At 35.7% G+C, this 72,089-nt stretch overlaps 1 long non-coding RNA gene and 1 pseudogene across 2 annotated transcripts, besides 1 other annotated feature; both read right to left on the bottom strand.

Moving 5' to 3' along the window:
* Nucleotides 1–26,467: 26,467 nt before the first annotated feature.
* Nucleotides 26,468–69,275, bottom strand: LOC105376188 (uncharacterized). 2 transcript variants are annotated; one of them, XR_930188.3, is made up of 6 exons: nt 69,198–69,275; nt 56,714–56,896; nt 53,120–53,252; nt 49,613–49,753; nt 47,991–48,144; nt 38,123–39,419 (listed from the first exon to the last, which is right to left on the bottom strand). It is a non-coding gene; the product is annotated as an uncharacterized LOC105376188 (long non-coding RNA). The 2 variants fall into 2 exon arrangements; XR_930189.2 differs by lacking the exons at nt 38,123–39,419; nt 53,120–53,252; nt 56,714–56,896; nt 69,198–69,275 and adding an exon at nt 26,468–26,991 and having other exon boundaries at nt 49,613–49,647.
* On the bottom strand, nt 29,466–29,572 carry RNU6-329P (RNA, U6 small nuclear 329, pseudogene; annotated as a pseudogene).
* Nucleotides 32,730–32,899: an enhancer, noted in NCBI's record as "experimental_104153 CRE fragment used in MPRA reporter constructs". NCBI's record gives its function as "activates a minimal promoter by MPRAs in K562 erythroleukemia cells, with activity observed for both the introgressed and non-introgressed 9:105015644 variant alleles {active_cell/tissue: K562}" and the evidence as "EXISTENCE:reporter gene assay evidence [ECO:0000049][PMID:34662402]".
* Nucleotides 69,276–72,089: the final 2,814 nt, after the last annotated feature.

The raw sequence follows: 72,089 nt of genomic DNA, 5'->3' as shown, positions 1-72,089 counted from the left end.
CAACATGGTGAAACTCCGTCTCTACTAAAAATACAAAAATTAGCCAGGCAGTAGTGGCACACACCTGTCATCCCAGCTACTTGGGAGGCTGAGGCAGAATTGATTGAGCCTGGGAGGTAGAGTTTGGGGTGATCTGAGATTGCACCACTGCACTCCAGTCTGGGTGACCCTGTCTCAAAAAAAAAAAAAAAAAGTCAGAACAGTAATTGTCTCTGCTACAAGGGAATTGGTTTTAATGGGGCATGAAGAAACCACCTGAGATGATGGGAATTCTACATCTTAATTGTAGTGTTGTTTATTTGAGTATATTCATTTATGAAAGCTCATAGAACCCTGTATTTTACTGTAGGTAAATTATAACTATAAAAGTTATCATGAAAAAGAATTAAAGAACAAACTCCTTAAACATTAATTACATTCATCTTATATTAATTCCTTAGTCCTCACTTCCTAATATCATACATTTGGAATTTTACTTTATCCATCCTGTTACTGGTTTCTATTGTTTGTGTCTAAATTCGTTGTATATTTAGACCCAGCAGAAATTAGATATGCTTTTGTGCAATATAATTTAAATTTAGCTTTGCTATACATCCGTCCAAAGCTGTGCTTACCCTGCATACTTTATATATTTATTTATTTATTAATACTTTTCAGGACCACATAATGCAATTGTGGACATAGTAAATGAAGAGCCAGAACTGATGCTATTACAGAAATTATGAACAATCAGGGAACAGATCACAGGAAATTGCAAGTAACACAAAATTAACCATTACAATCATCATAAGGCCTGAGAAGTGTCCATTGACTGTAGCAACGTGAAGGTTGTTGGAGTTCCTGTGAGAACACTGTGAGTGGGTTGTAACAAACCAAAGTCAGTTTAAGGGTGTGTGGAATATAAAGTGGACACAGCAAGTGTGGACGTGTTTTAAGCGTTTTTGCTGAGTGAGAAAACAATAGAAAAGCATTTGGAATGGGCTCTGAAATCAAGTAAAGTGAGGGTTTTTTTTGTTTGTTTGTTTGTTTTTGTTTTTTTTTTTCAGTTAAGAGTTAAAACTCTTCAGTTATTGCGAGGAAAAAACTGTTGGTAAGGGAGAAATAAAAAATATGGAGGCTAAGATAACATTTATTCATTGTTGTTTTCTGGGCTATATTTGTAGTATTTGTCAGAACTAAAATGCTTTTTGCTCTTTTTTTTCCTTTTTTTTTTATTTCCATAGGTTATTGGGGAACAGGTGGTGTTTGGTTACATGAGTAAGTTTTTTTAGTGATGATTTGTGAGATTTTGGTGCACCCATCACCCAAGCAGTACACACTGCACCCAATTTGTAGTCTTTTATCCCTCACACCCTTCCCACCCTTTTCCCCTCAATCCCCAAAGTCCATTGTGTCATTCCTATGCTTTTGCATCCTCATAGCTTAGCTCCCACTTATAAGTGAGAACATGTAATGTTTGGTATTCCATTCCTGAGTTACTTCACTTAGAATCATAGTGGAGACTAAGATAATTTTTTAAAAGAGCAAGATATCCAAGAGGGTAGAAAGTTATGGGATCATAACCACATCTAAAAGGACTATCTTCATAAAAAGAACAGATGCCTTAACTATTATCACTTAAAGGAAGAAGAACGTATGTTGTATTCATTTATTAGAGTGATAGTAAAGAGGTGTCCTTCTGAATAAACATGTTTGGATGACTAGAGAGGTGTTGACTGAATAAAATAAAGACTGAATAATCACTAGGGAATGGTAAGGTTACAGAATTTATGGTATCAATCTTTGTATTGGTATAATGTTGTATTAGCATGGCTCAGTATTCATCATATACAGATGATAAAGATAAATAGATTGGCCCAGGGTTTGGGTTTCACCCAACAGGAATTAAAACAGGAAAACAGGATAAGTCATTTTAGTATAATGGCAAGGGAATAATTAAGATGATATCAAGGAGAAAAAAAGGCATAAGGTGGCTGAAAGTTAGAAGAATACAATTTTACTAATAAGATAAATAAAATCCCAAAAAGGAACAAAAATATTGCCTTTTATTTTCTGGTGACTAAATCCACAATTGTGAGTTTTTCCCCCAGAGTCTTTCTATGTTAGCAAATTGAAAATGAGCAGACGGTCCCTGGACCTGCCTATTCTTTTCCTAAAGCAGATGATCATTTCCCAAAGAACAAATGTTAAGTTAGAAATAATGGTAATGTTTAATCTTTTTAGATTTAGCAAGCATTTATGTGGCTGTTAGTCACAGTAGCATCTTAGATTATCATAGCAAGTCATGAATTTTGTGAATAACTTCCATCATATATGGTGATATCTAACTTTAGGAGAAATAAAGATTTTCTTAAATCCCCATAGGTTTGGCAGAATTGATTTATAGAAAACTTTCAGAACAAGAATCTAAATTTTCCAAAAGTGACATTGTGAAAGACATCTGTTTATCACAGGCACTAAACTATAAGCAGTCTCACTGGAAAAAGCTATATGAAGAGTGATAAATATAGTGCAGTGAGCAGGTTGCCAAAACCAATGAGTGGTAAAAGTCCTAGAAGCTAAGTGAAAGAAGAAAAAAAAAATTTTAATAGTTAAGTGCTTCTCTTCAATGCTGTTACCTTTATCTGGCACAATAAGAAGTGATTGCTCATCACTTCTTTTCTAATTTAATTTCCTTCTTTACTTCTCCAATCTCTGTTACACAATACACACCATGATGTACATGTAGCTCTGTCAAGCAACCAAACAGACTTTGAGCACGTGTCTTGCCTTTCTAAATAATTCAAACCCCAGAAGTGATTTCTCTTCAAATACTATTTTCACTGTAAGAGCCAGAGGTATGTGTTTTTACCCAACGGGTAGACAATGGCTTATTTGCAAAGTGACATGAGAATCCAAACCAGGGAGAATTCTTGTTGAGTGCTGACATGCATTGCAATAGATGCTTCAGAAATTATTGTGAAGTATTCATCTAACTTGCAGCATGTAAAATTTAAAAACATAAAATATTGAATAAAAATATATTATAAACCACTAAAATATCCATATTTAAATTACCCTAATTTTACTATAAAACCTTTAGGGAGACAGAGATGTCAAACTGTTTTAAAAGGTAACATTTATGAAAGGTAAATGCTTGTTATCTCTATATCATACAGACATAAGATAGAATTTTAAAGGATTTACAAGATTAGAGATGGAGAACTCAGGAAGCTCATAAACTGTAAAATGTTTTCATAATATTTTCTTTGCTTGTTAGCTAGTTTGCTATACTCTATCCCTGATCTTAAAGGATCATGACAGCTCACAGAAAAAAGACATACAACAAATTGATAGTAAAATTTAAACACAAATAAGGAATCCAAATTATTTAAAATATAAATAAGGTAGAAGTATATGTAAGCTTTGCATTTTCTGAGTCTCCTAACAGCCGAATAATAATGAAAACATGATCAGTAAATACATGTTTTCAAGAGGAGGAAACAAATATTTGTAAGAGAAATCCAAAAAGTTGCACATAGAATTAAATTGTAGGTGAAATTTCCCTTGTAGAGTTTCATAATGGGAGTAATATAGTAAACAAGGTCTATAATAATATTTCTACAACAAACAATATTTCTATAATAGCAACAGACTTAACTGCTTCATTTTAAACAACCTCCATTTCAAAGCCCAATGAATAATATTGAAATGCAACTTACTAAAGGCAGTTATACAAAGAGTCAATGAAATATAGTCAAACCATTTAGTAATGACCCAATTCTATTATTGGTTTTTAATGACTCAGTGATAGAATTCACTGTGTATATGTATATGTTTATGTGTGTGTGTGTTAATTTCATATATCCAATGAAGGGTTTACTTTGCAATTATATATTGTTTATCTATTTTGTAGGAAAAAGTATTATCAAAGAACCCATGCCTTAAGTATAATCTCTCCTTTCACAAACCCATAGTTTTGTTTATGCTGTCACCCTTAGAAATCTATTCTCCCTCAACAAAGTAAGCTATTCTTCAGAAATCAGGTCAAATGCCACTTCCTTTTTGATATTCCCCAGGAATCAGTTTCTTGTTTCTCTGTGCCCACAAAGAATGTTTTTCCCCTTTTACAGAATTCTTTACACTGTGTTGAAATTATTCTCATTTTGGTCTATTTTATCGGAATATGAGCTTTTCAAAGCTATGCAATTTGCCTTATGCATGGTAGTTTCCTTAATACTTAATACTAGGACTCAATACATATTCTCTGAATGAAGGAATTAAAGGAGAAACAAATTATTTTTTGATAAGGTAAGAAAGTGTTAATTATTCTGAAACCAAAGGCTCCAATATGTCTTGATCATTCCCTCAAATTATTTGGAGATATTTTTGGCTATGAACATTTTTTCTGGGATATAGATCCATAGCCTTGATCAATGTCAAAGGAACCCCTAATCCTGCCTCTGTAGAATAGGAAACATTGGGATAAAAGGACAAACATTCAGAGAATGTTACAATTTTAGTCTTCCAAATGCTCAAGTTACTTATTGGATTTTATAACCTTTCAAATAGAAAATAAATATTCAACACACTATCTGATTATTATTTGCATTAATTATGGGAGAAAGTAAATTTTTCTAGTGTTTCCTGGAGTCTGCTGACCATGTAGGCCATATCACAGCTAAATATATTCCACCTGGCCTTTATTTGTTTGTTGCTGAGAAAATTACAGTTGACTAAGCAGAGATCCAAATGACGAGAATGTTGGACTAATTATTCATTAATGAGAGATGCAAAAGAGAAGTGCTTCTAAGAATCAGTATACTATACTTAAATGACTTAGCACTTGGAGAGAAATCTATGAAAATAAGGACATAACTTAGACACTATATTAATTGGAACATATTTTTCTAGATTTTCACAGTAGACCTACAGCTGACAGTTCTATTTCTAATGCCAATTCCCATTTGAAAAGTTCCTATTTCTGAAATTATAGCATGCAATACACGAATGTAGATGAAAATCTATTAAGGTAATTTGAATTACAGAATTCATTGTGCTTATATAATAGATTGAAACAGCTTAAAACATATGATTTGATTCTAAAACTATAACACAAGTAAATTAATCATAGTCTAGCAACTTAATCTTATAAGTCATTATTCTAAAATATAGATATTTGAATTAGCATATTTATACATGCCAAACTAACCGTATAGGTCATCATTATCTTGTAGAGGAGGTTAAATGTACCCTCTACCTTTTTAAGGTTTCTGGCAGGGACTAACATAGACAGATTAAAAATAAAAAAAGCATACAATATTTATTTGGTAATTTTTACATGTACATGAGCGCCTTCAAAAGAAGAATGAAGACCCAAAGAACTGGCTAAGCCTAAGGCTTATATGTTAGTTTGAATAAAGGTTGGCAACTATGGAAAATTAATTAAAATAAATGTGACTAAAAAGACAAAAGTTATTTTAATAAGCTCTGTTTATACAGATTTTCTCAGCCCCCAGTCTGCATCTCTGGTGATAAGAATGTTCTATTCTCCTGGTTTAGGGAGAGCATCTTTCACATAAGAGTTTTATTTCCTGCTTTCAAGAAGAAAAAGGGAGGTCAGAGTTTCCTTCCTGCATCTGCTATTTGTCAAGTGCCTTAAGTTCAAAATAATCAACATGTCAAATTTGCATATTTTGGGGTGGTATGTCCTGAACTCCTTCAGTCTACACAAGTGCTTATGAGCAACAGGGTAGCTTAACTCAGGAGAAGATAAAAGTTGAGATCCTTTATTTAGTTGTGCAGTCTCCCTTCTTGTGTAAAATAGAGACACGCATTTATATGCATTAGAGATTGCTGTCAAAATTCAACGGAACATAGTTTTCAGCACAAAAGAGATTCTCTTTAATGTTATTCCCCCATCCTTTCTACATGTGATTCTGTTATTTTGTATGTATGAAGTGTGTTATAATGAATATGCTAACATCACATTTTAAAATCAGTGTTTCTTAGCCTTTTATGACTGTGACACTTCAAAATGTCAAAAATTTTGGCAGCAGGAAAAGGATTTGAAAGTAAAGATAACTGAGTAAAGTTTAGAACTTACTTTTTCTCTGGATAATTTCAAATGTTCCCATGTTCCCCACTCCTATTGAGATCAGATGCCTATGTGTATCTAGAAATTGGCCCAGAAACTGATTTAACCCCACCAATAAACACTATGTTTGCAAAGTAGATCTGAAAATTCCTCTTTGGAAGGGCTGCTCAGCTATTGAAAAAATAACCTTGGACAAAACAAAGTGGTAGCTCTTAAGCTGTTTCCCTTCAACATACAACTACACAAACTTGGGGTTTTGGATATGATTCCAGTTTATACACACTTTATGTTCCCTCAACGTAACAGTAAATGTGTGATTGGCTATTCTAATACTTCAGGTTATAAGCAATATTTGTAGATCAACACATAAATGTGTGAAAAAACTAGCTAAATTTAAAAGAAATTCATGTTCGTATTAAGTTATGTGGGATAAGTGTGGAATTTCTTTGCGGAGAATATAGAGTCTGACTTAAAACAATGATTTGGTTTTATGAGGTAATGATTCTTTTAAATGATTAATACTGGAGACTCAAAAATCTCTATTTTAAACCGCTGTCTTTCTCTCTAGATACTAATTTTTCACTGTCTTCAAGCTCAAAAATTACAACACAGAATTCCTTATATTCTTCTGTACATCCTTCATTTTTTGTTCCTAGTGACAGAGAACAGCATTATAATATGTTTAAAATCTTCCCCCCACCACTGAAGGAACTCCCTTATCCTTTTTACCTAAAATCTCACTCAAAATTTGTTTCAGAGATGAAATCATTCTTGACGTAATTCTTTCTCTATTTCACTTCCACTTTCAAATTCAAAGCTTCACTATATTTCACTTGAAATTTTGCAATCATCTTCCCAAGAGGACCCCAGTGTTCATTCCTTCTTTCACCATTCATCTATCATTCCACTGTTTTTTAAATTAAATCAATATAATTATATAATTTTCATAACAACTTTGATAATTCCCAATAGGCCAAAGGATAAAGTTCAAGTTTTTTTAGTATAGAATCTGTAGACCTTATCAATAAAGCTAAATCATCCTTCTAACCCTGTCCTACCATGTGATGCATTTTAGCTTACAATACTACTCACACTATTCAAAGATGCTATACATTTCCCGGCTCCAACTTTGATCATGCTATTCCTTCTCTTCTACTAGAAACACACAGGGTTGATAAAGTATAATCTCAGAGAGCAATGTCCCTTCGTTTCTACCAGAAACACACAGGATTGATAAACTGCATAATCCCCAGGGCATTATCCACATAGTTTATGTTATGAGACCTTCATGAAACAGATAGACTAGGATGGTGCCCTTGGAAGCAACAAAGCAACAAACAAACATTGAAAACTCATGTTCCTAAGAACCAATTTATTGTTTATGCTTATTCATTTATTCAGTAAATAATAAATCAAAGCCTATGACGGGGCATGTCCTGGCCAGGGATTTTAGGATAACAGATATGAATATTTTTGAAGAAATAGGTACCATATGTGTATATTTCTCATGATCCTAGGCTAGACAAGGGCATGGGTAATATCTTGCTTGATCAGGTGCATTGCGTGGATCTAAGAATAAAGATTCAAGAGATATATTTCTGGATAAAGCTATAATCAGAACTATTTGACTATTCAGCCATATCACAAAATTAATTTATATATGCAACAATAACATAGAAATCAGGGAAGCCAGGTTATTGATGAAAGGAGGCAAAAGGAGACAGGAAGACTCACCAGAAACTATCTTCTGCTTAGAAGATAATCTCATCACAGCCGGGCGCGGTGGCTCACGCCTGTAATCTCAGCACTTTGGGAGGCCGAGGCGGAAGGATCACGAGGTCTGGAGATTGAGACCATCCTAGCTAACACGGTGAAACCCGGTCTCTACTAAAAATAGAAAAAATTAGCCGGGCGTGGTGGCGGGCGCCTGTAGTCCCAGCTACTCGGGAGGCTGAGGCAGGAGAATGGCGTGAACCTGGGAGGCGGAGCTTGCAGTGAGCCGAGATCACGCCACTGCACTCCAGCCTGGGCGACAGAGCATGACTCCGTCTCAAAAAAAAAAAAAAAAAGATAATCTCATCCCTTGTATGCAGTAGTCCAATAATGATGAACAAATCAACCAAGTAATATTAATTCTACTGGTAAATCAGAATTAACCAAACTATTTTCTCCTATCAAAATAAACAAGTGAATTATATTTCACTCTCATTACTAGAAAATGTTAGTATTAACTAACTGTTGCTCTCAACTTTCACCTTCTTAAAAAATGTCTCATTCAAAACATTATATTCCACATTGTGTACATACTGGACTATTTAGCAGCCTTCTTGTGACATTGTATTGTAATTATTTATAGCATATTAGTTCCACCTCTACTTTTTAACTTTTTTGTTATTTTTTAATTTAAATTTGTATTTCCCACACATTTAGCCCAGATTAATAATATGCGTGATAGGGAAAATCTGAAATAATTTACCACATTGATAATGGAAGAAAAGTAGATTTGAAAGTCACCTATGTGATATAATTTAAAACATTTGAAAATTGTAGGATGGTTTGAATTTATAAAAGGTGAAAATAGGAAAGAAGCACTTTAAATGGGAAGAATACATCCAAATACACACAAGGAAAGAGACAGCATAATGGGAGAAAACCTTGGAAAACATGGTGCCACACGATGGGATTACCAGAATGCCATGTTATACAATTCAAATATTGGGATACAAACAATTTGCCTTATATTCGCAACCAATTTTAATTGCATGACTATATTTCTTCCTTATTAGTTTATTAATTATACCTTCAATTATTTTTCTCATTTGCTGAAGGTGTTACAATATGTATCCTTGGCATATTAGGGTCCTACCTTGAATTAGTACTTTTACCACTTCCCATCTAACACAGGTATCTTACAACAATTTAGGCCCTTTACCCCTTCCACATTTTGTTTTGCAACCCTATCATTTTTATCTCATTTAAGTGCACAAAATACCATGGAGCACATAATTTTTATAACCTACTGTAATACATCACTTTCCAAACACTGTATTTTTCTTAAACAAGATGTGAATTGCTGAAGAATTTTGCATAGAAGTATGAACTATTAATATACCTGTCTCCTACTATTAGATAATTATATTGCTATGTAAAAGAAACATTAAAATGACTATTATTTACTAAATATTACTTTCTAAGAATACATTGTTAAACGTGCACTTTCCAAATGAAAGTATAAGCACCTTTAAAATGCTTTTGAGACGTATTCCAAAATTGCTCTTTAGAAATGCTGTATGAGTTTATGTCATAGTTTTTGATAGGAGACTGAATATTATTTTTATGCTTACAATATTGCAAATTATAATTTAGTAATTAATTTTAAATTGAATTTCTTTTTAAAATAATAAATTGTATAAATTTTAATATATTTGTCATATATTTTTATTGTCCATTGGTGGATTACTTACCCATTGTATCTACTTTTATTTTTCTATGGAAGTACCCATTACTTTAGTTCAGTTAATATGCAGTTATGTAGATTTGTTGCAAGAATACTGCATAAGGGTATTAAAAATACTTTCATAAGAACACTAAAAATAAAAGTTTTCATATTAAAAAGTTAAAGCAAAAACAGTATCTAGTGTGTCATATGCCCTTCTAGTGGAACTTAGTTTTATTAAAATATCTGCATGTTTTACTCATGTTCATTGGGATCACAGATTTAACTCAGAATAAATACTAGGCATGAAAAAAAATGTAATTTGTTGTGATAAAAAATCAGTAACTTTTCTATCATGATTAAAGCTGAGAACAAACCTATAGTACAAGCAGCCTTTTGCATCCCAACACTCTGTTCAAATGATATCAGGCTCACATGTTCAGGAGTATGGCTTTTAAGTCTTCATAGCATTAGGCTTTGGCACTGTATTTTCCTCATGCTTTTAAGATGATGTTACTGATCCACTTTGCTTTCATCTCCGAGTCTACAGCATATACCATATAATTGGGTATATTAAACTTTGGTCAGAAACCAGTAGTTATCCATGGTTGACTATTGGGCTCATAGAATCCTCTGGGTTCTGGCTGTGCCTTCTATTTTCTTCCAGGGTTCTTTACAGTTCTTCCTACGAAGTCACTACCTGGTACCTCGCTGGTGGCTCCGCCTTCCATCACTTTTCCAAGATATTCCAGCCATACTCTCAGAAAATTCTTGTTTCCCTCTCTGTTCCTCTAAGTTCAAGATAAGCTTTTGGAAATGCCACCTTCAGCCAGACCCAGCTGTGCATACCCCATCCTCTTTTGGTTAGCGTAGAAAGGAACACATTCTAGATTCCTAAATATGGGGTAGAAACAATAGAATATCTCTGTTCTAGATATTACCTTAACTTATCAAAAGGACAAGACTTGTCTTTGCTCTCCTATTTTTTTCTTAGAAATGTAAAATAATGGGTTTCCAGCTGATGCCATGGACACTGATTCCTCCTCCTCCTTTTTATTCTATTAACCTTCTTCAAACTTTTGAATAAAACCATAGATCTGGCCCTTATTAATCTACATAGGATAGAATGAGAAATACCTAAAACTCCATAGTTCTTTCTACATTTTTTCTTATATTATACACATCATGATGTGATGTCTACCCTAACCACCAAGAAATGAATAATATAAATAAGGCAAAGATAAGGTGCTACAAAATTCAAAAGAGAAAAATCACATCAATAATTCAATATTTTATACCTATTATGTATGTACGTTTTATAGTTAAATAATCTCATTATTCTCAGATACAATAATTAATGCTCCCTTTCAATCCTTAATTATTAATTCTTAAGAAAGCACTATAAAGTTGCCCCCAAATCCATTATGGGTCTTGGAAGTTCTAAGTTGATGCCATCAAATGTATATCACAGAAGTGCATACATTAATCAAACTTAGCTAAGTATTACATTAAACTTGAAATAACTTATGCAGGCTAATATTTCTTGTTATACATATCATGTGGATAATATTAACAATACTTAACTATGTTTGTTCAACAATGCATGCAGTTCTTATCAATACACACCCTATAGCAGCCATTGTAAGCTTCAAATAGAAGGTTGCCTCTGGTCAACTAGAGAAAAGTTAACATGCTTTTGCTTTAGAAATCTCCATACAAGATCTCATGACTGAATCTTGCCATTGGAAGTGAGCTGCCAGGGATTACTTAGTTTTAAGATAGAGGACTAAGTGGATGAGAAGTGAGGATTTTTCTTAATCGTCCAATGGCAGGGAACTCAATCTCCAAATCTCCAGAGTTGTCACTTCACATAACCTTGAATCATTAGGGCCTCTGGATAGAAGTAGTTGCTATGTGTGCCCCCACTGACTGAATCAGCCATCCTTCTCTCTTAGTCTTGGCAATTTCATTTTCCCCATAGTTGAATACTTTTCTACCTCCCCTTGAATAAATACCAGGCTCCCTTACCTACTAAGTTACAGCCTATATTTAATTCCCTCAAAAAAAGAATATTTTAAATACCTATTTTTAAGTTGTTTAGACATATTCTGCATTCTATCCATTTGCTTTGTGCTAAGAACTGTCTTCCAATAACCATAGGGATAATAGCTTATTCTCAGAACTGTGAAATTTTGGCAGCTCCATGGTGATGGTAGGGTTCAGGGAGGTAGAATAAGGATTTAATTCTGATTTCAACTACCCCCCAATCATTTTGTTGTTTTATTCTTTCAAATCATGTGACAATATAAAAGAAATTTAAAAAGAGTTTAGTTTTGGCAGTGCAGAAAATGATTCCATGATTGATATCAGCAAAGACAGAACCCAGTCTTGAGTAAACTTAGAAAGGCATTCACTGGAAATAATCTAACATCTTATTTGTTTCATGAGACACATTGCTGGTTCTGTCTTGAAGCTGTGAGCACACTGTGACTCACATAATGTCAGTGAGCTACAAAACAATGAACTTCAAAATCCAAGGGGAATTTTGTCAACTTTAGCTTTGCCATGAAATATGACCCTTCTCTGTGTAAAAGTGAAAAGGGGAAGGAAAGTGAAAGAGGATAACTAGTTTTTAACTGGCTTCAATGTCGTGAACACGTTACATGTAACATCTTGTTGAATCCATACAACTAGAATATTTGTATTCCATTTGAAAGATAAAAAATTTTCAACAGATTAATAAGTTATCATAAATCCTGTAAGCACTATAAAATAAAACTGAAATTTGAATTCCAGCCTGAATTATTACTGTGCTCATGGGTTTATAAATGTATGTATGGCTTTGTAACCATCACAATGGTAGTTAATTACAAAGAATCTTAATGGTACTAAGGTGACTCAAAATAGTAATTCTCTACCTTACTGAATAAACTGATATTACAGTTTTACTACTGTTAGGAATCGTTCAAGGAGTTTGAGGAGATATAAAATGAATAGCACATGGACATTTTCTTGTATCAGTTAAAATCTAATAAATAAAACAAAAACATGACATTATATAATATATAGGCTTATTTCTAAACTATCAGAAAGATATAGTGTAACAATTGTGATAGCAAAGATGAAAGCAAAACGCTCTAGGAAAAATATAGAAAATGACAGATTCTAGAGAGGAAAAAAAGGGCATGTTTTAATAGGCAAACACATGCCCAAAAGATGGTTAAGATGTCAACATTTAGCAATGAAAAGAAGAATATTTTAAACAGTGGAAAGTATGTGACTAATGAATAGAATAGAAAAGGCAATAACATGAAAAGTAAGTAGTCCATTATAGGTATACACAATTATTTTCTAGAAAAGTCTACAGGATTAAAAATAGAAAAATAAATAGTATTCAGATTAAAGGGAGCCTTGGACCTTCTAATTTGGTGAATTTTATTTGTCATTATACATCTGTCAAAAGGTTTTAAGCAAATATTTGACATATTTTTAAAAATAGACTTTGAAAATGTTTCTGTAACAGTTTACTTAGCATATACTTGAAGAGAGTTGGGATATAAAAGCAATAAGGCCAGATTTTAAGAAAGCTATTGCAATAATCAAAGAGTGAAAATGACATCTTGGATTAAGGGTATGCCAGTAGAAATGGAAAGGAGAGGACACACATGAAAGACATTAAGGTGAGAAAATTAGCTATTTTCACTAATATTTCCCTTTAGTGCATTCTTTACTTTAATAATCAGCTGGAAGATACTTTCAATATGGCTTCTCAGTGATCCCCATCCATTTAAGATTTTAATCAGGCAGTTACTGTCTGGTAATAAAATGACATTCTATGTTATAATGATGGGCCTTTCAAAGAGCTCTCATCAATGATTGAGTTGATGCTCAGTAATGAGCTGATCTGTATTCAACACACTGTGCTTAGTTTAATGAACTTAAATTTAATTTTTGCCAGAGCTGAGAGCTTTAAATCAAAGCCATGACATTGTATCCTGGCAACAAAAGTTCCCAACACTATTCTATAGTATATTGCAGATTTATTCTGGGGTGGGCACTTAGAGATTATTTCTAACTTTTCATAAACTTTGTATTTTGTTAATCACTGTTTAAATTAGCATATCTTTACTCAACTAGTAAGGAGACTTGACTTCATAGTCACAAGACTGACTAGAGGAGATAAAACATATTGTCTCCAAATCTCTGGATTTATGCAAGAAGTCTTCTGAAACATTATGTAAGACATTGGGATTTTTTTTAAAAAAATGTTTTCTCTATGCAAAAAGTAACAGATGCTGGTGAGGCTGTGAAGAAAAGGGGATGCTTTTAAGCTGTTGAGGGGAATGAAAATTAGTTCAGCCATTTTGGAAAGCAATGTGGAGAGACCTCAAAAAGCACAAAAGACAATTATCATTTGATGCAGCAATCCCATTATTGATTACATACCCAAAGGAAAATAAATTGTTCCACAAAAAAGATACATAGATTTATATGTTTATTGCTGCACTATTCACAACAACAAAGACATGGAATCAACCTAGGCACTCATCAATGGTGAATTGGATAAAGAAAATGCTGTGAGACTGTGGAGAAAAGGGGATGCTTTTAAACTGTTGATGGGGATATAGATTAGTCCAGCCATTGTGGAAAGGAATGTGGAGAGATCTCAAAAAGCATAAAAGACAATTATTTGATGCACCAATTCCATTATTGGTTACATATCCAAAAAGGAATAAATTGCTCCACAAAAAAGACATGTATGTTAATATGCTCATGGCTGTACTACTCACAATAATAAAGACATGGAATCAATCTAGGTGACCATCAATGGTGAATTGGATAAACAAAATGCTGTACATATACACCATGGAATACTATGCAGCCATGAGAAAGAAAAAAATCATGTCATTTGAAGCATTATTAATGCAGCTAAAGGCCATTATCCTAAGCAAAATTAACACAGAAACAGAAAACCAAATACTGTTTGTTCACATTTATAAATGGGAGCTATATATTGAGCACATATAGACATGAAGAAGGGAAAATAGACACTGGGGGCTACAAGATGGGTAGGGGCGAAGGTAGGCATGGGCTGCAAAACTACCTATTGAGTATCATGCCCACTACCTGGGTGACAACAGGATCCATACCTGAAACCCGAGCCTCACACAATATACCCATGTAACAATCCTGCACATGTACATCAGGAATCTAAAATAAAAATTGATAGGTTGCAACACCCGAGTTCCTTCAAATACCTGGAAAGCCTTCCCAAAAAGCATGGGTACAAACAAGCCCAGACTGTAAGGCTATGATAATTTCCTAACTCTTCAATGCCAAGAGAATGATTAACATATACAAGCATCAAGACCATCCAGGGGAACATGATCTCACTAAATGAACTAAATAAGTCACCAGGGACCAGCCCTGGAGAGACAGATATGTGACCTTACAAAAAGAGAATTCAAAATAGCTGTTTTGAGGAACTATGAAGAAATTCAAAATAACAAGAAAAGGAATTCAGAATCCTATCAGAAAAATTTAACAAAGAGATTGAAATAATTTTAAGAAATCAAGCAAAAATTCTGAAGTTGAAAAGTGCAATTGACATACTGAAAAATGGATCAATCTCTTAGCAGCAGAATTGATCCGGCAGAGGGAAAAAAATCAGTGAGCTTAAAGACAGGTCTTTTGAAAATACAGTCAGTGAAGACAAAAGCAAGAGGCATAAAAAATAATGAAGTCTGCCTACAAGGCCTAGAAAATACCCTCAAACAGGCAAATCTAGACATTATTAGCCTTAAAGAGGAGGTAGACAGAAAGATAAGAGTAGAAAGTTTATTCAAAGTGATAACAGATAACTTCCTAAACCTACAGAAAGATATCAATACTCAAATACAAGAAGGTTATAGAACACCAAAAAGATTTAACCCAAATAAGACTACCTCAAGAAATATCAAACTCCCAAGGGTCAAGGATAAAGAAAGAATCCTAAAGGCAGCAAGAGAAAAGAAACAAGTAACACATGATGAAGCTCCAATAAGTCTGACAGCAGACTTTTCAGTGGAAACTTTACAGGCCGAGAGAGTGACATGACATATTTAAAGTGCCATAGAAAAAAAATATTTTATCTTAACATAATATATCTAGCAGAAATGTCCTTCAAACATGAAGGAGAAATAAAGACCAGAAAAACAAAATCTGAGAGGTTTTGTCAACTCCTTATCTGTTCTACATGAAATACTAAAGGGAGTTTTTCAGTCTGAAAGAAAAGGATGTCAATGAGCAGTAAGAAATCATCTGAAGGTACAAAACTTGCTAGTAATAGTAAGTACACAGAAAAATAGAATATAAAATAGAATATAAAAAGAGACACAGAAGGTCATTATATAATGATAAGGGGGTCAATTCAGCAAGAGGATATAACAATTTAAATATATATGCACCCAACACTGGAGCACCCAATATACAAAGCGTATTAGAGCTAAAGGAAAAGATAAAGCATGTTAGAGCTAAAAAGAGACATAAATTCCAATACAATAGTGGCTGGAATTTCTAGCATTGGACAGACCAGGCAGAAAATCCACAAAGATATATTGGATATAATCTGCACTATAGACCAAAGGAACTTAACAGATATTTATAGAACATTTCATCCAGCAACTACAGAATACACATTATCCTCCTCAGCACATGACTATTTCTAAAGGAGTCCACATATTTGGCCACAAAACAAGTCTTATAAAATTCAAAACTATTGAAATTATGTCAAGTATCTTGTCTGACCACAGTGGAATAAAAGCAGACATCAATAACGAGAGGAATTTTGAAAACTATACAAAAACATGGAAATTAAACAATATGCTCTTGAATGACCAGTGGATCAATGAAGAAATTAAGAAGGAAATTGAAACATTTATTGAAACAAATGATAATGGAAACACAACATACAAAAAGCTATGGGATACAGCAAAAGCAATACTCAGAGAAATTATTATAGCTAAATGTTCCCACATCAGAAAAGTAGAAAAACTTCTAATAAACAACCTAACAATGCATCTTAAGGAGCTAGAAAAGTAAGAGCAAACCAAACCCCAAATTAGCAGAAGAAAATAAATAATAAAGAACAGAGCAGAAATAAATAAATTGAAATAAATAATACAAAAGATCAATGAAACAAAAATTGGAGTTGTTGAAGAGATAGACAAAATTGACAAACCTTTATCCAGATTAAGAGAAAAAGAGAGAAGACTCAAATAAAATCAGTAATGAAAAATGAGACATTAAAACTGGATAGTGCAGAAATTCAAAGGATCATTAGAGGCCACTATAAGGAACGATTTGCCAGTAAATTAGAAAACCTATAAAAAATGGACAAATTCCTAGACACATGCAACCTACCAACAATGAATCATGAACAAATCCAAAACCTATAGAAACCAATAACAAGTAATGAGATTGAAGCCATAATAAAAGTCTCCCCCTGCACAAACCCAGGACCTGATGGCTTCAATGCTGAATTCTACAAAACATTTAAAGAAGAATTAACACCAATCCTATATAAACTATTACAAAAAAAGGAGAAAATACTTCCAATCTTATTCTGTGAGGCCAGTATTACTCTGCTACCAAAACCACACAAAGACACATCAAAAAGTGAAAACTGTAGGCCAATGTTCATGATGCAAAAATCCTCAACAAAATAATAGCAAACCAAATTCAACAACACATTTAAAAAACAATCATTCATTGTTACCAACTGGGATTCATGCCAAAGATGCAAGGATGGTTCAACATATGCAAATCAATCAATCTGGTATACCATATCAACAAAATGCTTCAATGAAATGAAATGCTGAAAAAGCATTTGATAAAATTCAACATCCCTTTATAAAAACCCTCAACAAATAGGTGTAGAAGAAACATCTGTCAACACAGTAAAAACCATATATGACAGTCCCACAGCTAGTATCATATTGAAATGAGAAGAAGTGAAAGCCTTTTCTCTGATATCTGGAATACAAACAAGGATGCCCACCTTAACAACTATTATTTGACAGAATCCTGAAAGTCCTAGGTAGAGCAATCAGACAAGTTAATTAAATGAAGGGCATCCAAATTGGAAAGAAAAAAAGTCAACTTAGCCTTCTTTGCAGATTATGTAATCTTATGTTTGGATAACCCTAAAGACTCCACCAAAAAAATATTCAAACTGATAAATTCAATAAGTTTGCAAAATAAAAGTCAGTAGCATTTCCATATACCAACAGCAAACAGTCTGCAAAAGAAATCTACAAAGTAACTCCATTTATAATAGCTACAAATAACATAAAATATCTAAGAATAAAATGATCGAAAGCGCTCCAGAGTAAAAAGTATAAAACACTGATGTGAGAAATTCAAAAGGACATAAAAAATGGAAAGAGTCCATGTTTATGGATTGGAAGAATCAATATTGTTAAAATGTCCATTCTACTCAAAGAAATCTTCAGATTTAATGCAATCTCTATTAAAATATCAATGGCATTCTTTACAGAAATAGAAGAAAACAATACAAAAATTTATATGGAACAACAAAAGACACAGAATGCCAAAGCTATCCTGAACAAAACTGGAGGAATCACATTATGTGACTTCAAAATATTCTACAGAGCCATAGTAACCAAAACAGCATGGTACTGGCATAAAAATAGACACATAGGCCAAAGGAACAGAATAGAGAACCCAGAAAATAATCCATACATTTACTGTGAACTAATTTTCAACAAAGACACCAAAAACATATATTGGGAAATGGACAGTGTCTTCAATAATTGTTGCTGAGAAAATTAGATATCCATAAGGTAGAAGAATGAAACTAACCCCTATCTCTCACTGTACGTAAAAGTCAACTAAGTATGAATTAAAGATTTAAATGTAAGACCTCAAACTATAAAACTACTATAAGAAAACATTAGGGAAGCTCTAGGACACTGAATTGGGCAAAGATTTCTTGAGTAATATCTCACAAGCACAGGCAACCAAAGCAAAAATTGACAAATGGGATCACACCAAGTTTAAAAGCTCTGAATAGCAAAAGAAACAATAAATAAACTGTAGAAACAACCCACAGAATGGGAGAAAATATTTGCAACCCACCCTTCTAACAAGGGATTTATAACCAGATTAGATAAGGAGTTCAAACTACTCTATAGGAAAAAAACTAATAATCTCACTGAAAAACGTTCTAAAGATCTGAATAGACATTTTTGAAAACAAAAGACATATAGATGGTAAACAGGTGTATGAAAAGGTACTCAACATCATTTATCAACAGAGAAATGCAAATCAAAGCTACAATGTGATATCTCACCCCAGTTAAAATGGCTTTTATCCAAATGACAAGCAATAACAAATGCTGAAGAGGATGTGGAGAAAAGGGAGCCCATCTACACTGTGGGTGGGAATGTAAGTTAGTACAACCACTATAGAGAACAGTTTGGAAGTTCCCTAGAAAACTAAAAATAGAGCTACCATATAATCCAGCAACCCCACTGCTAGCTATATACCAAAAAGGAAGGAAGTCAGTGTATCGAAGAGAGAGATATCTGCCTCCCATGTTTATTACAACAATATTCACAATAAGCAAGATTAGGAAGCAAGCTATGTGTCCATTTACAGACAAATGGGTAAAGAAAATATGGTACATACACACAATGTCATACTACTAAGCCATAAAAAAATGAGATTCTCTCACTTATAACAACATGGATGGAACTGAAGACAAACTTTGCATGATCTCCTTATTTGTGGGAGTTAAAAAATTAAAGGAATTGAACTCATGGAGATGGAGAGTAGAATGAAGTCTACCAAAGGCCGGGAAGGGTAGTGGCAGGGGGTGGGGGAAGTGGGGATGCTTAATGGGTACAAAAAATATAGTTAGATAGAATGAATAATATCTAGTTTTTGATAGCACAAAAGGGTGAGAACAGTCAACAGTAATTTATGGTACATTTTAAAATAACTAAAAGAGTATAATTGGATTGTTTTTAACACAAAGAAAGGATAAATGCTTGAGATGATGGAAACTTCATTTACCCTGATGTAATTATTCCACAGTATATGCCGTATCAAACTATTTTATATATCCCATAAATATATACACCTACTATGTACCCATAGAAATTAAAAATTAAAAAACAATAAAAGTCAGTTATTTTTTTAAATTTTTCTCTAAATTATTTCAATATAACTGTATTTTCCTGATAACATTCAGTGGACAAGTAAATTATACAACTCAAAGAGTTAAGGGGTATTTGGGAAGATTTGCATTGCATTTCCCAGCACCATCTATCTATCTATCTATCTATCTATCTATCTATCTATCTATCTATCTATCATCGATCTATCTGTCATCTATCTATCTTTGTTTCTGTCTATATATCTCTAGATAGATGTTTCTATATACGGGTATTTGTAACTTTATAATTTCAATAAGATCTTCCTTCTTATCTCTTTGTTCATTACTCTAACATGCCATCAGGGCAACAAATAATAAAGAGGAGAGAGAATGATTTAAAGATTTCTATTATTTCTACATATTTTCTTTATATTATAGGATGTAATGAGAACTGCAATAGCAGTAATTAAATTCTTCATTAAGAAAGGTGAAAAAATTTACCTGTCTTTTCAAAAGCTTTCATTTGGTGGTGGTCTCTTAGTGTCCATATGAATATATAACTTTAAAAATTTATTTTAGTGTAAATATAATTTTAATGTCATTTTTCAGTATTTCTTTTTCAGTCTATTTTGTGTTTCAGTATCACCTCAATATGTGTATATTTTATTGGTCATACAATATTCCATTTTAAATATTATCTTATTAAGCTTGACTTGCACCCTCTTGGCATATGTAATTATATGACAGTGAAAAAGTGGCAACCAGGTATCCTTCAATAAATACCTTTATGTGCAGAAACGTTTTTTCCTTCAGAGTATTTTAAATACTCTTTTAGAATTTTTTTAGTATAAAACAAGTGGCATGATACAAAAGTATCATGGATACTGGATAACACAACAGTCTAATCCATTTGGTAACATGGGAAATTTGAACCATTTTTTGCCATTTACACTTTGCTCTAGATGCATATTTTATAAATTATTTTCTGAGTATTTTCAGGAGTACTAGCCTTTTCAAAGAAAATAATGTTTATTTAGATCTTGTAGCAATTCTTAAGAGAACTGCTATATTTCAATGCATGAGTTCATATTAACCAATCTTTTCGATTAAATATTCTAAATCCACAATAACTATGTCTACTGACCCAATGACTTAAACACTATCTTATTTGTCCAAGAAAATGAGCTTTTAATAAGAACCATGAAATAAAAATATATTCTCATTTCTTTTGGCACTTGGGGAGAAACACTATGTAATAACTAAGAGATTGAATTATGAAAAATGACTTCTGTGAAAAAGCAGCCACTACTTTTCATGAAGATAATGTGATATTTTAAAAGCAGCCCAATATATAGGCTACTGAAACAAGGGTCCCCAACTTATGATGATCAAGTACAGTAAATGTTTTTAAATGTAATTCAGTTATCTTCCTTCTAATTAACATGGGAACTACTGTTAAGTATAGAGTCAAGTCATAAATTGCATCAATATTAAATAAAGCCTTCATTGTCTATTGAACCAAAGATTATTTGGGGGTTAAATGAATTATAACTCTGTCAACAAAATTCACAGTGATGAGGTGCAAACTTCTGAAATATTTTGCTATACTTGATCAATATAGATAGTTTTTTAGGATCATTCATGAAGGTGACGATCACTCATCAAAGATGATACTTGACTCGAATGATTTCCCTTTCCATCATTATAAATTCACTGAAAAATTGTCAATATTTTTCTTCACTTGAAGCTTGAGAAATCCATCCACATTCCAGGTATCTGCATAGACTTTTCAAGTTTAATTTCTATTTTCAAAGCTATTAAACATTAACTTTTAACAGCCATTAACATTACAGCTAGTGTTACCTCCCACACTGGTGGCTGAAATTTAACAGCTGACATAGAACTTAGTATCTTGGCATAAGTGTGAAAGCTATTTTCTATGTAATTACAGAATAAAAACTTTAGTGTAAAAGCTCATCTAAGGTAGCTAATCAAGCTCTGGTACATGTCAGTAAAGAGCTTAAATTTCAGTGCTTCCTGAAATAAATGGCAGATTTATTATAGTAGCACACATTTGGCATTGTGTGGGTCCTCTTTGACTTTAAAATGGACTATAAAACAGTCATATCTGCTTTTTCCAATCAGGAACCAGCCTCCTACTACAAGCTGAGTAGAAAGGTGAACACTCTTGAACAGGTAGACATTGTGATTCACCTTTCAAAAAATAGCCGGGGGTTCTCCCCATGGTGTTGTGGGTGAGAAGGAAGCAAAAGATGCTTTGGTGCTTGGATTTTCACTTTGAATCTTCAAATAATATTTGAGCTGTCACGGACATGTTTTCACTTCTGTATCAAAAGTCTACAAACACACAGTCCCAAACTATGAATTTTCTGGGTCAGTTCCTCATAATGAAAGGGGAATAGAATCAAGGCTAGTATCAGTGAGAACAAAATAAAATCATCATCCTATAGCTTAGATGACAAACTTTTTCATTTCTTAAATTTTTTATTTTATTTTTTCTCATCTGTCTTTCTCTCTCTCTTTCCTCTTTTAAATTTTTGCTTTGTTTTGTTTGTGACAGAGGCTTGCTCTGTTGCCCAGGCTGGAGTACAATGGTATGATCTCGGCTCACTGCAACCTCTGCCTCCCTGGTTCAAACGATTATCCTGCCTCAGCCTCCCAAGTAGCTGGGACTACAGACATGCACCACCACACCCAGCTAATTTTTGTAGTTTTAGTAGAGACTGGGTTTCACCATGTTGGCCAGGCTGGGTTTGAACTCCTGGTCTCAAGTGATCACCCACCTCGGCCTCCCAAAGTGCTAGGATTATGGGTCTGAGCCACTGCACCCAGCCTCCCTTTTGAATTGTTTTTATGTAAAGCCTAAATACCAAGACCTTAGATTCCTAATGTCTGGATTCAAACTCTGGTTGCACTGCTGTTTAGTCAATCACACATTTCCCTTATACCTGAGTTTTCCCATCTGGAAAGGGACCATAATAAATATACTGACTTCACAGAATTGTTGTGAGTTAATATATGCAAATAACTTAAAACAGTGTCTGGCACATATCACGTCACATAACTAATGCTATTAGTGTTATATAGCATTTTCAGTAAAGTTCCATTTGTGGCTTTCCCTTTATTTAGCACTGGAGAGTATAATAAGAATCAACTTACGAAAGAATTTCTAAGATGAAAGAATTTCTAGTCACTGAAATGCTGGTCATGATGGTAGTTTTGGAAGAAATATTATTTAGAAAGGGTGCTTTCTCCTAAAGTACAAATCCATTGCAAGCCTGAGCTGAAAAAAAAAAATTGCAGAAAAAGCATTTTCACAGCCAAGGAAGAAGTGACTTAGTAAATCACTAATCTCCTTCTCTTAGAACATTCTAGCTGTATAGGCATTACATTAAACCTGCCATCAGAATTTATCCGTTTAATGAGCGAGATCAAACGCCTTAATTTCCAGATCGCTTTTTGACAGGATATTTAATTGAACCATGTCCTACCATAGAGGTTTTAAACCGGTGTTCCTGCTCCCTTGTTGTACCGTAGTCTTCTTAAAGGTGAACTATCAATTTTTTATCAATTTAAAAAATACTGGAGATGATAACAAATTGTGCGTGTATGTGTATGTGTGTTATGGAAATATCAGGCGCAGAGCAGAGGAGGAGGGTATAATTTGCTGGTATTAAGAGTTGTTAGTGTGCTGAAAAACTAAGCCTGTTGCAAAACTTTTTTGGTTGTTTTTGTTTTGTTTTGTTTTTGAAGAGCATGCAAGAACATTTCCTTGTGAATATATAAGGGCAGTTAACAGTTCTGCTCAAATGCAGTATGGTGCTAAAAGGCCACAGGGTGAGTAGTAAGTAAATAGAGATGCTTTTAAAGACAATGTGAAACACTGTTTTACTGTGGTTGTTATCTCTTGGCAATTATGCTGACATGTTTTAGTGTTGCTTCGAGCTCTTTTTTAAATCCCATGAAGAAGGGGAAGTAATGCTCCAGTGTTCAAAGAACGCTGCCAACATAAAAGGGTCAAGAATCTTGGCTACAGCAGGAAACAAATGCACACATATGTGCACACACACACACTTATTAAACTTTGAGTCAGATTTGTCTTCCAGTTGTAAAACAACTGGCTTTGTGTCCTCAGGCATGGCACTAGATCTCTGTAAGCTGAGGCATGAAGATCAGTAAGATATACATGATACCTCCCAGATAGCAAGATCTTTCGAAATAACATAAATGAGACATTGCATGTGAAAGAGGTTTGTAGATAACACACAAATTTTAAAAGAAGAGGTTCCCAAAGATCTTAAAACAGAACTCTGCAGGAGTGGGATATAAAACAGATTGTTATGGGAGAATACATGGACACATAGAGAGGAACCACACAGAGTGGATGATGGGAGGAGGGAGAGAATCAAGAAAAACAACTAATGGGTAGTGGGCTTAATACCTGGGTGATGAAATAATCTATACAACAAGTTTACCTATGTTACAAACCTGTACTTGTACCCCTGAACTTATTATGAAGGTTTAAAAAAAAAAACATGTACAGACTATATGGCTTTAATGGTAAAGGGAAGGCATTAGGGCCTGCTCAGTTGTCATGTTCAAAGCAAACAGGTAGCAATCATGGAAGCCAAGTATTTGGGGTTTATGAGTCTCATTTTTATCAAAAGCTGACTGCCAATAGGTCCAGCCCATGAGCTATTGCAGAAGGTGTAAAAACTACAGGGAAATATCTGTACCCTGACTAAAGGACATGTCCTCTCTGGGGGGGTACACGAAACTGCATCAAATCAGATGATTGGCCAGTGTTCCATTTAAAATAGAATTTCCTAAACGTGAATAAACCAGAATAGGTAATGCATTTTTAAATGAACTTTGAGAACATTTATGGCATAGATCAATACCAGCTATTTTTTTTAATCAATGATTACTCTGTTCCTAAATGTATCCATTAGCGTGTATACAAATAGCCCTAAGGGAAAAAGTTATGTGTCCTTACTTCTGATTTCCTAATGAAAATGTTAGCACTTAACAAAAAAAATAATTTCTCCATACCTGAGAGAAAGAAATTTGAAACCCACAAAGAAAAAAATATAGCACTGATAAGGTTTTTATTTTTTTCAATCCCTTTCACTTCGTTATTCTAAACCACTCTCAATAGAGATTAAAAGGTTGAAAAACCTAAACTTGTGTCCCTTTTTGAGTGATGTCTTGTTAAGTGATCCTGATAACATAGTTTTTATGTCTCTAAAAAAATTATTTAAATTATTTCCGTTGAAATATTTTGGGGGTGATAAAAGAAAAAAAATTAAATTTAAAGGAGTTTAATTCAGCAATGAAGGATTTGTGAATCGGGCAGCCTCCTGAGCCAGAATAGGCTCTGAGACTCCACACAGCCATGTGGTAGATGATTTATGGAAAGTAGAAGGAAGGTGATGTACAGAAAATGGAAGTGAGGTACAGAAGCATCCGGATTTGTTATGGATTGATGTTTCTTATTTGAACACAGTTTGAACAGTTGGCTACATTTGACGGGCCAAAACTTGGTGATTGACACAAGTGTCGGCTACGGGTCTGGTCACACCTTCACTTGTTATAGTTCACGATGTACAGAGAAACATTTAGGCCCAACTTAAACATGTAAGGAGGCAGGTTTAGGCTAAACCTGATTTAACAATTCCCCCCCGTTTTGGTTATCTTCTCAATTTTGAGAGACTGACCAAAACTTTGGACATTGATGTTACTATCGCTGTCATTAATGTACTTATTTGGCCTTGAAATCCACTGGAAAATAGCAAAACAGTGGGTTTTGTAAGGTAGGAGTAAGGACTTCCGGTTATTTTTGTTGTTGTTTTTGAAAGGATTAAAGTAGAGGGTACTTCTTTATGCTGCAATGTCCTCTTTACGGGAGAGAAAAACAATACCTGGTCTGTTTTAGGATCTATTTGTTTCCTTGAAGTCTTAGTTTGAATATGCCACATTTAGCATGAGTGACTCCACTTTGGTTTGGTCTGGTCTGTTGCGACCTAGTGCATGAGCTCAGTCCAAAACAATGGTCTCCCATAATTTTGTTTAAAAATTCCCCACTTTTGGTCAGGCTCTCACTTAGGTGAGAGTGTGACCAAAATTTAAGGCCTTAACACCACTTTCACTTACCACCATTTTGGGTTTCGAGTCTCAGCATGTCATTCATAGGTTATGGTGTCCTCATGGTCACACATGTCTGTCAGCTCTTGTCATTCCAGTTGAAGAGATACCATTTGACATTCTAGAGATGGCTACATGCAAACATTTAAAACTTTTGAGAGAATACAGTGTACCAGGAAATCTATTATGACTATTAGGAGAATAATACCAAGAATTTGGTATATGCTTCTCACCCAGGGTCCCCATAAACCAAACCACCTAAAGTTAAGTAAAGAGTGAACTAGATAAGGGGCCACTCAATTAACTCAGCTGTCTTTTTGTTAATCTTCTGTACCTGAATATCTATAATCTACATTTGATATATTTCTCCATAGGCCACAAGTGCTGGCAGTTCCTCAGATACTTCTCTGTTTAGCCAGTTTATAATCTAGAGCAATTTTATTTCAAAGGAGAATTTAAAGTCTGTCGTGTAACCACAGCCTTTATAGTAGAGTCTGCAATAGAGCCTATTATGAGGGATACATTTCTAATCATTGCGTTTTTTTTTTTTTTTTTTTTTTTTTAATCCAAACCTTGAAAGAAAAGGACCTAACAAATGATGCCTTTCTAGAAGAGTGAAGGCCTCCTGGCAATGTTCTCTTTAACTCATGATGTGGGTTAGGAGGAGTGAACCAATGTTCTGTTTCTAACTATGTGACACTGTATATACCATTAAGGTTTCTCACCTACATTGCACCTTCATCTTTCATCTATCAAGATATAAGTTTATCTATGTATAAGGCTGGCTGCAAAATTATTCACAAATAAAGGTATACCCATATGTGCACAAAATAGACCCTCTTTTCACTTCTATTGTTCATAGAGGTATAAGCAAGGGAAAAATATTCAAAGATAAGAGTCTTATAATAGTAGAAATCTTGATCCATGATTTTGGGAAAAGCTGTTCATATCAAGAATATCTTCTTCTTCTGGGGAGAAAATTCCCTGGTTAGCTTCACCTTAAGGGTTCCAATGGGTGTGCAGTTCTATGAGTGTGGAGTAATCCTTCTCAGTTGTGAGATTATGAACCCAAAGTTCAAGGTCCCGAAGTTTTTGCTGGAGTGTACATGGCAAGAAAGTATCTCTGTTGTTCTCAGAGGATTCGGTCTTCAGGTTCTAGATTGAGAAGGGGTGGATTGTCCTCAGTCAGTAAACCATTAAAAGCTTTTTTTTACCAGATGAAAATACACAGAAATAGAAAATACAGTCCTAGAATTCCTATAACCACAAAAGACTCCAAATAGCCAAATCAATCTTCAGCAAAAAGAACAAAGCATGAGGCATCACACTACCTTATTTTTAAAATCTGCTACAAAGTTGTAGTAATCAAAATAGTATGGTACTGGCATGAAATTAGGCACATTGGCCAACGAAACAGAATAGATAGCCCAGAAATAAAATCATGCAAATATAGTCAAGTAGCTTTTTACAAAGGCATCAAGAATATACAATAGGGAAAGGATAAAATTTTTAATAAATGATTGTTGAGGAAACTAGAAATCCACATGCAAAAATAAAATAAAATTGGATGCTTCACTTACACTGTACACAAATATCAACCCAAAATGGATTAAAGAATTAAACATAAGGCCTGAAACCTTAAAACTCCTAGAAGAAAACATAGGAGAAAATCTCCTTGACATTGTCTTTGGCAATATTTTGAATACCAAAGTAAAATATCAGACAACACAAACAAAAATAAACAAGTGGGAAAACATCAAACTAAAAAGTTTCTGCATAGCAAAAGTAGCAATTAACAAAATGAAAAAGTTACCTACAGAACAAAAGAAAACATTTGTAAGTCATGATTTCAATAAGGAGTTAATAAGGAACTTACACAACTCAATAGCAAGAAAACAAACTGATTATAAATGGACAAAGGACCTAAATAGACCTTTCTCAAAAGAAGACATACAGGCCGGGAGTGATGATGGCTCATGCCTGTAATCCCAGCACTTTGGGAGGCTGAGGCAGGCAGATCACTTGAGGCCAGGAATTTGACACCAGCCTTGCCAACATGGTAAAACCCCATCTCTACTAAAAATACAAAATTTAGCCAGGTATGGTGGTGCACGCCTGTAATCCCAGCTACTTGGAAGGCTGAGACAGGAGAACCTCTACCATGAGGAAGAGGTTGCAGTTAGCTGAGATCATGCTACTGCACTCTAGCCTGGGTGGCAACATGAGATTTTGTCTCAGGAAAAAGAAAAAAAAAAAGACATACAAATGGCCAGCAGGTATATGTAAAGATGCTCAATATCATTAATCATCATAAGAATGCAAATGCAGAAATACACAATGAGCTATCACCTCACACTTATTAGGCAGTCTATCATCAAAAAGATAAAAGATCCATGTTGGTAAGGATATGGAAAAAAGGAAACATTTGTATTAATATACTGTTGGTGGGAATGTAAATTGGTATAGCCATTATTTAAAAAAGTATACTAATTATCAGGGTAATGCAAATCGAAACTACAATGTGATACCATGTTACTACTGCAAGAGTGGCCATAATAAAAAATAATAGATGTTGGCATGGATGTGGTGAAAAGGGAACACTTTTACATTGCTGGTGGGGATGTAAACTAGTACGACCACTCTGGAAAACAGTGTGGAGATTCCTTAAAGAACTAATGGTAGACTTAACATTTGATCCAGCCATTCCATTACTAGGTGGAAAAGAAGTCATTATACAAAAAGGTACTTGCACATGTATTTTATAGCTGCACAACTTGCAATTGCAAAAATATGGAACCAGCCCAAATGCCCATCAATGAGTAAAGAAAATGCCACACACACACACACACCATGGAATACTACTCACCCATGAAAAGGAATAAAATTATGACATTCACAGCAACCTGGACTGAATTGGAGACCATTATTCTAAATGAAGTAACTCAGGAATGTAAAACCAAACATCCTATGTTCTCACTCATAAGTGGGAGCTAAGCTATAAGGACACAAAGGCATAAGAATGATACAATGGACTTTGGGGACTCGGGGGAAACAGTGGGAAGGGATATGAGGGCTAAAAGACTATACACTGGGTACAGCATACACTGCTCAGGTGATGGGTGCACCAAAGTCTCAGAAATCACCACTGAAAAACTTATCCATGTAACTGTTATAGGTAGTCAGGCATGAGCAGGGCAAAAGGGGGCTCACCACCCCACCACCTACCAGGAATGTCAGGCGATTGGGTGATAGTTTCACAATCATCACATTGCCTCTCTATAAGTGATAATTCTGGCAGCCAGTGCCAGGAAGAGAAAAAAAAAACTATTTTGTTCCCCAAAAACCTATTGAAATTAAAAATAAAAATTAAAAAAAATACCAGTATGGAAGTTTTTCAAAAATTGAAATAGAAGTACCATATGATCCAGCAATCTCACTTCTGGGTATACATTCCAAAAAAATTAAAGTCAGGATGTAGAGGAAATATCAGCACTCCCATGTTTATTACAACATTATTCACAATGGCCAAGATAGGAGAACAATCTAAGTGCTTATCTGTCGACAGATGGATGGATAAAGAAAATGTGCTTTGCATATACTTTAAAAATTTTTAAATAGATTTTTAAAAAAGAAATATGGAATGCTTCACGAATTAGAGTGTCATTCTTGCTCAGGAGCCATGCTAATCTTCTCTGTATTGTTCCAATTTTATTGTATGTGCTGCTGAAGCAAGCACTACATATGTGTGTGTGCATGTGTGTGTATACACATACAATGAAAGTACATAATTATTCAGCCTTAAAAAGAAGTTTCACTATTTGCAAACTTAGCATGAACCTTGAAGACGTTATGCTAAGTGAAAATATGCCAGAAACAGGAAGACAAATACTGCAAGATCTCACTTTTATGCAGAATCTAAAAACCAAAAAGCTAAGCTCAGAGTAACAGAGAGTAGAGTGATAGTTACCAGGGGCTAGGCTTGAGGAAAAGGGAAGATATTGGTAAAATATTGCAATCCTTTAATTATAAGACGAATAAGTACTAGAGACTTAATGAACAGCATGGTGATTGTAGTTAATAATAACGTATTGGGTATGTGAAATTTGCTGAGAGTGGGCCTCAAGTGTTGTCACTAACCACACACAGACACACACAAAATGAATGTTGTATCAGGATTAATTGAGGTTCTTTAAGAATGACTCTTCCTTTACTCAGGGACAAGTATTTTCCAGCACATTGTCCAACAATCTGTTCATCTTAAACAAAACAAAAGCCAAAAATCTTCAATAATCTATTCAAACAAATTTAAGCAAAACGAGAAGAACTAAGGATTTCACAGTTACTATATAAAATTATTAATAATCTGTCAATATGTTGAGGCATTGCTGCTGTATTAGTCTTTTCTCATGCTGCAAATAAAGACATACCTGAGACTGGGTAATTTATAAAGGGAAGAGATTTAATTGACTCACAATTCATCACGGATGGGGAGGCCTCAGGGAACTTACAATCATGGTGGAAGGGAAAGTAAACACGTTCTTCTTCACATGGTGGCAGCAAGGAGAAGTGCAAAGCAAAGAGGGAAAAGCCCCTTATAAAACCATCAGATCTTGTAAGAACTCACTCACTATCACGAGAACAGCATGAGGGTAACCACCCCCATGATTCAATTACCTCCCACCAGGTCCCTCCTAGGATATGTGGGGATTACGGAAACTACAAGTTAGGATGAGATTTGGGTGAGGACACAGTCAAACCAAATCAGCTGCCAAATATGGTTTACACTGGACACAATTTAACAGAATGACTGAAGGTTGACTCATTGCCCACTCAAAAAGTAACATTTAAGAATTATAAATTGAGTAAGCATCTCCCATTATATTAACAAATACAAAATGTAGAGGAGTTGCGGAATGAAGAAGGATGAGCTGTTGTTTTGTTTTGATTTGTTTTAATTGTTTGGGTGTTTGGTGTAATAGTTGTTTGCTGTATAACAAATTAGCACAAATCTCAATGACTTTAAACTATAAAAAATTACTCAACCACTGTTAGCTTCCAGAGTCATCTCTACATTTTCTAGAAAAAAAAAATCTTGATGCTAGAGATTTTCCTTATTGGATTTCTGACTTACTTGCAAAATATCTCCCAAAACAAAACCTGGCCGAGTGGGAAAAGTAGACTGAGTAACCCAGTTTCTCCAGTCCAAGGTTGGAGATCTTGGCTCCTGCAGAAGCAAACTAGGAGACTGTGGGAGGGGAGTAAATCTGACAGATGGACTGATCAGTGAATCTGGTGGATTTACACAAGGAACATCTCTTATGGTTTCAGAAGCCCTTGTCCCTGCTGAGATTACTCTAGCCTTCAGGACCTGCATTCTGATCTTTAATGGTAGTGTGATGCTGTACTTTTCCAAACTTTTCTTTCATCTGGATAGGAGGGAGCTGTGTGAAATCAGGAATTCTCACTTAAAATCTCTGCCTGGAGGTGGAGTTTTTCCTCGTGTCTTTTCAGGCATGGTAGATATCTCTGCCTAAGCCCGTATTATTCTTCTAAAGTCAGCTCAAAGCCTTGCATGTGCCCCTGAGCTGCAGGATCCTGAGTCTACAATATCAGCCCCAATTTCATCTGGGCCTGGACTTAGCACAGGGGCTGGTACTGATACGTCTATTTGTAATGGACCTTCCTGCCTCTTGCCTTTGTTCTGAGGACAAAGCCATTGAAAACACCTCCTTATCTTTGCTTCCCTTTTTCCTTTTGAAAAGGAACCTGTGTGTACTGTGGCAGGACTAGCAGGGTCTTGCTTCCAGTTGTCTCAGGCCATTCACTGAACTAGGTAGAGTGGCCCTTCCCTCTGATTTGGCTATTCTACAGTCCTTTCTGTCCACAGATATGCTTTCCTACCTTGAGATACCTAGCATCCTCTTTCTCAGCTATTAAAACTACAAGCCTTTTCTAGCTTTTCCTTGTAGCCTGAAGCTTAGGATGCTCCTACTGGCACAGCCTACTCTTTCTGGCTTTCCTATCAGCACCCCACACCTGGGAAGCTTCCACGGCCCAAGTAAACTCACCCTGGGGATAAGATTCAGAGACTAACAGCCAAGCATTTTGAGGCTAGAAGCAACGTAATGGGTAGGCCTGCAGCTGGGGCTTGAGCTGGGGCTCTGTAGCCAGATGAAGAATTATGCCATCAAGAGGCTGTTTTTTAAAGCATGAGTGTCCTGTATCTTGCTCAATCAGCATGTGAGTGGTGTGTGGCACTGCATTCTCTGCTCAGTGAAGTCCCTAGACCACACACAAGACCTTATTGTGATTTTCCAGATAACTAAGTATTAAGGAGAAGTTGAGTGTTTGTCCTTAAATTTTTCCAAGGATACTTTGACTATAGTAGGAACGCCTAAAGCCATTTCTATCAACTCCTTGATAGGCAAGCTGCACTTGAAGATGTCTCCCTTCTTTGATGAGGCTGAACTAGGCAAGCCAAAGCACTCAGTGAGATGGTTGACAGAGGAGGCCAGCCAGGAGAGGTTATTTTTAGTGGACCTCAGTGGAACTGAAATAGATTACAGTGAAATCGATAAATGGATATATAACAACTATAAATAAATGCCTACTTATTTGTAAAAGGATAATATAATTTCTACTGTTTTAATCTTTGAATAATGCAAAAATATTTTTAATGGTTTGCTGGAAGGGATTATCTACTGATTTTTGGTCATCAGTCCTTTTTTCAACAGGGCACAGTATCTTCTTCATCTCACAGTCTATCTATGTGGGTGTGGCAGAAGGATCCAGAGTAAAATCTCAAACACAGTGATCTACTGGTTAGGGATGATAATATTTAGGAAATTCAGTACGCCTATAGGATAAGAAAGTGCGTCCACAATTTGTTCACTGATCCCTTTCTTGTATGAGGTGGCTCTGGGCCATGTTCTTTCTGTTAGGGCTGATAATGGAGAACAATGACGGATCTTTGGAAGGCTCTGATTGAATGTTACAGTTCAAGGTTTGACCTCAAGCAGCAGCATCCTATTAGATGGAGCATACTGCTACCTGCAGGAATAAGATGACAGTAGCACCTCCCTATTCCCTCACTGTGACAACCAACAGAGTCTCAAGACATTGTCAAATATTTTCTGGGGAGCAAAATCACACTGTTTTGGCAGTAGATTAGAAGTTACCAGGAGATGGTGGAGGAAAGGATTGAGGAATTATTGCTTAATGTGTGCAGAGTTTCTTTTTGGGGCGATAAAAATCTTTAGAAATAGATGGTGGTGATGGTTGTACAACATTCTGAATATAATTAATGCCACTGAAAAATTGTGAAAATGGGAAATTTTATGCTACATGTATATTTATGACAAAAATATAAGGGCAAATATGTTTGTGGCTGAAATGTAAAAATATTGAAGTGTTTCAGAACCACTCAGATACAGACACCTGCTTCCCTATAGTTTGTCTAGAAGATCTAATTTGTATTAAACAAAAATTGTTGCTTTTCTAAAAATACCTTAGGAGTGACAATGAGAGTGAGTAGTGAATAGTGTATCTCCACACAAACGTTTTACAGATCATATCTTTGTGATTGTTTTCTCTTGACTTGTTTAGCACTGCTGTATCTCTGAGGGCTATTATCTGCCCTCCTCCCATACAGAACCTCACCCCCCTGGCTCCCCACCTCCTCTCCCTCCCAGATCCCTGTCCTTATTCAATGGTTTAGACTTTTCTCACTTTATCATACAAAGCAATTTGGCTTTCCCCATTTCCCATCATCTTGATGTGCACGCAATTCCATTATTGGGAGGTGAAAATATCCTCTGTTCAACATAATTGAACCTGTTTGGGCAGCATTTGGAGTTATATATCACAAAACAAAAATACAAACAAAAACACACAAAACACCCAATGAAACTGGAGAAAACAAAACCAATAACAAAAACAAAAAAAAATTTCTTTCAGTCACTCCAAAGTTATTTCCATTAACGAAGAGTATCCTGATTTTCTTCATCTATTTTTGAACTTGTTATTAAAATTCTATTGGCCTCTCATCAATTTTAAAAACAGGAAGATTATATTGTTGATAGTATATATTTATACACACATACATACACATATATTTGTGTGTATTATATCACCATATTAGGTAGGCATACAACAGTTATTCTAGTAGGTTCTTTATAAAGAATATAAAATGTTGAAATTAAGCATTCTATCTTTTTTTTATTTTCACCCATTCTAGTGCTCATTCTAACGGATTAGCCTTGGCTCATGAGATCTAATTCTCTCCTATGCAAATGGTGAACCTTTATCAAACTGACACCTCCTTTCTTTTCTTGCTTTCTCCTGCATCAAGAGCTTCTTCATCATCTTCCTTCCCTACAGAATTTACATGTCAAGCCACATCCTTCTTTTTGTTCTCCTTTGACTTTCGCAGAATTATCTGTTTTAGAAATCCATCCACAAACCTGATCATCTCTGGTGCTTCAATATAACAATTCAGAGCACCAGTGATTAAAAACACTTATTTATTTAAAGTGCCAGGGCAGCAAACACACTTATAAAATCTAAGGTACTCAAAACAATAGTTACAAAATTAGAATGAAAATACAGAACATAGTTTTAATCAAAATTAAACCTTTAACATGATTGTTGAAAATGGAGCTTATTGTGAAAGCCTATTCCTTACCATCCATAGTAAGAGGTCAAGTTTAATTTATACAATTAATAAATCATGAAATAATGATACAAATAGTATTTTAAGGTGTGGAGGTTAATAATGAATGGAAAAGCTTAAAGTTTAAAGAGTTTGGATACCTCTGAGAAGCATGACTTGAGAAATAAGTGGTGATGAGACACTGTTTTTAATGCTTTACTTTTTATTTTTATCAGTTTAATAGAAATATTTGATTCTTAAGCTGTTCATATATTATTCTGAAAATCTGAAAATTAAATTTAAAAGTAATGTGGGCTTCATCAGTGTTTAATGGAGATTTCATTTTAAAATTTTTTAAAAATAATTTAAGTTTGACTACTACATAATTTTTAAAAATTCTACTGACTATTCAAATCCAATTTACAAAGGGTAGATATTCTGATATGATCCCCTACCGTAAAACATGCAAATATTATTTTAGTTAGAAGGAATGCATTTTTAAAACTATTATTGAGCTCTCACGAAAATAAAGCAAGTCTTCAATGAACAACAGCAACCACCACAACAAAAATCTTCAGCAAACCTAAAGGAAAACAAAAACGGTACTATAAACCTAACAACTTGAACGAGAATGCAAAAGGGCACACCAAAGCCAGAGCTGCTCTGGAAGTGTTCTGAATCCTTAATCCTAGCAGTTCCCTGGACATCAATCCCACTACGGAGTGGGATTTCAACTTAGCAAATTGGAGAAACTAATGTGAGACCTCTCCACATTAAGTCAGGAATCAAAAATAACTTTATCTTGCAATAGAGACAGAAGAATTTATTGACACCAGCCAACCATTAGGCAAGAAAAACTACATAATTAATCCATTTACTGATTTAAGCAAATGTTAATACTCAGCCCCACAGATGCCTAAAGAAAATGCTTGCTAGTTCAGTGTAGGTATAAATAAGGAAGACAAATATGATAGCATCAGTAGTTTGTTTATACAGGTTGTACATCTTTGAAGAAATATAGCATCATTTACATGATAAATGAGAAAGTATACTGACTTATCTTTAAGGCGATCCTAATTCTCACAGTGTACAATTTATTTTTGTTTTACTGAGGGTACGATGTGTCCTATTAATACCAATAAATTCCCTTGAAATGAGAGAGAGAGGTTGATTTGGTTTTTGGTGATTTTATGTGCCTTTCCCCTGTAGAAAGAGACCATTGGGGATTAGAATAAGCACCACTTTATTACATTTCTATCTCCTTTGTATCCTTAGATTCAGTAACTATGATCTCCTTTTCTATTTCCGTTGTATCACTATAACCTTATATTTTGAAGAATATTTTGTTTAAATAGAATTCCTCCTTACTCAATGTATAACACACTTTGTTTTTCTTTCACCAAAGTCACTTTCAAACCTGTAAAACTTGATTGGAATTCCATGTATTTCAAGTGAACTTTTCCCTACAATTCATTTTTATTTACTTTTTTATTAATTTTAGTCTTATAGACTTGCTTGTGAGAAATAAAAGGAAAATTCATTTATAGCTATTAAATGACAGAACATGTTCATATGTTATGTAGACTTCATGATAAACTTATTGGATAAAAGATATTATCCTCATTAAAATTAGAAAATTCATGTTTGCTTGTATAGCGCAATACTTATCTAAGAAATAATTATTGTTATTATACTGAACTACAATGTTACACCCTTCCATATAGCTACACTCTTGGCTAAGATTTATTACAGCGATGTGCTATAGTAAAGATATACAGCTGAATCATAAGAGAAAAAGACATGTGGAAGAGTCCATTTAAAGGTCTCATGTTTTCTTCCTCCCATGAGCAGTCACAGACAGCACACACTTCAATCAGCAATAAAAATGCAGCAACAGCTGTGGGAATTTTCTGCCCAAGGAAGCCCATTAGAGACTCGGTGACCAAGGCTTTTATTGGGGTCTGCTTATGTAGGTATTACCTGCCTAGCATGTATCAAAGTTCTAGACTCCCAGAAAGAAAGCATGTTTTTACCATCAACCACATTGTACAAATAGTTTAGGCACAGCAAGCCACTCTTATTAGTTAGGGTAAGTTTTATATCAATGTATGAAACTGTTTACCAGCCAAGTTTCCAGATGCCAGCCAAGGGTTAACCTTGCAAGCTGGCATTTCTAAACATAGCAGTCTTAGGTTTGCTTTATTAACTTTTCTGCATAGACTTCAGTTTCTATCTAGATCTTTTTGGCCAAGAATCCTTACGATTCTCTGGCATATGTGCTTAACATGTACAGTATGGTATTGTGACATTACACACATGGCTTCCAATCCTACCACTTTGACTAGCTATATAGTATATAACAATCTCCCATTGGCACCTGAGAACGGTTAAAAAAAGCAGAGAACTGTTAGTATCAGAAAGTAATAATGTAAAAACACCATCAACCTAAATTTTTTTTTTTTTTTTTTTTTTTTTTTTTTAGTTTGAGACAGTCTCACTCTGTCACTTGGCTGGAGTGCAGTGGCGTGATCTCGGCTCATGGCAACCTCTGCCTCCCGGTTTCAAGTGATTCTCCTGCCTCAGCCTCCCGAGTAGCTGGGACTACGGGCGTGCGCCACCACGCCCAGCTGATTTTTCTATTTGTAGTAGAGACGGGGTTTCACCATGTTGGCCCGGATAGTCTCAATGTCTTGACCTCGCGAACTGCCTGCCTCTGCCTACCAAAGTGCTGGGATTACAGGCGTGAGCCACCGCGCCTGGCCCAACCCAAAATCTTAAGCTTAGTTAAACTTTTTTTTTTTTTTTTCCCTGAGATGGAGTCTCTCTCTGTCGCCCAGGCTGGAGTGCAGTGGCACCATCTTGGCTCACTGCAAGCTCTGCCTCCCGGGTTCACGCCATTCTCCTGCCTCAGCCTCCGGAGTAGCTGGGACTACACGCGCCAGCCACCATGCTTGACTAATTTTTTTGTTATTTTTTAGTAGAGACGGGGTTTCACCATGTTAGCCAGGATGGTCTCCATCTCCTGACCTCGTGATCCGCCCGCCTCGGCCCCCCAAAGTGCTGGGATTACAGGCGTGAGCCACCGCACCCAGCCTAAACTTCTGAAATGAGTATAGGTGAAATAAGATTTTTCAGACTTAAGTAGTTTACAACACTACAGGTGAATTTAGGAACATGAATCAAGAAAAGGAGTGATATGAAAAAGAATAAACATAAAAACAACTGGGTAGAGTTATTTGCAAACATGGTCATTCTGAATAAATGCTAAGCATAAGGTAAATTAAAATAATGACAAAACTTCAAATGAGTAAAATACTTTACAAAATTAATGTAGAAACTGAAAAATGATTAAAACACTCTAGAGCCATTTCATTTTCAGATATAAAAATCAAGAAATTGATTTTCTTCTTTGTAGTTATTTAATTAAAAAAAGACTTTATAGTGTTCACTACATTAATAAAAATAAATGCATTGTTTCCAAACCAGAAGCACAAAATGGAGAATGAGGAAGGTTTCACTAAATCAAAAGATATATAACAAATTGAGAATGTTCCAAAAAAAGAGAGATAAGCCCTGAAACAAGGTAAATATTAAATTTAAAACATTGTAATATATGAATAAAACATTCAAAGCAAGTGTCACAAATTAAGTTTAATAGAAAAACATAAAACATAATTATAATGTATAATAATAATAATAATATCAGTATATTGAATGAGGTAGACCTCTACCAGTTGCTTTTGGATGCAAACTTAACTAACAATAAAATAATATTGATAATAATAATTATTTTTATTGGCTCACAGAACTGCTCTATTCAGAAGGTAACACTAATTAAGACACTAAAAGAAAGTAACTAAGGTCCACGGTCTTTAGCCTCAGTCTTTCCTTTCTACATATTTTTGCTTCTCTTTGCATGTTGACCTCATTGTGTCCTAATGAAAATTGCTTTATTCATTTAACCATGAAATACAGCAGTTACACCTTATGTTATTCATAAACTTTGTGGAAAAAATGTTTATTTCTCATCCAAAAGCCATGTGCTCCCCAACATCCTCAGCCCTCTAGTAGCAGTGGGGCCATATGACTATTTCTGGCCAATGGACTGTGAGGAGAAATAATAATTCCAGTTTAAAGCAGGGAGAATTCAGTACACATCCCTCTAGCCTTCATTTTCCTTGTTGTGGGAAGCATGGTAGCTTCCTGTTGATGAAGGAAAGCTCCATAGATTGCTGAGTGATCACATAAAAAAATATTCTCTAGAGAATATCTCACTTTTTTGAACCTGTAACTTGGGCAAAAAGTAAAATTTTGTCATGTTACATCTATAATGTTTTGTGTGTGCTTATTGATTGCCAATGTACAATCTAAACTTATCTCTCTAAATGAACTGTCTTTCCTGATGGTTCTAGTTAACAAGGCACAATGAAGACACACACTATTTTAGCTTGAATAATGTGTTAACCTAGAAGAAATCATTGTAGCGAGAGAGATTTGGTATTCCGATAGGCCAGATATTTGATATGTGCCCACTCTTGGGAAGATAGAGGTGATCTCTTAATAAAGCCTGAAATGCGGTCCTCCGAGGAGAGAAAGGTCTTGTTATTAGACGGAAAATTAGTAATGGTTGATAATAATAGTAAATGACTACTTTATGTCCCCTAAAATGTTTTCCTCACTGTTATGGGATGAATTGTATTCCCCCAAAATTCATATTAAATCTCTAAGCCCCAGTACCTCAGAATGTGACTATATTTGGAAATAGGGTGTATAAAGTGTAATTAAGTTAAAACGAGGCTGATTAGAGTGGGCCCTAATCCAATCTAAGGACAGCTGTCCTTATAAGAAAAGAAAATTTGAATACACAAAGACATGCAGGGGTTTTCTTACACAGATGAAAAGTCATGTGAAGACACAGTGAAAAGGCAGCCACCTGCAAGCAAAGAAAAGAGAATTAAGGAGAAACCAAACCCAGTGACACCTTGATCTTGGATTTTCAGCCTCCAGAACTGTGAGAAAATAAAATTATTTAAGCCATGATATTTAATTATGGCAGCCCTAAGAAACTAATACACTAATACATAAAAATACCAAAATCTCTATTAGTTATCAAAATACTGCCCAAAACACTGCCTTCTTCAAAGTAGGCAACTCACATATCATCCACTTACTGCAGCACTTCCAAGTTAAGGAACTCTATTTGATGGATATTTCTCCTAATCAGTTTCAAGGGCTGTCCCTTAGAATGCAATAGCTTATAGCTGAATGTTAAAATTTACAGGGAAATTCTAGGAATCAGGAATCAGTATTAAGAAATACCATAGCTTTGAAAAGCAGAAAGCAAAATACCGTTAGCACACATAAATAAATAGGCCTACATGCAATAGCTATGGGAATCTTTCCCACATTTCCTTCTTTGAAGGGTCAAATAGGCAAAAGAAACACTGCTGGAGAATGTTTAGAATGTTAAGACATATATATTAAATTATGAACATTTCCAATACGATGTATTCCAGAAATTGATCACACATTAAAATAGAGCTTGCTAACTAATACTTAGGAGTTACAGATGTGTTCAAATATTGATTCCCTGAGCTCTCTAGGCAGGTAGGTGAACAGTCGCATCTCTGTTCATCTTGGTGTAGCATATAATCATTGCAATTTACTCTTATGCCACAATGTAAAAATTGTTGGGAAGCAATACATAGACAACCTCAATAAATTTCAAAACAGTAATTGTTCAGGCTGTATTGTCTAACTGTAGTATTATAGAAATTAAAATGGCCATATTTTTTCAATCCTGAATTCTACAAATTTTTGTATTTTAGATTTTCTAAATTAAGGTGAGTCTTAAACTTGTAGCTGCCACACAAGTACAAGTCATGAGATAATGATCAATTCCTGTACATCTGTGAACTATACATGGTTTTAAAATAACTCTTAACATAGTCATCTATTCAATTTAAATATCTCTAATAGTAATATATTAATAAAAATGCTAAAATGTAACTCTATCTCTGTTTCAGCTATGCCTCCAAGAAAAATGTACCAGCTTCTCTCAGAATTTCAAAGGGAAGTTGATGGTCAATAAAGCAGGACATGATCGTGTAGGTTCTGAACACTAATTTGGAGATCTTAACTAACCACAGATATCTAGCTTATGAAGTAGATGGAGAAGGTGAGATGGAAATTTTAAAGGACTTTCAGAGTGCATAGAATTCCCATGGTCTAAGATGAGGAATGCTTTTCTTCTACCTTAGGAGGGGAAAATTGATGTTAAAAAATCACACTCAGAATTTCACATGTTTACCCTGGAGCTTCGGATAGAGGTAACATCTTAAGGAATTGATTTCTCATTTGAGTCTGAGAAAGAATAGTCCTGGAATTGACTTAGATGGTGCCCATTATAATTTCTTGGAGGGATGAAGCTGCCATCAGCAGAAAGAAGCTAGAGGTGAACTGCCAATGCATAGATGGCAAGAAAACTGCTTGAGCTACCAATTGGAGGAGATACATTTACTTCATAGTGAGAGGAAGAGAAGGAGGTTGATAACGAAACCATCAGCCAAAATAGAGTAAACTTTCAACATCTGCCAAACCCGAAGAAGTCAATGCTTGAACACCCCAACAAAACCATGAGGTAAGATCCTACCCACTGATACAGCCTCCTCTTTTCCAGTTTTAACCTTACGAGAGAAACCAAGATACTAGAGACGGGGGAATTTGAACACTATATATTTTCAGTCCAAGAGACTTGTTTTAAGTAGATCTAAGGAAGGGGAGAAGAGAAACATGGAATGAATTTTAAATGTAGACTATGACATTAGAATGCTTATTTTTCTTAACAGAAGTGGTTTTTATTGCCTAAAAGGAGGTAAAAAAAGACATACATGAGACTTGCTCTACATTTCACATAAAAGGAAGAATAGAAATAAATAGCTTCCAGAAAATTATTTGAATAGGTGAAAGGAGAGGCATAAGAATAAAGTTGATTGTACTTTTTAGAGTATTTGCTTGTACTTTTTAAGTCTGACTTTTCCAATGCAGTTGTATTTGTGATAGTAAACTAACAATACATGATGTGAATTTAAACCCAAAGTTGGACAACGAATTTTTACTTTAAAATGCCTTTTGAAATATTCTAGTAATACAGCATTGAAATTAAAATAAAGTATCTTTTTTATAAAAAAGGTTGCCTGTTAAATGCCATGATTTAAGGAAGTCTTATGTGATAATGTACATAACTTTGATGGCCAAAGGATTCAAAAGATTCTTTAATCAGAGAATATAAAGAAAAATTACATTCAAACTGGAGTATGAATCACATTTAATTATTTCCCTCCAAAACAACCATTATTAAATTGATGGTTTATCTTAAAATTATTGACATTTGAGAATTTAGAAAACATTGATAAAAGTTGTAAAAAAAATAACAAAAGTATACCACTTGCAAATTACTTTCTCATTAGACAGCAGATCAAAAGTACCCATACAGATTATTAGAAAGCAGTAATAATGAATGACAATAATTAATATCAAATCAGAAAGGTTGTAGCTATAGGTGGCACTATAACAAAGAAAAGCAATAACTTAATTTCAGCATACCATTTAAGAAATAAAGAAGGGGACAATAAAACAAGCAAAAACTACTTTGGAGGAACACTCAATAAAGATAAAGGCAGAAATTGATTTAAAAAAGAACAGTCAATTAGATAAAATTAGCTAAAATCTATATCTTTGAGACAAGCAATAGAATAAGCAAGCGTCTAACCTGTTTAATCTACCAAAGATAATAATAAGAAACAAACACAAAATCTCAGAACTTAGTGAGAGTGGTGGTATAACTAGAGATTTGCTAGCTACTTAAAAGCAACATAATATAAACAATTTCATGTGAATCAACATTAACATATTTAACTACTTTTTTAGGAAAAGAAATTGATTACCAAACCAGACTCATAAGTTAAAAAACAAAACTGATAATGAAAGACCATGAGATACATAAGGAAAAAAGGTAAAGCTTTATTTTCTATTATTTTAAAAATCTGCAGATTGGAGAGGGACAGCCTTCAGAGGCACAGAAAGTGTACTCTCTGGAGAACAAAGGGAAGGTTTGGCTTAAATAGGTAGTCCTCAATCAGGCAGTTTATGCAAATAAAGAATTCAACCTTATGTCATTTTGATTGGTAGAAATAGTCCTTGATTGCGTGGTTTCCAACTGAAAAACTAGAAATCTCTGACAAATGTTCTTTGTTAGATGTTTCTTTTCCTTCTGTCAGCTGATTGAGGGGAGAGGGGTTCCAGGTGCAGTACAGTTTGTCTTAGCACTGACAACAGAAATGGCTTGGCTAGATTGTAGAAACAGAGGTCCTGTTACACTTTTATTACATCTTTCCGGGAACACAAGAGGATATGACTACTCCTTTACCCGGCTATGGCAACCAGGTTCTGTTTTAACTTTGAGCATTTCAGTAGCCATGGGGAGTCCATTTTGTCCACTGGCCAAGGTAAATTTTCCTCCTTTTTAGTGGAAACCTGTCATAGGCAGTGTTGATGATCAACTTATGTTTTTGTTCCATACTGTTGCCAGAATGATGTGGCTAACTGCACTGGGTCCACCTATTCCCTTGGTGGGACTCATGTGGCTGAGAGATATGTGGTCAGTTTGAACAACTTGGTCAAGTGTAAGGTGAGAAGATGGGCAGGCACCTGCTAGATTTAATTCAGTGTATCTTACTGCTATTCAGTGGCATCTGGTAAGTCTATGGATAAGACCTGGAAGTATGCAGTCAAATTGATGTTGGCAAACTAGTAAAACATTTATTCAAGCAAATAAAACAATTTTAAAGAGGAGCTAGGTGCTTAGGCTTAGTATGAAAAGGATTTAAGAAAATAAATGTGGTTGAGAAAAATTTAAAGTAGCCATGGTTAAAGATGCAATTAGCAAAAACATTTGGTTATTTCTGTGGCATATGACATTAATATAATAACTATGATTATGGCAAATAATATATATCAAGATAAATATGAATTTAGATATAGCATACAATTTTGGAACTCACATTAACAATACATTTAGGGCCGGGCACAGTGGCTCACCCCTGTAATCCCAGCGCTTTGGGAGGCCAAGGCTGGCGGGACACGAGGTCCAGAGATTGAGACCATTCCTGGCCAACATGGTGAAACCCCGCCTCTACTAAAAATACAAAAATCAGCTGGGTATGGTGGTGGGTGCCTGTACTCCCAGCTAATTGGGAGGCTGAGGCAGGAGAATCGCTTGAACCCGGGAGGTGGAGGTTGCGGTGAGCCGAGATCGCAATACTGTACTCCATCCAGGCGACAGAGCAAGATTCTGTCTTTGAATATAACTTGAAGAAAGGTACATATCTTTTTTGCTATTTGACAGCGTTTCCTGTATGATTTAAACACAATGAATAAGCTTAGTATGTCTCTCCTGGATTTTGGGGTATTTCTGTTATGACTAAGTTAATGTCCAAAAGACTTGATTTTGGAATTTGAAATTTAATTTTGGGAAGCTTGTCAAACATCAAAAGTTTAAAGTAAAGTATTGGTTGGCAATAGGATCACAGATCACTATGAAATAAAACCAAAGTTACAAAAGATTTTAAAGGTATAAAGCACAAGAAATTATGATGAAGCACAAAATGGAATCTGTTTTAGAGGCCAGTTACCTCAAAGGTAAAGAAAAACTTTTCACAATTTTCTATTAGAGGGCAAATTAATGCTTCAAGAAAACCCTTTTGTTTCAACACAGGGGCACACACTCTAGCCCTGCATCAATGTGCTTTTGATATTAATGTTCAGTTTTTAGGAAAACTTGTAATTTTATAATTTTCTTTCCATTTTAGCCAACTTGACCACACACAAAATTCATTTCATTAATTTTTCACACACCTTCTACAACTTACTCAAACCTTTAGTTTTGTCTTATTTTTGTCTTATACTTCTGAGTTTTTGTGTGTGTGGCATTCTACCTTAGGACAAAAATGTACTCTACTTTCCCCTCATCATTTTGACCATACAAAGTTCTCCCTCATGTAAAAGAAAAAATATTACTCTTTTTAACTTGGTTTACCAAAAATGGCTCCTACTTTCCTTCATATGTTCTGTAAAGTGAACTGTTTCTCTAGTATCTAGTAGTTTTAGTTACTTATATGAACTGCAATTTTAACTCTTAGCTACACTTATTTCCAGTAAAAAGCTTAGAAAGTAAGTAATTTTGAATTGTTTTTTAACCAGTATTTGTAGGTTAAAACCATTTCATGAATTTTAGTTTCAACGTTTTATTAACAAACAGTTCTAAATATATTTAGCTTTTCTATACCATATAAAAATAAGATGTCAAAATATATAAACTTCATTCATCTTATCTTTAATAATTAGTGTTCCAATATTTAAACTTACTTAAAAATGACTCTGACATTTCATGAGTATCTATTAGTTAATTTGACATAACACACTTTACGATTTTAAATTACTAAAAATACTTTTGTAACTATGACATGGGTAACTTTTCTAATTCCATTTCCAATTGTCCTGGGTCTCATGTACCCACGTGGCACCCACAGGTGATAATGAAGGGCAGGTCCAGTCAGGGTTCTGAATTTACATACCAGGCTTAGAGCTTAGGATAGAGGACAGGGCTATGAAGATGATACCTTTAGGATCCAACCTCACTCAGCATGCTCAGGAGGCAAAGCTGGGTCAGGGATGATTGATTGGCTTGACTCTACCTTGCAGCTGGTGGTCCAGGTACTTCAGACATGTCCCCAGGTCCCACCATGGCCACCTGTCTAGGCCCCACAGTTCATGGGCTTGTTCAAAGACAAACTGAGTAAGATGTGTGCAAGACTTTGAAGGAGCCCAGCAGCGAAACTTTACAGCTTTAATTCACAGATAAATAAAGCAAGTATCAAAAATAGTACAGGAACAACAGTTTTATGACCTTAAAACATCTATCAAAAGCAGCCTAAACTTGTATAATGAGTAAGTCCAGGCAAAATGCTTGAATTATACTTAATACTGACAATTTTGAGGACATTCTAATTTTATTTTGCCAACAATTTTAAAGTAGTTTTATTTACCAAACATCACCAAAGTCATTTGAGCTTAAAGGCATTTGAGTTAGTTTCTATTTTCCTGGTGAAATATTTAAGTGTTTACATTTTCTTTAAGCCAAGTAGAGTTCTTTCATATATTTCAATAGTGAAATATCACATACACAAATCACATATAAATACATAGACATGCAGGTACAAAGAAGCAGATCATATAGCCTTACAAGATTTTTCATTCGCCAGCTTTCATGTAGCTTTTTTTCCTCCTTGTAGACTATACAGCTCTAAATGATTATTAGCAAGGTAACTCAATCTGTATTTCCAAAAACATGATTTCTTAGGTGAAATTTTACATTTCAAAGGCACAGACCTTAGATCCAAACACATTATTTGCTGAGACAATCAAGGACAAGGTCCAATCAAGACTAGATTGCCAGGAAAACTATCTTAAACAAAGTTAAGGTCTTTTATGTAAACATGAAAACAATAGTTTCTAGTGCTTTAGGTGCAGGGAGGGAGATGTCCTTGCAAATGGAGATTATTTTTATAGATGAAAATGTTTGTTTCTTACCAAGACTTTCCAAACAGCCAGCTAAATTCCAGAAAGTACTGGAGACCAATTTAGTTAGATAGCTCGTCTTTTAAACTTGGCTTATTTCTTGATTATATTACAGATTTCAGGGTGCAGCCCTTTAATAGGGTGGAGAAAGCATTTTTTTATGTCTGGACTTTGCATGGATAGCTCTGCAAAAGAAGTAAGCCTATTTTAGCTGCAGGCCTATATATGTGTGTGTGTATGTATACATGTATATATGTATTTATATATGCACATATACATACGTATGTATACATGTGTATACATGTATACATATATACGTGTATATACACATATACATGTTATACGCATATGTATATATACACATACATATACACGTATACATGTATATATACATGTATACGTGTATATGTATGTGTATATATGTATACCCATATATACCCATATATACACGTATATGTGTATATGTATTTATATATGTATATATTATGTATATGTAAATACATATATACATGTATATCCATATACATGTATATATGTATATATACACACACATAGGCCCACAGCTAAAATAGGCTGCATATATACGTATATACATATATATGTATATATATAAATATACATATACACACATATATTTTTGAGATGGAGTCTCACTCTGCTGCCTAGGCTGGAGTGCAGTGTCACAGTCTCAACTCACTGTAACCTCCACCTTCTGGGTTCAAGCAATTCTCCTGCCTCCCGAGTAGCTGGGACTACAGGCGCCCACCACCATACCTGGCTAATTTTTGTATTTTTAGTAGAAATGTGGTTTCACCATGTTGGCCAGGCTGGCCGCGAACTCCTGACCTCATGATCCGCCTGCCTCAGCCTCCCAAAGTGCTGGGATTACAGGCGTGAGCCATCGTGCCCAGCCCTATATTTTATAAATACTTTATGTAGCTTTTTTAAAAACACCAAAAGTATCTTTTCAAGTGAATTATCTTAACCAACGTCATGACAAACTAAAGGTCATGACAAAACTAAGATGAACTAGGCATCTCCACAGATTTATAAAGTAGTCCTTGCAATATCTAGAACCACCCAAAGGGAGTTCAAAGAGAGAAAAGTCTTAGTAGTTTCAAATGGGATATAACTGACATCTGTCCAGCCATGTTGTTTAGGGCCCAGCTGCTTCTCACAGAGCACCTATACTTAAAGACCCAAAAGCCCCACATGCACCTCAGATGGAAAAGACTGGAAGTCAAAAGTTTCCATTGGAAAGGGATAGGATCAATAACAAAAGGGTATGCCAAAAGGTCAAGAGTCATACAAACAATTTTAAAAAAATGGGTTTGGTTCCTTGATCAGAAATCAAACCTGTGCCACAGCCAGGAAAGCACAGAATTTTAGCCTATAGACTGTAGGATGGATTGCTATTTTGTCAATCTTTCAGGGCACTCAAGGCAGACAATTTGAGATTTATTTTAATTGCAAGTTGAACCAGCTGCCTCTTCATGGAAGGTGAAGGGTATAATTTTCTAGGTTTAGAATAAATTTTTACAGATGATGTTTCCTGAAGAGGGCTGGAAGGCGCAATCCCAAAATCCCCTGAAAAAAAAAAAAACAAGTACTCCCAGGAATAGACTCATATTATGAAGGCAGTCCCTTTGAGTGCAACTGAAGAGCAAGTGTCCTCACAAAACTGAAGTGTGAGCACACCCTACATAGCATGAGTGTAGCCCAGAGTGTGAGTGTACCCAACAAAGTGTGGGTATACTCCATCAGTGGGTAATCTGTGGAACTGGGTGGGAAGAATCACTGAAATAATAAAGTGCCAAAAACCTCATCCTAAGAACAAAAGAAAGATATTGGGTCCAAGGGGCCTTACCTCATTTCTCCCTGGTGCAGCCAGGAAGATAAGTGAGCTCAAGGGGTTCTTGCAGGTGCAAATGCATTGGTCCAGATAGTGTTGGGAAAAAGCAAGGGTGCCACTTCAAATCCCATCCTCGTCATCAAGAAATGTTAAGAAAAGACCATAAGCTCTGTGGAGGAAAAAAGTAGAGCTTTATTTTCTATAAAAACTAACCTGAAGATTGGGAAGAAACAGTCTTCAGTACAAGTGAAATTGTATTCACCAAAGAACAAAGGAAAGGTCTGGCTTAAATAAGGAAAGTTCTTGCCTTCATTCTCAATTAGGTGCATCCATGCAAATGAAGAAGTTAAACTTGTTCTGCTCTAATTTCTCTAAATAGGCTCTGCTAACCTGGTTTCTAAGCCCCAAACCATAAGTCACTGTAAGATGTTTCTGTCAAAGGTCCTGTGTGTGGGAGTGAGGGGAGGAGGTGTTTCTGGCTGTAGTTTATCTTGCCACAGACAAGAGGCAGTGGTTTGGCCTGACTGTGGAAAGGGAGGTCCTGTTACACTTTTACACCTTTCTGAGAACAGAGTACATGAGAAGTCCCTCACCTCGCTGTGGCTGCCTACTTTTGTTTTAACTTTCAGCACCTCAGTTAGCCATAGGTCGTCCATTTTGTCTTTTGGCTGAGGACGTACGTAATCATGGAAGAATTTTAAAGTGTGTCATATTATCTTAACATTAGGTATAAAACCAATTTGATAATAAATTTTGTTTTTTAGGTCACTTCTGTTTTCTGCCATGATGGGGTAACACTGACCCTTCCCAAGTAAACTACTAAAAGCAAACTAAACAAAATATGTGAAGCAATAATTTGCACATATTGGACAGGAGGAAATGCAGAAGTGTAACTTGTATGAGAAGAAAACAAATGTGGTAATACCCATCGTGGTTTCAGCTCACTTCCTGGAGCATTTCCAGGATGCAGTGCAGGCAAAGGAAACCCAAACAGAGCCTAAGAAAAAAAGTGTTAAGAATTTGGGGTGGCCAAAATGGTCTCAGTTTGCTGAGCAGAGTACCAGAAATGACAAATCTATAGATCTAGCTGGAATAAAGAAAGAGAGAGAGAGAGCACCCAGGATAGTTCCCCCATTAGTCTCAAGCTAAGTACTGAGCTTAAGTATTTAAGGAAACTTGCCAAAATCCAGGAGAAAATAAACCCTAAAAGGCTGTTTTAATGGGTAAAGATAATCATTTTAACAACTATATGTAAAAAATATGTAAAAAATAAAATAAATAGGCTGGGCACAGTGGCTCATGCCTGTAATCCTAGCATTTTGGGAGGCCAAGGAATTCAGATTGCCTGAGCTCAGGAGTTTGAGACCAGCCTGGGCAACATGGTGAAACCCTGTCTTTACTAAAATACAAAAAATTGGCTGAGCATGGTGGTGTGCACCTGTAGTCTCAGCTACTCTAGAGGCTGAGGCAGGAGAATCGTTTGAGCCCAGGAGGCAGCTATAAAAAACTATAAAAAAAAACTCACACCTGTAATCCTAGTTAGGAGGCCAAGGTGGGAGGACACTTGAGATCGGGAGTTCGAGACCAGCCTGACCAACATGGAGAAACCTCATTTCTACTAAAAAATACAAAATTACCCGGGTATAGTGGCACGTTTGTAATCACAGCTACTCCGGATGCTGAAGCAGGAGAATCGCTTGAACTTGGGAGGCAGAGGTTGCAGTGAGCCAAGATTGTACCATTGTACTCCAGCCTGGGCAAGAAGAGTGAAACTCCGTCTAAAAAAAAAAAAAAAAAAAAAAAAAAAACTAAAACAAACTATAAAAAAAATCAACACATTAAACTTAATCAAAATTTTTAAGAACAATTTTCAAAGATACTATTACAGAAATGATAAAACAAGTCACAGACTGAGAAACAATATTTGCTAAACATATATCCAACAAAGGACTTTCATTTAAAAAATATAAAAAAAACCTCTTCAACTCAATTATTAGTAAAAATAAAATAAAATTTTTCAAAAAATCTAACAAATGCTTCAACAAAAGAGGAATAGGAGTGGCCAACAAGCCTATAAAAAATGCACAACTTTGTCAGTATGCAGTAAATGCAAATCAAAACCACAATCAGATACTACTATAAACATCCTACACACACCTTGCAAGTGTTAGCAAGGACCTGGAACAACTGGAATTCTTATACACTGCTGATGGGAATCTAAATCAATACAACCACTTTGTAAAAACAGGTTAGAAGTTTATATAAAAGTTAAACATACACATATGCTATGACCCAGCATTCTACTCTTAAGTAAGTATTCACCTGAGAGAAATGACAGTATATGTCCACACACCAACTTGCATACATATATTCATAGAAGCTTTATTTATAATAGCCAAAAACTAAACAAAACAAAATTCTATCAGTAGTACAAATTGTAATATATCTATGGAATGAAATACTAGTAATCAGCAATGAAAACAATAAAATGTGGACAACATGGATAAATCTCAAAATAACTGTTGTGTTAAAAAAGTAATTTAAAATGCATGATACTATTTCTGTAAAACTTTAGTAAGTACAAGCTAATCTATAGTGACAGAAAGGAGACCAATGGTTGTCTGCAGAGGAGAAGGAGAGTAAGGGATTGCAAATGAACAAGATGATGTGTGGATGCTATCTTAATTGTGGTGATGGTTTCACAAGTGTATATGTATGTCAAAATGCATTTTGTTTTTGAGACAGGTCTTGTTCTGTCAGTCACCCAGGATGGAATGCAGTGGCACAATCTCAGCTCACTGCAACCTCAACCTCAGCCTTCCTAGCTCAAGCGATACCCCTACCTCATCCTGCCAAGTAGTTGGAACTACAGTCATACTCCACTGTGCCAGTATAATTTTTGTAGTTTCTGTAGAGATGGGGTTTTGCTATGTTTCCCAGGTTCCTTTCAAACTCCTGGGCTCAAGCAATCCGCCTTCCTCGGCCTCGGGATTACAAGCATGAGTTACCGCACCCAGCCAAAACTCTTAAATTGTGCACTCTATGTATGTAGAGCTTATTGTATGTCAATTATACCTCATTGAAACAATAAAAAGAATTTGCTCTTTAAAATTATTCTATTATTTCCATATAAATTTTGTAAAAGTAAAGGATAGACAAATGGTCAATTCCACTACTCATTTAGCAAAACAATGTAACTCTATTCCACAACCATGTATCATTATAAAAATATGAGCTCATTTCAGTTGCGAATATAATTGCAAATATTCCAAAACAAAATACTAGCATTTAGTTATTAAAAAATAATAAATGCCTTTTTATCAAGTAGAATTTATTTCAGGAATACCAGAATGGTTTAGTAAAGCAATAGTGTAATAGAAGACATTAGAAAAAATGAAATTTCTCTTAATATTCTTAAAATATTTTGTTAAAGAAAATAAATTCCAATCATAAACTAACATTCATTAAAACCATTCACTTTTAAGTCCAGAACAAGATAAAAATACATTGTTAGTTCACATGATTGATTCTGTAATTTATTAGCACTACAATATTTAAGGAAAAAAGTAACACTCTTTATGGTGAATTATTTACTTAAAAGGAAATTAATCCAATTAAAAATCATTTGGATTTTTTTGAAGTAATAAAACAGTTGTTTTATAATATAGTTTTATACAAATTAAATGTGCCAATATTAATATTCATGGTCTTTTACATCTTGTCATGAGAAAAACTAATATCAGACTAGCCCTCCCACCATTGTCATGAGAAAAACTAATATCAGACTAGCCCTCCCACCATAAACAAACAACTAGAAAACTGAATAAAATATAGGAAACATTTATTTTCAGATACTGGATAGCAGTATAACTGTGGTTCCTAAGAAAGAAAACAAACAAAACAAAATTAGCCTTTATGATATTGGAGGCTTTGTATCTGGAAGCCCTTTTTTGGTTTATTGAGGTCTTTGTTTTGTTTGTTTCATTGAAACTGAGTCTCACTTTGTCGCCCAGGCTGGAGAGCAGTGGCATGATCTCTGCTCACTGTAACCTCCGCCTCCCAGGTTTAAGCGTTTCTCTCGTACCTCAGCCACCCCAGTGGTGTACCACTGCTCTCAGCTAATTTTTGTATTTTTAGTAGAGACTGAGTTTCGACCTGTTGGCCAGGCTGGTCTCAAACTCCTGACCTCCAGCGATCCACCTGCCTAGGCCTCCCAAAGTGCTGGAATTACAGGCGTGAGCCAGCCACCACGCCCTGCTGGAAGCCCTTTTCAGATACCGATACATTGAAGACAGAGAAAGCGACAGACAGTTGAGTTTGTGGGGAGTTGCTGAGGATTCAGAGAGGGGAAAACTGAAGAGAGGAGGTTCAGAGATCTGCAAGTGGTCCCTTTGTTGATAAACAGGGATTTCACTCACAAAAGGCACATTTTATTCAAGGTAAATTGTAACACAAATTTAAAACAACTTTCTTATATACCAATGAAAATCTGTTAGGATATTTAATAGACAATCAATCATAACAGAAAAAAAATCAAAATTCTAGGAGTCAATTGTACCTGAGTAACATAGAATCTTTTTGAAGAAATATACTGTATGTTTTTGTGGAATATGAAAGATGATGTGAATAAATGAAGTAAATGGAAACACATGCCATGTTTGGTTTTTTTATCCCAATGTGTGAGGTCAATAGAAGTGATGTTAAAATACAATATTTTGTTTCATTTTAATAAAAACTGATTTCTAAAGTGAAAGATGTCTTTTTTTCTTTCCAGGTTGTTTTTCATATTTAACCAATGCCTTCCAAAGACATAATAGTTTTCGTCAATATACCTAACAGTTGTTCTTTGTAGAGTATCTGTTTTTTTTTAACAAGATAGATACAAATATATTAACCAACAATTATCCTAGAATTTAAAATACAAACTGAAAAGGCTAAGGCTTAGAAATCACAAAAATTTTGACAACTCATGGAAATTATGAGTGTATATTTCAGTAATTCTGGAGCTAATATATGATTTTATACATGAGTTTAAAAGATGATAAAGGATCTTGAAACACAAAATGAGAGACATAGAAAATTCCTCATAATATACAATTACTACTACTCCTACCTCCTTTCCTTATTTGACATCAATTTCTTACCTAGAAACCAGTGAAGTCTGTTGGGTGAGCCTCTCACATATGTCCACATCTTAAAATTCATCAATCCAATAATAGCAGTCAACCTTGTAAAATAGCTCTAGCTTCATCACTCAAATGTGTTTCTAATTTGAAACTTCAAGCAGAGAAGAGAAATAATTTATTGATCTCTGGTCACATAAGGCACTTAGTAGCTAATAATAAGATAGCATTACAAAAAATAAACTAATAGTTTATTATTTAAATAATTATATGTTATAGTTACCATATATTTAGACTGTGTCTATAACAAGATATTAGCACTGAAATGAGTCAGTTAAATTACTTTTAAAGAGTATTAGCAAAGTGGTAAGATCTAGCAAATGAGGTAAAAATGAGGTCAGTGGTGAGATATCAAAAGACATCAACTCCTATCGAGGAGAAATAAAAACACATGTAATTTCAAGATCAAAAAGGGGGAAAACACGAAACCTTAGTGGGCACACACACAAGCAGCTGAACATCAAGAGCAGCACAGAGTGGCGGGGTGTCGTGGCAGAGTAGGGAAGAGGCACCTGAACATAGGCTGAGAACAGTCAGAATCCAGGGGAAGATCACCTTCCCACTCCATTCCCACCTTCCGGCTCCCCATCCATTTCACTGAGAGCCACCTCCACCACTCAATAAAACCTTGCACTCCTCCTTGGAGCCCATGTGTGATCTGATTCTTTCAGTATGCTGGGCAAGAGCTCAGGATACAGGAAGCAGTCACACTGTCCCTCTGCCCTTGCCAGAAGGAAGAGGGTCCATTGAGCTGATTAACACTCATCCCATCTGCAGATGGCAGAGCTGAAAGAGCTTTGTAACACTGGGATTGCAGGTGCCCTTCCCTAGACATTACCAAAAGGCTGGAGCCCAGAAGCATTGGCCGGCCTCTGCACCTGCCCACCTGCATGTTCCCCCCATGGGTTTGAGCTGTCCGGTGATGGAGCAGGCAAGCCACACCCCTGTCGCACACCTGTGAGGGGAATCAGGGAACTCTCCCGTTTCAGTATGGACTGAGTTTGAGCCTTCCTAGTTGAGGGACAAAAATTATTAAAACTACTTAAAAGTTCCACCTTTTGAGACTTTGGGCACAAATCTCTACCATACCTAAGTGCTCAGGATTCAAAGTGTGACAAAGATGTTAAATAAACATTTCTGTGTTTATCTCCATGGAATCCAATTAAGTATCAGGGGGAAATTAACTAGTGAAAGCAAGAATCATTGATGATAAAGGAGGGTGATGAGGCTTACCTAAATGGCCTTCCAGGTGTAAGATTTAGAAAAGTAGAGTCTAGAACATGAGAGAAATAATCAGTTCTGAGGCATAAAGTAGCTTGGTGCACCAAGGAACTGAAAGAACCTCCCTCTGCTGGAGCATAGAAAGGACATGAATTCCATGTAATCAAACATAAAAGATAATTTATGTAATGAGTCAGATTACACAGGACCTCGTGGACTGTGTTAAGGGTAAGTGCATTGGGATGATCAGTGGTGAAGGTCTTTGAGCAAAGGAACTGATTTGATCCAAGTTACTTTTTACCACTATAAAACTTAAATTCAAAGTTCACCATTTTTAAAAATAAGAAAGCAAACAGGAGGGAGGGAGGGAGGACCAGTCTATTGATTAAGTCTATATCACAATACAATACAGTCAAATTTCTCTTCTTTTTTTTCTCTCTATATAGATATTTTAAAAACCAAAATTTATGTATGCATGTATATCATTACATGTAACATTTTATATACACACATATTTCCTATAAACATATAAAACATTTCAAACACACACAAATATGTTCGGGTTTTTTTGTTGTTGTTCTTAGAAGGAAACAAATCAACAACTATAATTTATATACTGATGGTGTATGAAAGGTGCCAATACAGCTGGAGGAGAGGAGAAAGTTATATACAAGGAGAATTGTGGGTTAGTGATATATGTTGTTACAGAATTCATCAGGTTCAGAGAGTTGTAAGTAATGGTCTAGTACCTTGAAGTATAGATTGTAGATTGTAGAAAATGTGATCACACTTTGTCAAATTTTTTTGATACTGAAAGGAAGCATTACTAATAATTACACTGGGAAAAAGAAGAGTAAATAGATTTAAACTAGAATGAAATACCCTAGCTATATTAGAATGTCTCTTACTGCTTTTAGTAAGTGTGGTGGGGATAATTTCTTTAATAATTTACAGGAGATAAGGGAGCTAAGCCTATTGCCTATAACATCATAGTACACCCTTCTGAAGGGTAACAAAGGTTTAGCACCTCCCCAAATTCCATCCCTGAGTGAAGATTAGAAGACTTAATTTGGAGTACAGGACAGAAACTGGAAGGAAGGTGGAAAGTTTGAACATGATGAAGGGTAATGGGAAAACTTTAAGTTTAGAAAAACTTGACAGGTAGCCTCAGAATCCAAACATTCCTTCTGGGAGAATGTGATTTGGCAGAGCTGAATGGTAACACCCATGGGATGGTTCCTCAGAAGCTATTTCATGCTCGAGACATGAACTGTGGAGTCCATTACCATCATAGGTTTTGTAGAAGTTATGCCCCAGACTTTAGAATCTTATTTAAACTAAGATTCCTTTGGAAAAACAGAGTTGCCACTATACACTTAGGCCTTTGTGCCTTTCTAGAGCTTTTACTATCATGTGTCCTATCAGCAAATTTTCCCTCAATTCATTCCACAGGGTAAACTAGGTGATCTTTGGTCTATGATATGACTGGCTGTAGCATACACAAAAGCCCCAGAAGTTGGACCTGGAAAACAAACTGGGAAAGACACAGTGTGTAGAGTGACCATGTTCCTATCCACAGTATGGGCAAGACTACAGAAGATAGTGTGATCCAGCACTTACTGGCCATAGAGGCCACAAAGAGATAGACTTGGGACACAAGCCAAGTAACAAACTACAAATATCTCATGTTCTTGATAATCTCAAAGTCGTAGCTATTTGAGAGCAGATTCAGTCTTGCTTTTTATACACTATTCTTGCCAGATACATGGGAGAGGCTGGGTATATTTTGGCTATCTTCCCCTCAATAGTCATAACTGTCCAAGAACGACATTACTAATATAATATCCTTACAGCCTTTGTAGCTTAAAAACTTAGTGAGGAGAGAGGATTTTTATTAAGCCAACTATTATTTTCAAGACAATGTAGTTATTGGAAACTTGATATGAGCTTGCAAGATTCTGCAGCGGGGCAGAAGTATTAAAAGTGCACAAGTCCAACTCTCTTCCAGTCAAATCTGAGACAATGACATATGGCACCAAATGACAAAGAGAAATGGATGTTCATTCCTTTGAGCAAAACCTGGCAGCAATATAGTGATTTAATGGCATGAGAAACTTGGAGGCTTATCACGCAATAACCAGTCATCACAGGATAGTAATCAGGGGTGAAAAGAGAAGAGAAAGATCCATTTGACTGCTTTTTTGGGCTGGCACTTCACTTGTGATTTTCTACCTACTATCGAGCATAACATTCTCAGACAAGCTGATATGAGTAAATATTGGATCAGTGTTAATGGTTGGGGAAGGAGAAACATAAATTAAAAGGGAGACTCACCTGATTTACTGGGATCCTTATGTTTCTAATGATACAATAGAAAGTTCATGGGTTTTGGGTCACAACTCTCTGTACCTGGATTCCAGCTTTTGTCACTGCTTAGATGAGACATGTCATGTGACTTACAAACCTCAATTTCCTCATATACACAGTGGATCTAATAACATCTACCTCACAGGGTTTCTGTGCAAATTAAATAAGGAAGAACAATTAAAGAATTGTTATTCTGCATGGTGCTTAGAAGTCATTTACTATGGAGCTAGAGGAGTACTGCAAATGCGGTATAAGTTGCTCACAAGAGTGCAATAATGTGATCTGAACTTAAGTCCCACACAAGAACAGCTAGAAAGAGCCATTTCCAAGTTACATTTTAAGATCACTCTGACAGCTGATTAAATAACAGAATGAAGAAGTGGAGATATAAAACCTTTGAGACCAGTGAGCAGGTTACAATAATCTGAGTATGAGATGCTTATGACTTGGAATAGGGAGGTCGCGGTGCAGTTAAAAAAAATGTGGACAGATCAGTTGCCTCTTGTGAAACATGGCATCAATCTGATCTGGTCATAAATCAGAATTGGGAGGTGAGTAAAACAGTCAAAGAATAGAAATTTTGGCAGGGAGAAGATCATTTTCAGAAATTTAAGATTTACAAATAGAAGCAAAAAAGCATATTTTTAAATCTCTTGCACTTTATATGGAAATGGAAATGCTCATTCAACTTGGTCAGTCACATACTTTGCTACTCTAAAAGGTATTGCAATAGTTTAGAACTTCTTAGTTAATTAAACTTTTATTTGCCTTATTTTAGATAGCACCTGATACATACATAAAGCATTCAGAATTCTCAATTCAGGTGTAATTTTACCAAACTTGAAATATCAAACAAAATGCTATCTGTCATTGTAACCTCTATCAAATCTTATTACTCCTTACAATCATTCAAATTCCAATGGCTTTTTTGTGTTTTGTGATTTAATAAGCCACACTAAAATGTATATCTTAATTATACACTTCAGCTAACTCATGAGTGCATATACTACAAGTGTTCATTTCACAGTCAGACAATTATTTACTACAGTCTTGAATTTATATCCAAAAATCTACAATTTAAGGAAAGCGGTTCTTTGCAATGTATAATATTAATGATGCATGAGAATGTTTACAGACGGCTGAACTAATAAAATCAATTTCAAATCAGTCTGTTAAGTGTGTTTCCTTGGTTGGAATTGGCAAACCAACCAGTAGAAGACAACGAAACAGAACAAGGAAGGAAAACATCTTGAAACAACTGTTATTCTTTTGAAATATCAACCTTTGTAGCATTAACTTGTGTGCTTTACCACGTGACTTTTATTAACACATTTTTTCTAGTGTATCACCATCTATTTTAATGTTACGTATTTATTGCAATTTTATAGCACCACTCCAAGCTTATAGAATACTTGCAGAATATGTACTTCTTAAGTATATTTTTCTTAAACATATGTTTTTACATACATATGTAATTATATATTAGATATATAAGTATATATTTTATAACAGAAATTATAAGATGCATTATAGATATAAATCATATTACTTTCAAACATACACCTATATCTATAATTCAAAATGAATATTTTTTGCTTAGTTTTTATCTCCCTCCCAGCTGGGTGTGGTGGCTCACGCCTATAATCCCAGCTCTTTGGGAGGCTGAGGCTGGTGGATCACCTGAGGTCAGGAGTTCAAGATCAGCCTGGCCAATATGGGGAAACCATCTCTACTAAAAATACAAAAATCAGCCAGGTGTTGTGGCGGGTGCCTGTAATCCCAGCTACTTGGCAGGCTGAGGCAGGAGAACAGCTTGAACCTGGGAGGCAAAGGTTGCAGTGAACCGAGATCGTACTATTGCACTCCAGCCTGGGTGACAAAAGTGAAACTTTGTCTCAAAAAAAAAAATAAAAATAAAACACTCCCCTAGGATAGCTTTGATATGAAGAAAGTTAAAATTATCTATTCCAACAATTATATTTTATAATTGAATAAACCATAATTCAAAAGTTAAATGATTTATCCAATATTACATACTGACCAATTCCATCTTACAATACCTAGTGATCTTTCAGTCTTTCTTTTTCTGCACATGCTCCATTCTTTCCAGCCTCCTTTATTTCCTCTTTACTGTTTACACAGTGAAATGTGTAGCAAAAATAGGTATCTTAAGAGACAAATGGGATACAGCATACAAGGATTTCTTCCCATAGTCAATGTATTTAAGAGTGTTGATTTTAGAAAGAAACATGGAGGTAGTTTATATCATCCAAATTTATAGGTAAATTGAAATCATAAAAATTTACCCAGAAACCACATTATTCACTTATTTAACCGCACTTACTATGTGACAGGCACTATGAATTTTTCTGGATATTTAAGACCAACAAAACAGGCTAACTATAAAGCTTACAGTGGACTGAGGGAGACTCAAGCTAAACGTCTCTTAAAATTTCTGTATTTATAATCAATATCGGTAAGTGAAGAAAAATCAGTTAATGGATATTGACATTGAAAATTAGGAGCAACTGGGAAGGAAGGCTTGCTTTCTACAGATTGGTCAGAGAGGACTTCTCCCTGACAAGATGCTTTTATGTGAGGCTAAGAACAATTGAGCCCTGTGAAGAACTGGGTGAAGGGTGACATGAGCAGTGGGAAAGGCTTGAGTTACAGGCTTGAGGAGGGAAAGTCGCGGGCATATTTGACGACCTACTGATGTCCAGTGCATTTGAAGAGTAGTAAGCAGGGGAGAGATAATCACCCAAAGAGGTAGAGAACTCACATGGGCATGAGTAGTTTCTTCCTCTTAGGCTTAGATGAAGCTATCATTACATCCATAATTTCTCCACCTATTGTTTATGATTAACCACACCATGGGCAAGTCGTATTTGTACAGTCATTTGCATTTCAAAATCACGTTCGCACATTTGTCATTTTATTTAGTCCTCATGGGAAACTTCTAAGGCAGCCAGATCAGGCTTTAAAAGCAGCATTTACACAGGAGTTAACTGAAGTCTAGGGTATAATGTTGTATTATTGTGTTGTGTTATGTATTTTATAACATAGGTCTTGTCAACACTTTCTATTTTTTGTGTTTTGTTTTCATTTTCAAATCTAACTACCTTATGTTCTAGTGTGCAGAGTTTTCTACCTTGTGGAGAATGCTTAGTGTTATCAAATATCTTTTGCGTGCAGTTTGCAACTGCCACATTTGCTTGTGTCAGCTATTTTTGTGACTCTTTCTGACTCACAGGAAAAGCCATTTTTATCTCTAGTAACCCCTTTAGATTCCATAAAATTCCCATAGTTTTGTTTTGGAAAGAAAAACTGTGAAATATTCAGTCATATTTTTAGCTATTTTCTTAGAGTCTTCAGGGTGTATGTCCAGAGGGACCTCCCAGCATAGGGGAATTGCTCACATGGGGACATTGAAAGATAAAACCCATGGTTCCCAGCCTAGCACTGTGGGGGAACTTTGTGCTAACACTGCATTCTTTTCATAATAAGCTCTGCAAGAAGATACAAAGTAGCAAAGTCCAGAAATTGCTCTGATATATCATAGGGCCTGATATTAACTTGAAAAGTAAACTCTATAATAGTAGAGTAACATAGAACAGAAGAACTTTCTGACCTTCCCTGTGGTGTTACAATATACTTGGATTTGCTAAGAAAGAGGAGGTTATTTTCCTTTATATTTTTATTCTTTGAATTCTAATAGTTTCCATCACATGGAAGTGGAACTCTGAAATGTGTAAATGTACTTTTTAAATGGGACTAGTTCATACACAATTGTTCATTTATTAATTAAAGTTATTTTGAGCACCTTCTCTTGCAAATACTATTCTAGGTGCTAAGATTACAAATAAAGATTAATGAAGAAGAAAAATAAGCAGACATTGTCCTCATGGTGCTAGAAGAAGGGACAGATAATTAAAACATGCAAGTCATACAGCCTAATAAGCAACACAAATTAGAATATGATAAATGCTACAATAGTGGTACACACATGATAATTGTTACCAAATAAGAATTGTCCTTGACACAGACTAAAGGAATAAAGTAGATGTCTTAAAGGAGATGATGGCTGAACTGAAACTAGAAAGACAAGTAATAGGTTAAAATTAAGTTTCAGAAATTAAAGTACTTGATAGATTTCATATTAGGACATCTTATTATGAATAAGCAAGAGACATTATATAAGGAGTAAAATTTCAGGAATTAGATTACCCAAGGACAATTTAATGACATACTGCTATTATATCAGCATCAATTACTGTCTAAAATAATACTCTGTTGTATCTTTTGCACTTTTTGCAGACTTTCAGGTACAAAAACATCCTCGCCTACATTTGTATTCCACCATCTCTATCAAACTTTAGAGTAACTAACTTTATAGTAAACAGCTTCTAGGTTTATTTTACCCTATCAAAGCTTCAAAAAAAAGAGGTCTCTTTGTAGTTTTTTAAAAAAATATGTATTTTAGTCTAAACTTGCTGTTGTATAAATTTTCTAAATTTGCTTTTGAAGGCAAAACCCAGATAGTGGCTTATTGGCTCCAAAGAGCTCAGAACCTAATTACCCCTTCTTCTCTACAAAACCCATAAAACTTTTACTGTACTATAACTGTTATTCTTTCTGTTATTTTTGTTAATAAAGACAAAACAAAACAAAATAGCCCTCCTGGAACTGGTTACACATCAGGGTCTCATCAAGTTCCACAACAGTGAACCTCAATTTTGTTACTACTAAATATTTATTTTCTTTCGATATAATTGCCCCATGTTTTTGCATATCTTCCAATAATGTCCTAAATTATGCTTAAAATATCATACTAACTAGACTGGTAAAACGGTAAGCTACTGGAGGCTTTGGATTTTTTTAAATCATCTTTTTAAACTTTTAGAAAAATAAATTGAACTTGAACAAAGTAAAAATTATGTGGTTAGCACAATATTTTAAATCAAACCCATTATTTGTAGAATTATAATAATTAACACATAAAGTAGATCTGGAAGTAATCTAATCAGCTTCACATTGCAAAAACAAAACAAAAGCAAAACAACAACAACAACAAAGAAACCTAATACGGTATCTTTGAAGAGGAACACAATAGTGACATGTTTTTATCTATTTGATGAAAAGCTAACAGAATTCATTTTGGAAAAGTGATAATGGCTTTTCAAGTGTATCTTTGGTCAAATCTTATAAGTAAACAATCTGATAACTGTTAATATACTTCCTTTTATAAATGAATAAACGACAAAAATAACTAACACTTTTTAAGCAATAATATACAACAGGCACTGTGTTGCTTTACATAAATTGTCTTTTTAGTTCTATAATAAAGGAATAAGGTAAGTTCTCAGCAATATCCCTGGAAATTCGTGGCACAGAAAATTAATTCACTTGCCTTTGGACATGAATATAACAAGTGGCAAAGTTAAGTACTCATAAATAACAGGCTATATTGCTTTCTTAATATGTTATACAGGACTGAAAATTTTCCCAAGATGGCCGAATAGGAACAGCTCTGGTCTACAGCTCCCAGCGTGAGCGACGCAGAAGACGGGTGATTTCTGCATTTCCAACTGAGGTACCGGGTTCATCTCACTAGGGAGTGCCAGACAGTGGGTGCAGGTCAGTGGGTGCGCGCACCCTGCTCGAGCCACAGCAGGGAGAGGCATTGCCTCACTTCGGAAGCGCAAGGGGTCAGGGAGTTCCCTTTCCGAGTCAAAGAAAGGGGTGACGGACGGCACCTGGAAAATCGGGTCACTCCCACCCGAATACTGAGCTTTTCCGACAGGCTTAAAAAACGGCGCACCACGAGAGTATATCCTGCACCTGGCTCCGAGGGTCCTACGCCCACGGAGTCTCGCTGATTGCTAGCACAGCAGTCTGAGATCAAACTGCAAGGCGGCAGCAAGGCTGGGGGAGGGGCACCCACCCTTGCCCAGGCTTGATTAGGTAAACAAAGCAGCCTGGAAGCTGGAACTGGGCGGAGCCCACCACAGCTCAAGGAGGCCTGCCTGCCTCTGTAGGCTCCACCTCTGAGGGTAGGGCACAGACAAACAAAAAGACAGCAGTAACCTCTGCAGACTTAAATGTCCCTGTCTGACAGCTTTGAAGAGAGCAGTGGTTCTCCCAGCACGCAGCTGGAGATCTGAGAACAGGCAGACTGCCTCCTCAAGTGGGTCCCTGACCCCTGACCCCTGAGCAGCCTAACTGGGAGGCACCCCCCAGCAGGAGCACACTGACACCTCACACAGCAGGGTATTCCAACAGACCTGCAGCTGAGGGTCCTGTCTGTTAGAAGGAAAACTAACAAACAGAAGGGACATCCACACCAAAAACCCATCTGTACATCACCATCATCAAAGACCAAAAGTAGATAAAACCACAAAGATGGGGAAAAAACAGAACAGAAAAACTGGAAACTCTAAAAAGCAGAGGGCCTCTCCTCCTCCAAAGGAACGCAGTTCCTCACCAGCAACGGAACAAAGCTATATGGAGAATGACTTTGACTAGCTGAGAGAAGAAGGCTTCAGATGATCAAATTACTCTGAGCTACGGGAGGACATTCAAACCAAAGGCAAAGAAGTTGAAAACTTTGAAAAAAATTTAGAAGAATGTATAACTAGAATAACCAATACAGAGAAGTGCTTAAAGGAGCTGATGGAGCTGAAAACCAAGGCTCCAGAACTACGTGAAGAATGCAGAAGCCTCAGGAGCCGATGTGATCAACTGGAAGAAAGGGTATCAGCAATGGAAGATGAAATGAATGAAATGAAGCAAGAAGGGAAGTTTAGAGAAAAAAGAATAAAAAGAAATGAGCAAAGCCTCCAAGAAATATGGGACTATGTGAAAAGACCAAATCTACGTCTGATTGGTGTACCTGGAAGTGATGGGGAGAATGGAACCAAGTTGGAAAACACTCTGCAGGATATTATCCAGGAGAAGTTCCCCAATCTAGCAAGGCAGGCCAAGGTTCAGATTCAGGAAATACAGACAATGCCACAAAGATACTCCTCAAGAAGAGCAACTCCAAGACACATAATTGTCAGATTCACCAAAGTTGAAATGAAGGAAAAAATATTAAGGGCAGCCAGAGAGAAAGGTCGGATTACCCTCAAAGGGAAGCCCATCAGACTAACAGCTGATCTCTCGGCAGAAACCCTACAAGCCAGAAGAGAGTGGGGGCCAATATTCAACATTCTTAAAGAAAAGAATTTTCAACCCAGAATTTCATATCCAGCCAAACTAAGCTTCATAAGTGAAGGAGAAATAAAATACTTTGCAGACAAGCAAATGCTGAGAGATTTTGTCACCACCAGGCCTGCCCTACAAGAGCTCCCAAAGGAAGCGCTAAACATGGAAAGGAACAACTGGTACCAGCCGCTGCAAAATCATGCCAAAATGTAAAGACCATCAAGACTAGGAAGAAACTGCATCAACTAACGAGCAAAATAACCAGCTAACATCATAATGACAGGATCAAATTCACACATAACAATATTAACTTTAAATGTCAATGGACTAAATGCTCCAATTAAAAGACACAGACTGGCAAATTGGATAAAGAGTCAAGACCCATCAGTGTGCTGTATTCAGGAAACCCATCTCACGTGCAGAGACACACATAGGCTCAAAATAAAAGGATGGAGGAAGATCTACCAAGCAAATGGAAAACAAAAAAAGGCAGGGGTTGCAATCCTAGTCTCTGATAAAACAGACTTTAAACCAACAAAGATCAAAAGAGACAAAGAAGGCCATTACATAATGGTAAAGGGATCAATTCAACAAGAAGAGCTAACTATGCTAAATATATATGCACCCAATACAGGAGCACTGAGATTCATAAAGCAAGTCCTTAGAGACCTAGAAAGAGACTTAGACTCGCACACAATAATGGGAGACTTTAACACCCCACTGTCAACATTAGACAGATCAACGAGACAGAAAGTCAACAAGGATACCCAGGAATTGAACTCAGCTCTGCACCAAGCGGACCTAATAGACATCTACAGAACTCTCCACCCCAAATCAACAGAATATACATTTTTTTCAGCACCACACCACACCTATTCCAAAATTGACCACATACTTGCAAGTAAAGCTCTCCTCAGCAAATGTAAAAGAACAGAAATTATAACAAACTATCTCTCAGACCACAGTGCAATCAGACTAGAACTCAGGATTAAGAATTTCACTCAAAACCGCTCAACTACATGGAAACTGAACAACCTGCTCCTGAATGACTACTGGGTACATAACGAAATGAAGGCAGAAATAAAGATGTTCTTTGAAACCAATGAGAACAGAGACACAACATACCAGAATCTCTGGGACACATTCAAAGCAGTGTGTAGAGGGAAATTTATAGCACTAAATGCCCACAAGAGAAAGCAGGAAAGATCCAAAATTGACACCCTAACATCACAATTAAAAGAACTAGAGAAGCAAGAGCAAACACATTCAAAAGCTAGCAGAAGGCAAGAAATAACTAAAATCAGAGCAGAACTGAAGGAAATAGAGACACAAAAAACCCTTCAAAAAAGTAATGAGTCCAGGAGCTGGTTTTTTGAAAGGATCAACAAAATTGATAGACCGCTAGCAAGACTAATAAAGAAAAAAAGAGAGAAGAATCAAATAGATACAATAAAAAATGATAAGGGGGATATCACCACCGATCCCACAGAAATACAAACTACCATCAGAGAATACTACAAACACCTCTATGCAAATAAACTAGAAAATCTAGAAGAAATGAATAAATTCCTCGACACATACACTCTCCCAAGACTAAACCAGGAAGAAATTGAATCTCTGAATAGACCAATAACAGGATCTGAAATTGTGGCAATAATCAATAGCTTACCAACCAAAAAGAGTCCAGGACCAGATGGATTCACAGCCGAATTCTACCAGAGGTACAAGCAGGAACTGGTACCATTCCTTCTGAAACTATTCCAATCAACAGAAAAAGAGGGAATCCTCCCTAAATCATTTTATGAGGCCAGCATCATTCTGATACCAAAGCCTGGTAGAGACACAACAAAAAAAGAGAATTTTAGACCAATATCCTTGATGAACATTGATGCAAAAATCCTCAATAAAATACTGGCAAAACGAATCCAGCAGCACATCAAAAAGCTTATCCACCATGATCAAGTGGGCTTCATCCCTGGGATGCAAGGCTGGCTCAATATACGCAAATCAATAAATGTAATCCATCATATAAACAGAGCCAAAGACAAAAACCACATGATTATCTCAATAGATGCAGAAAAAGACTTTGACAAAATTCAACAACCCTTCATGCTAAAAACTCTAAATAAATTAGGCATTGGTGGGACATATTTCAAAATAATAAGAGCTATCTATGACAAACCCACAGCCAATATCATACTGAATGGGCAAAAACTGGAAGCATTCCCTTTGAAAACTGGCACAAGACAGGGATGCCCTCTCACCACTCCTATTCAACATAGTGTTGGAAGTTCTGGCCAGGGCAATTAGGCAGGAGAAGGAAATAAAGGGTATTCAATTAGGAAAAGAGGAAGTCAAATTGTCCCTGTTTGCATACGACATGATTGTATATCTAGAAAACCCCATTGTCTCAGCCCAAAATCTCCTTAAGCTGATAAGCAACTTCAGCAAAGTCTCAGGATACAAAATCAATATACAAAAATCACAAGCATTCTTATACACCAACAACAGACAAACAGAGAGCCAAATCATGAGTGAACTCCCATTCACAATTGCTTCAAAGAGAATAAAATACCTAGGAATCCAACTTACAAGGGATGTGAAGGACCTCTTCAAGGAGAACTACAAACCACTGCTCAAGGAAATAAAAGAGGATACAAACAAATGGAAGAACATTCCATGCTCATGGGTAGGAAGAATCAATATCATGAAAATGGCCATACTGCCCAAGGTAGTTTATAGATTCAATGCCATCCCCATCAAGCTACCAATGCCTTTCTTCACAGAATTGGAAAAAACTACTTTAAAGTTCATATGGAACCAAAAAAGAGCCCACATTGCCAAGTCAATCCTAAGCCAAAGGACAAAGCTGGAGGCATCACACTACCTGACTTCAAACTATACTACAAGGCTACAGTAACCAAAACAGCATGGTACTGGTACCAAAACAGAGATATAGATCAATGGAACAGAACAGAGCCCTCAGAAATAATGCCACATATCTACAACCATCTTATCTTTGACAAACCTGAGAAAAACAAGCAATGGGGAAAGGATTCCCTATTTAATAAATGGTGCTGGGGAAACTGGCTAGGCATATGTAGAAAGCTGAAACTGGATCCCTTCCTTACACCTTATACAAAAATCAATTCAAGATGGATTAAAGACTTAAACGTTATACCTAAAACCATAAAAACCCTAGAAGAAAACCTAGGCATTACCATTCAGGACATAGGCATGGGCAAGGACTTCATGTCCAAAACACCAAAAGCAATGGCAACAAAAGCCAAAATTGACAAATGGGATCTAATTAAACTAAAGAGCTTCTGCACAGCAAAAGAAACTACCATCAGAGTGAACAGGCAACCTACAAAATGGGAGAAAATTTTCACAACCTACTCATCTGACAAAGGGCTAATATACAGAATCTACAATGAACTCAAACAAATTTCCAAGAAAAAAACAAACAACCCCACCAAAAAGTGGGCGAAGGACATGAACAGACACTTCTCAAAAGAAGACATTTATGCAGCCAAAAAACACATGAAAAAATGCTCATCATCACTGGCCGTCAGAGAAATGCAAATCAAAACCACAATGAGATACCATCTCACACCAGTTAGAATGGCAATCATTAAAAAGTCAGGAAACAACAGGTGCTGGAGAAGATGTGGAGAAATAGGAACACTTTTACACTGTTGCTGGGACTGTAAACTAGTTCAACCATTGTGGAAGTCAGTGTGGCGATTCCTCAGGGATCTAGAACTGGAAATACCATTTGACCCAGCCATCCCATTACTGGGTCTATACCCAAAGGACTATAAATCATGCTGCTATAAAGACACATGCACACGTATGTTTATTGCGGCATTATTCACAATAGCAAAGACTTGGAACCAACCCAAATGTCCAACAATGATAGACTGGATTAAGAAAATGTGGCACATATACACCATGGAATACTATGCAGCCATAAAAAATTATGAGTTCATGTCCTTTGTAGGGACATGGATGAAATTGGAAATCATCATTCTCAGTAAACTATCACAAGAACAAAAAACCAAACACCACATATTCTCACTCATAGGTGGGAATTGAGCAATGAGAACACATGGACACAGGAAGGGGACATCACACTCTGGGGACTGTTGTGGGTTGGGGGGAGGTGGGAGGGATGGCACTGGGAGATATACCTAATGCTAGATGATGAGTTAGTGGGTGCAGCGCACCAGCATGGCACATGTATACCTATGTAACTAACCTGCACAATGTGCACATGTACCCTAAAACTTATAGTATAATAATAAAAAAAAAGAAAAAATATATGTTATATAGGTTATGCTAACTCTTAACTTTATCCCTAAGTAAACATTTATATATTGTTATTTTTCATGTTGTATATTAAAATTTCATTTTTATGCTTTTGATAGATGTCTAGTTTGCAAGGACTTTCAATTTTTTAATTCTTCTTTTTCTTTTTCTTTTTTTTTTTGAGACGAAGTTTTGCTTGTCACCCAGGCTGGATTACAATGGCACAATCTCGGCTCACTTCAACCTCTGCCTTCCGGGTTCAAGCAATTCTCCTGCCTCAGCCTCCAGAGTACCTGGGATTACAGGCACCCACCACCACGACCAGCAAATTCAGCTAATTTTTGTATATTTAGTACAGATGAGGTTTCTTCATGTTGGCCAGGTTGGTCTCGAATTCCTGACCTCAGATGATCCACCTGCCTTGGCCTCCCAATGTACTGGGATTACAGGCATGAGCCATTGCACCTGGCCAAATTTTTTAATTTTTCTAATCTCTAGCTACTTAGTAGGTACAAGTATGAGAATATAGAAACACAATAGCATCTTTACTTAAACAGTCACTCACTGCATTAGTTTGTGAGAGCTGCTGTAACAAAATACCACAAACTGGGTAGCCTTAAAACAGCCTTTGCAAAATTATGACTGAAACAGTGAAAGAGATCTAATCTAACCAACTCCATCTTGCTTCTAACCTCTAAGCTGTCCTTGTTCATTCCTGGGCATAGGCTGAACTAACTTTGGGAGGAACTTAGTTTATAGTTTAAAACAAAGACGATAACAACCCTTTCCCAAAACAACCCTCCTTCTTGCCCAGAGACTAGACTGCCTTTGTAGGACTAATATCAGCCACAAGATTAGAAATTAAGATTTAGGAGTCATGCAGCTGGAGGCTACAAGATTCTCACCCTCCCTAAACTGCTTCTAAAATCAGTACCTGAGATATTTTGCAGACCCTGCACTTGATGGATCAGCTAGCACCACCCACATGTATTAACTGGCTCATCTGATCTTGTAGCCCCCACCCAGGAACTGACTCAGTGTAAGAGGACAGCTTCAATTCCTTATGACTTCATCTGCTACCTAACCAATGAGAACACCTGGCTCACTGGCTTCCTCCCACCCATGAAGTTGTCCTTAAAAGGTCTGATCCCCAAATACTTGGAGAGACTGATTTGAGTAATAATAAAACTTCAGTCTCCTGCACAGTCCGCTCTGTGTGAATTATTCTTTCTCTACTGCAATTTCCCCTTCTTGTTAAATCGGCTCTGTCTAGGCAATGGGTAACCCATTGGGAGGTTACAAACTGAATATGGGAAGTTCATTATCTCACAATTCTGGAGGCTAGAAGTCCAACACCAAGGTGCCAGCAGAGTTGATTTCTTATGAGGCTTCTTTCCTTGGTGTGTAGGTGGCTGCCATCTTTCCTCTTATTCATGTGTTTTCTGTGAATGTCTGTGTCTTAATCCCTTCTTTTAAGGACACCAGCCATATTGGACTAGGACCAAACCCAATGACTATATTTAAACTTAATCACCTCCTTAAAGACTCTATCTTCTGGCCAGGTGAGGTGGCTCATGCCTACAGTCCCAGCACTTTGGGAGACCAAGATGGGCAGATCACTTGAGGCCAGAGGAGTTCAAGACCAGCCTGGCCAACATGGTGAAACCCCATCTGTACTAAAAATACAAAAATTAGTTGGGCATGGTAGTGCTCACCTGTAATCCCAGTTACTCAGGGGCTGAGGCATGAGAATCGCTTTAACCCAGGAGGCAGAGGTTGTGGTGAGCAGAGATCATGCACTGCACTCCAGCCTGGGCAATGCACCGAGACTCTGTCTCAAAAAAAATAAAATAAAATAAAATAAAGATTATCTTCAAATAAAGTCACCTTCTGAGGTAGTAGGGGTTAGGACTTCAACAAATGAAATGGTGGGGGGGCACAATTTAGCCAATAATAGTCACTAAATTTGATTCTGTTTTGTGTTAAAGATTCATTGACTTTAGCATAGAACCAAAACCACTGAATATGTGCACGACTCCATAGGGCACCATTCACATATAGTAAAATGTACACATTCTGGTCAGTCGTACAGTCCTTTTCCTAGAACAGATCTTAGAATTGCCACAGCCACTTTTCAGGCAAAATACTTTTTATTAATTTTATATAGCTATGACAATATAGATCTCTCAGTAAAGCTAATGATTGAGCTTTGTATAGTTCTTTTGTTAAAGCTAGTAATTAAGCTTTAATTTGCTGAATTATAAATGGATTGCATTTGTTTGCTAGAGGTCAATTCCTTCATACTGAAACAAAGTTATGAGAGCCAAAAAGATATATTTCACAAAATTGAATTGTTTTGATGCTTTGAAAGTAGATTTCAGGATTTTACCAAGCACCGTAATTCCAATAATATGTTTATCTTAAATTAATGATTAACGCAATTGAACAATACTGACATTTTAAAACCAGTATTATTTAAATTAATATGTCTGTGACTATCAACCTTTAGAAAGTGTTTCAGACACAGAACAGAATAAAAAACATGATGAACACTATAAAATTAAACAGTGTAATTCACATACATAGTATTTTACACAAATAGTATAAATATATTAATTTCACAAATAATGATTTCACAACAAATATGTTATTTTTGTTTTCATCCCAGAAAATGTAGAAAGTACAAAATGTTTAAAGATAGTGAATATTACAAATGATATTTGTGAAGACTCTGCATTCTATTATGTTCCCATGAAAAGTGAATTTTGTTCTATCAGACAATTAACTTGGCTGAACCCAAACTCCAATCTATACCTCCTTTTTGTTAGGCAGCAGCTGAAACATACTCCATTTTTTTTTTTCAGTTTCTAGTTGCTACGTTTACCTAAATCTCCTGTGTTCTCCCAAGCATTTATACATTGACAGATAACCACATAGTTGAGCACATTTCAAATGTAGATTTGGGGGCCTGTCATTTCTGTGACTTCATCCTTTCCAGAATTTCCCTCTGAGCTTTTTGTCTCCTCTTTTAGGCACAAACTCTATCCTCTGACCTCAAGCCAAGTATGCATGTGTAAATGTGTATATATGTGTATCAAAGTGATGGGCCAGCAACTGCAGGAAACCTCATCCAATTATCCAGCTTTGGAAGAGCAACTCTGGATGCCACCTTTCATCTTTTACTTTCAAATTTTCTAACCCTAAGAGTCAGAAACAATTAATATTTGGATACCACTGCTCCAAATAGAAACCACAAAAGAAGAAATGTAAAACTATTACTTTATATTGATAAGAAAAATTAAAAATGCATCACCCATGCATGATTTAAATAACATAAATTGAAGGAAAAGTAGAGCCTAGGTTTTACATATAAGACTCAGGTCGACGTTAGATGGCTTAAATAATCTCTGAAATCACTGTCACTTTCACTAACATAAAACTTCCAACTGGTATACATCTTTATCACTTAAAATGTTATTTCTTGGGATATCCAAAGCTATAGCCATCTTTAGCATTCATTCCACAACTCAGCTGAGTGTCACAAAACCATGTACAAAATCTATTGTACATATCATAGAGGCAATTGCAGATGAGATTTTGCAGTTTTACCATATCTTCTACTTATAATATATGTAAAATTTTCTCTAGGGGCAGGATGCTTTTAAACTGGGAAATGTTAGTAACATCTTAATTTATGTGGTTTGTTTTTCCCCCTGTGATCTTATTTGTCATATAGACCTGACCATATTTCTTTTTTTTCTGGTTCTAAAAAAGAATATCAGCATAGGTTTCTTGTATTTAAAAGTCACTATACTATACAGGCATA

This window comes from Homo sapiens, chromosome 9, assembly GCF_000001405.40.
Source record: "Homo sapiens chromosome 9, GRCh38.p14 Primary Assembly".
In the NCBI taxonomy this organism is placed as follows: domain Eukaryota; kingdom Metazoa; phylum Chordata; class Mammalia; order Primates; family Hominidae; genus Homo; species Homo sapiens.
This window is presented reverse-complemented; position numbering and strand designations above follow the sequence as displayed.